General features: G+C 45.2%; 2 protein-coding genes across 2 annotated transcripts; both read left to right on the plus strand.

Moving 5' to 3' along the window:
- The first annotated feature begins 10,851 nt into the window (after positions 1–10,851).
- On the plus strand, positions 10,852–22,193 carry LOC135560141 (amine sulfotransferase-like). Its single transcript, XM_065001302.1, has 7 exons — positions 10,852–11,055; positions 12,936–13,150; positions 13,304–13,430; positions 17,142–17,236; positions 20,904–20,992; positions 21,117–21,208; positions 21,795–22,193. The coding sequence occupies exons 1-7, from the start codon at positions 10,854–10,856 to the stop codon at positions 21,959–21,961; spliced, it is 987 nt and encodes a 328-aa protein (XP_064857374.1). The 5' UTR covers positions 10,852–10,853; the 3' UTR covers positions 21,962–22,193.
- A 10,177-nt stretch (positions 22,194–32,370) lies between these two features.
- On the plus strand, positions 32,371–58,309 carry tab1 (TGF-beta activated kinase 1/MAP3K7 binding protein 1). The gene is made up of 12 exons (XM_065001303.1): positions 32,371–32,488; positions 33,080–33,210; positions 37,088–37,241; positions 37,399–37,485; positions 37,712–37,850; positions 40,163–40,279; positions 43,923–44,034; positions 49,921–50,065; positions 50,343–50,556; positions 53,609–53,774; positions 56,804–56,893; positions 57,006–58,309. The coding sequence occupies exons 1-12, from the start codon at positions 32,456–32,458 to the stop codon at positions 57,151–57,153; spliced, it is 1,536 nt and encodes a 511-aa protein (XP_064857375.1). The 5' UTR covers positions 32,371–32,455; the 3' UTR covers positions 57,154–58,309.
- Positions 58,310–72,089: the final 13,780 nt, after the last annotated feature.

A 72,089-nucleotide genomic window follows, 5' to 3' on the forward strand; every position in this document is an offset into this window, starting at 1 on the left:
TGCTCCTTATCAGCTCTGCCAGAGGCTCCGCCCCCAACAAGTAGAGCAGCGGGGACAGCGAGCACCCTTGTCTTGTGCCCCGTTCCAGAGGGAATCTGTCAGAGTTCAGTCCATTAGTAGTCACCATGGCATTTGGATGAGAGTATAGTGATTTGATCCATTTAATAAAATTTGGGCCCATATTGAACTTTTCTAAGACTGAAAACAGAAAGCTCCACTCCATCCTGTCAAACGCCTTCTCAGCATCCAGTGAAGCCAGCAGGACAGGGGTCTTTTGTGCGTTTACTTGATCAATAATATCAAAAAGACGGCGAATGTTATCAGAAGAGTATCTGTCTCTAATAAATCCAGTTTGGTCCGCTTTATTATTTTGGGAAGAAGAGTGTTTAGTCTTTTGGCGAGCAATTTGGTAATTATTTTATAGTCGAAATCCAACAAGCTTATGGGCCGGAAGGACGAGCAGGATAGGGGGTCCTTGTCCCTTTTTAGCAACACTGTAATGCGAGCTGTGTGCATTGAGTCTGGGAGAACTCCGTTTTTGCAAAAATCCTCCAGCATTGGCATGAAGAAAGGGCTGAGCTGGGGCCAAAAAGCTTTGTAGAACTCTCTGGGGAATCCATCTGGGCCTGGGGACTTATTAGGTGGCATGGAGGTAATTGCCTCCAGGATCTCCTCAGGAGTGAAGGGGGAGTTGAGATCTTCCTGGTCGGTCTCTGATAGTTTAGGTAGCGAGATTCCCTCTAGGAAAGAGTGGAGTTCTGCCTCCGTGTGTTTTCTCTCAGAGGTATATAGTTTGCAGTAAAAATCATGAAAAGTTAAATTGATATTTTTTGGGTCATATGTGACCTCGTCCTCTGCTGTTCGGATAGCCATGATTGTACGCTCTGACTGCTCCTTTTTTAATTGGTAAGCAAGCAATCTACTGGGCCTATTGCTATACTCATGGTATTTCTGTTTAGTAAAGAAAACTTTTTTTTTTATCTCCCGAGTGTAGTCCAAATTCAGTTTGGCTTTGGCTGCTTTAAGATGACTCCAGGAGGTGCTGTCTAGGGATTGTTTATGTATTTTTTCACAGCATTCCAGCTCCCTCTCAAGATCTAGCCTGTGTGCTTCCATTGCTTTTTTCTTAGAGGAAGCATATGCAATTAGATGACCTCTTAGTGTGGCTTTAGCAGCATCCCACATTGTGGCCGGAGAAACAGGATCATCTTTATTGTCTTGTGTGTAGTTGTCTATCCATGTAGTTACCAATGTATGGAACTCGTCATTTGATAGCATGGAGGTGTTGAATTTCCAGCTCTTTGACCTCGGGATGTTTTTGCAGAGGTCAAAGCGGAGGTGGACAAAGGCGTGATCTGAAAGTGCTATGGGTCCGATTGTACAAGTGGCTGAATTTATGAAACTCTTTGGGATAAAAATGTAATCTATACGGGAGTAGGTGTTATGGACATTAGAGTAGTATGTATAGTCCATAGATGAGCTATTATTCTCTCTCCAGATATCTATCAGTCCCATCTCTTTAGTAAGAGAGTTCAACATCTTTGCAGATCTAGGATTTGTGGTGGGGACTTGAGATGATTTGTCTAGGGTTGGGTTAAGGGTACAATTAAAATCTCCGGCCACCACACCAAAGGAGACACAATGCTCATTGAACAGGGTTATAATTTTTGACATGAAGGCAGGAGTATCTGTGTTAGGGGCGTATATGTTTAATATAGTAATTGGTTGACCATATAGTGACCCAGTTATCAAAATAAATCTCCCCTCCGGATCAGATATGTTTTTGTCTATTATGAATGGAACATTTTTATGGATAAGTATGGCTATGCCTCTACTGTTTGATTTGAAAGATGAGAAATACACCTGTCCCACCCAAGCTCTGCGGAGTTTGGCATGTTCAGCATCACAGAGGTGTGTCTCTTGTAATAGCGCAATGTCTGCTTTTTCCTTTTTTAGAGCACATAGTATCTTTTTCCGTTTTATTGCATGCCCTAGACCATGGCAGTTCCATGTCAATAGATTTAAGGTACTAGTCATCGTCATCGAGAAGTAATCGAACTTTAGTGCAAGTCATCGCTGGGTAAAAGTGGATAGTAGTTACAGCTGCGTTCACATAAAAGGAAAATAAATGGTGTACATAAAATAATAATCTCTGAACACCCCAGCCGAGTTCCCAAACAACTCGACACATCCCGTTGGATCTATTACCCCCGCTCAGTCTCAATTCTGTGTTCCGAATAAAACAAAAACCGGGAACAGTTAGCAACGCACCAAAGAAATGCCTCATCCTCTCCACCCCGCATTGAGTAAATAACACAGTTGCCCTCGTCCAGACCACAGTAAAAGAGGGGAGAAAAATCTAATCAATAGCCCAGCCTACATATACCTCCCTCAAGGGACATAGGGAACCCCAGGTAATAATAGCAACAACAAAAACAACAGGGAAATAAAAGTAGGCTGAAACATTAGTAGGCCTAGGTTAGGCTATACAGCCCATCCCTCTCAGTTAAAGGAAAATAAATATAAATTGGACGGCTATAATGACATTTAGGGGGTGGGTCTCTGGATATCGGCTATATGTCGTCTTACCTCCTTTAGTAATGGCATTAATCGCATTTAGTCATTGGTCTGTTTCTCATTGGCCAGGATTGTCTTTCAAAAAATGTTTTGCCTCTTCGGAGTTTTGAAGTGTCGCAAGGCTCCTTGGTGAAGAATCCTGAGCTCGTTTGGGTATTTGAATCCCCTGAAGATGCCTCGGTCAATGGAGTATTTCTTCACTTCGTCAAACCCTCCGCGCTTTCGGCATATTCCAGCTGACAGGTCCTGGTGTAAAGCGAGTTTGGCGTTTCCCACTGTGATGGTGTTGTTTTTCGCCGCCTGTAGGACTCGTTCCTTGTCGGTGAATCTCAGGAAACGTATGGTGATTGGGCGCAGTGGTTGTCTGGCTGCTGGTGGGGGCCTCAGTGCTCGGTGAGCTCTCTCGAGTTCTATGGGCCTGTCGGTGGGCAGGTGGAGCCACTCGGGAAGTTTGTCTTGCAGGTAGCGGATCAGTGGCATGTTTCCTTCTTCTTTTTCGCCCAGATTGAATAGAACACAATTATTCCTTCGCCCCCTGTTTTCCAGGTCCTCTGTTTTCTCTTCCAGATGCTCGATTTTCTTTTTAGCATATGCTATTGTTTCCATGGCATCTGACAATAAGTTTTCCATGGATAGGATTCGCCCCTCTGCCTCGTCCAGGCGCCCCGCATTTATGGTTATCTTGTTGTTGATGTCAGGCAAAGCGTTTTCCAGGATTGTCACCTTGCCCCCTATCGCACTGAGCTGAGAGTTAATGGCATCTAATTTGGTGTTCAGTTCTCTTGCTCCTGGCTAATGGAGCTAGTTTTTTCTGAAGCTAGGTTCTTCTTGGAGGCTTTTTCCGTCGCTAATACTCGAGTCCGGGTAAAAATGTCACCTGTAGTGTCGCCTTTTGTAGCCGCCATGACTTTGTCTTACTAAAGCTAAATGAGTGTGAACTTGGAGTGGAGGTAAGATTAGGAATTGGAAACTACTTGTGCGGAGCTCTTAGTTCATGCGGCAATCTCGTTCAAGGGTCACGTGATCCCGTGCTTGCCAGTCTTGAAGTATTTCTGGTTGTGAAATAGTAGAAGTAGTGGTAGTGACTGCAGTAGAACATGTTGTAGTAGTAGTGGTAGTAATATGGTTGTTATAGGTGTCATGGCGTGGCCATTTCTGGGTGTAGATCATGGCTTCCCCCTCTCTCACTCTCTCCTACACCCAGGTTCTGTTATCTCAGGTCATAAATTCCTGGCGGAGACTCTCTCCCCCTTTTCATGCAGAGAGAGAGACCACAGAGAGAACAAAGGACTTTGCGTGGCCGAACTCCTAGATCCCCAAAATGGGAAAATTAAACTCTATGTCCACTTATGAGAATGTGGGAAGGGGCCGTGGACACTTAAGGGACAGTTATGTTGAAAGTGTTTCATTTGGTGACCTCATGAAGGACAGGAAACACACATAACTATGTCTCTGAATATGCACATTTCTCAATTATGGTGTTTGCATCTAATTCTTGTATAAAATGAATGAGTAAAGATGAAACTATTTGTGAAATTATGTAACGTGATGTTAACCTTTAATTTTGAGAGAATTGTATTCCCTGTAAAGTTGAACTAGTCAGCGGCCTCGTCCCCGTGAGCAAAGACATGATCTGGCGTCATGGAACCACCTTTTCTATTGTTACGAATAAAACCCTCTCCTGAGGAAATCCTCTTCAGACCACGCATACTTCAGTGTAAGCTGAGGTGGCAAAAGTGTGTGTACCAAGACTAAGCAAACCCACTGCAGGAGCTGTGATTGCAAATAGTTGAGTACCAAAACTAGAAAACTATGCAGCTTGGAGCATTGGCTACACGGTGTCATCCCGCCGCAGATGGTGCCTCTTCCTGTTCGGGCGGCGCTCGGCGCTCGTTGTCGCCGGCCTACTAGCTGCCATCGATTCCTTTTTTTTGTTTCTGTTAGTTTGGTCTAATTGGTTACACCTGTTTTTGTTTATGGGCTATTTAAGGGCACTAGGCCCGCTGGATATTGTGCAGGCTTGTTCTCTGTTTTATGATGTTGGATTATTTTGTGGTTTCTATTTTTACGGACAGTTTTAGTCCTGTTTGTTTGGACGAGTTATTTCATGCGCCCTTGTGTTTGGCATGTCCGTTTTCACTGTCTTTGGAATAAAGACCCACGTTGGGAACTAACCTGCTCTCTGCGCCTGACTCCTCCACCCACTATTCCTAGAAGCCTTAACACACGGCTGGAAATGGTTCAACTCTGAGACTTTCAATCCCTACAGAATAAGAGCAAATCTTAGTCTGCAACTAGAAATTATGTAAACCTGGGATGTGAATACTGACAACCGCCGAGACATCTACTCTAAGAACATAACAACAGACTGTCACGTTCGTCATAACGAGGAGACCAAGGCGCAGCGTGATAAGAATACATTATTCTTTAATAAACGAAGAACACTAAACAAACTAACAAAACGAACCTGCCGCTAATTACATGCAACTCCACATAGACAATAACCCACAAAACCAAAATGGAAAATGGAAACAAAAACAGGATCCCCAATCAGAGACAACGATAAACGCTTGCCTCTGATTGGGAAACCAATTCAGGCCACCATAGACCTACATTTACCAAAACCTCATAGATGTACAAAAACCCTAGACAAGACAAAAACACACATACCATCCTCGTCACACCCTGACCTAACCAAAATAATAAAGAAAACAAAGATAACTAAGGTCAGGGTGTGACACAGACACTATCAGGATCCGCCGATAGAGCTACCACCATGAGTAACCAGAGACTCTCTGATGAGCTGACTCTCCCGCAGACGGACCGACGATTCCAACAGAGAAGACAACAACGACATATGGGCGTAAATATATTGATTGCAATTATTCCCGAATGAGCGAGCGTTCATGTGCAAAGGATTAGCATTTCGATGAATATAATTATCCACTGTGTGTAGTGATCCATTTAGTCTTTCCCGCTCTTTTTCAGTCAACACCCCTTTGTCCGCCAAGCCGTCATATGGGTTTAGCCCACTAGGGAATCTTCCCTATCATTGTTAGTAACCAATATCTACTGTTTGTTTGTTTATGCATTTCTGTGATAAATGATTAAGCCAATTGGTGTATGGATGATTTATAATAAAGGCTGGGTGCGTGCAGATAACCAACAATTTACGACGTTCAGATGAGACTGACGTGAGGTAAAGAATAATTCATTAATAGAAGACTAATTGATCAGATATTAAAATATCTGAAGAGTTATTTTCGGAAAATTATAACTTCGTAATCTAAAGATTTTCCGTGGTGCCCCGACTTCCTAGTTAATTACATTTACATGATTAGTTTAATCACGTAATAATAATTACATAGAATTGATTTGATATAAATAGCAGTCTTCACATCTAAGGATGCCAAAGACACAACATAAGCTATGGGTTGGTTATAGTGACCTGTTTTGGGGTGGTTTGTAGGTGGGGAGTTAGTATAGTGGATTATAGTGGGCTAGTATAGAGTGAGTACTACAGCGTCTCAAGCCATATAATCTGCTTTTAAGCTCTATGTGGGCGGGAATATTAAAGCTAAAGGGAATATTAAATATTAAAGCACGTTCTAGGCCAGGTATGGAGATGGTCAGTTTACTGGATTTTAAATCAAATAAAACTTTGCTATAATTCAGTAAGAACACAACTGTAATTTGACATTTGTTTGTATTACTGCACCGCAAGCACATTGATAACTAGAAAATGTCGGAAAGGTCTGTGCTTGCAAGTGGTCTTGAAGTATTTCTCGTTGTGGTAATGATGGCAGTTGTAGTGGTGTTAGTAGTTATGCAGTAATAGGGATGTCATAGGCTATGGGTCAGTTCAAGTCAGGTACTAGTGGTTTTAGTAGTTATGCAGTAATAGGGATGTCATAGGCTATGGGTCAGTTCAAGTCAGGTACTAGTGGTTTTAGTAGTTATGCAGTAATAGGGATGTCATAGGCTATGGGTCAGTTCAAGTCAGGTACTAGTGGTTTTAGTAGTTAGGCTATGGGTCAGTTCAAGTCAGGTACTAGTGGTTTTAGTAGTTATGCAGTAATAGGGATGTCATAGGCTATGGGTCAGTTCAAGTCAGGTACTAGTGGTTTTAGTAGTTATGCAGTAATAGGGATGTCATAGGCTATGGGTCAGTTCAAGTCAGGTACTAGTGGTTTTAGCAGTTATGCAGTAATAGGGATGTCATAGGCTATGGGTCAGTTCAAGTCAGGTACTAGTGGTTTTAGTAGTTAGGCTATGGGTCAGTTCAAGTCAGGTACTAGTGGTTTTAGTAGTTATGCAGTAATAGGGATGTCATAGGCTATGGGTCAGTTCAAGTCAGGTACTAGTGGTTTTAGTAGTTATGCAGTAATAGGGATGTCATAGGCTATGGGTCAGTTCAAGTCAGGTACTAGTGGTTTTAGTAGTTAGGCAGTAATAGGGATGTCATAGGCTATGGGTCAGTTCAAGTCAGGTACTAGTGGTTTTAGTAGTTAGGCAGTAATAGGGATGTCATAGGCTATGGGTCAGTTCTTTTTGGGGTTGTTTGTAGGTGTGGAGTTATTATAACTCGACTTCGTCTCGGGCCTGACAACACCAATATATCCTTAAAACAACGGCTTCTCTGGCGTTATCACTTAACACCCGTTGGGCCTCTGGGTTTGAAAACTCTGAGCTTTTAGTGTGAAAAATATAAGAAGTCAAAAAAAATGTTTTCAAGCAACGTGAAGACGGTCAGCCTAGGCTTTTTAAAGTTGTTTTGGTGTTGGTAGCTTTAAGGGATCAACAGCAGTGGCCTATCCAAATATTTCCCCTTGAAGCCGATGGAGCTTTTATAGTTCAAAAAGTAGAAATGGTATCAAACAGATGTATACAAGCAACCTATTTCAGAGGGGTCTGCCCATTTTAAAGTTTGAATGGCGTTTCTACATCAAACAGTTGAAGACAAGTTACAGTGGACTTTTTTTGACCATTTAAGTCTATGGCCATTGAAATGCATTGGGATTCATGCAAATAGTATCAAAGTATAAGTAGTAACGATGGGCACCAATATCAATATTGTTTGATATGAGCAAGGCATATCGTGATATCAGTTTATCCCTGCTCTTAACCGACACTATTCTGTCAAATCCAATACATGTTCCTGCATGAACAAAATCCTCTCAATTGAGCATAATTAACAGCCTGCTGATGAGCCATCAACAGTAATACCATTGTATTCAAACTGGTTGGGTAGGTTAGGCTTCCAGAACATTCCCACATGCCTCTGTCACATTCACTACCGTTCAAAAATGTGGGGTCCCTTAGAAATATCCTTGTTTTTGAAGGAAAAGCACATTTTTTGTCCAGTAAAATAACATCAAATCGATCAGAAATACAGTGTAGACATTGTTAATGTTGTAAATGACTATTGTAGCTGGAAACGGCAGATTATTTATGGAATATCTACAAAGGCGGACAGAGGCCAATTATCAGCAACCATCACTCCTGTGTTCCAATGGCACGTTGTGTTAGCTAATCCAAGTTTATCGTTTTAAAAGGCTAAATTGATCATTAGAAAACACTTTTGCAATTATGTTAGTGGAGCTGAAAACCTCTTCACTGTTGACATAAAAAATCAGCCATTTCCAGCTACAATAGTCATTTACAACATTAACAATGTCTACACTGTATTTTTGATCAATCTAATGTTATTTTAATGGACAAAAAATCTGCTTTTATTTCAAAATACAAGGACATTTCTAAGTGACCCCAAACTTTGAACGGTAGTGCATACTCCCTCCCAGCCTCTAGGTAATCAGCCTGCTAATTATCCCTGACACCTGTCACCATCGTCTCGCACACCTGCGCCTCATGACACTCACCTGGACTCCATCACCTCCTTGATTATCTTCCCTGTGTCTGTCCCTCCCCTTGGTTCTTTCCCCAGGTGTTACTGACTGTTTCCATGACGGTGTGTTGTTTGTGTTACGTGTTTATTGTTTCATTTATTTATTAAAACACTCACTCCCTGACCTTGCTTCCCGACTCTCAGCGCACTCGTTCCAGCCTCAATCAGAACAATCAGAAAGAAGTTGTCTCCAATTCAAAAAGCTGTGGAAGTAAAGTCCACACAGTATCAGCAATATCATTCATTCAAACAGATATGATATCGATATCAGTTTGAAAAATGCAACTGATATAGAGTCTCCATATCTCTGCCCATCACCAATAAGTAGTATCTAAACACTGCAGGTGTTCAGTCCCAGGGTCCTTAGCTTAGTGATGACCTTTGAGGGCACTATGTTGTGCAATGCTGAGCTGTAGTCAATGAACAGCATTCTCACGTAGGTGTTCCTTTTGTCCAAGCAATGCAAGCAATGTCCTCAGGCCATGTTACTGGTATTACTGGTATTATTAGGTTGGTGGATGGTGATTTATGGAATTAATGAGCCAATTTGACAGATGCACACTTTCAGAAAGTATATAATAGGCACAGACAGATCTTTAAAGGTCCTTCTATCCCTCCTCTTTTCTCCTCCAACCTGAAGTGTAGACAGACCTGTAAACGTCCTTCTACCCTCCTCTTTTCTCCTCCTCCTCCAACCTGAAGTGTAGACAGACCTGTAAACGTCCTTCTATCCCTCCTCTTTTCTCCTCCTCCTCTTTTCTCCTCCTCCTCCAACCTGAAGTGTAGACAGACCTGTAAACGTCCTTCTATCCCTCCTCTTTTCTCCTCCTCCTCCAACCTGAAGTGTAGACAGACCTGTAAAGGTCCTTCTATCCCTCCTCTTTTCTCCTCCTCCTCTTTTCTCCTCCTCCTCCAACCTGAAGTGTAGACAGACCTGTAAACGTCCTTCTATCCCTCCTCTTTTCTCCTCCTCCTCCAACCTGAAGTGTAGACAGACCTGTAAACGTCCTTCTATCCCTCCTCTTTTCTCCTCCTCCTCCAACCTGAAGTGTAGACAGACCTGTAAGCGTCCTTCTATCCCTCCTCTTTTCTCCTCCTCCTCTTTTCTCCTCCTCCTCCTCCAACCTGAAGTGTAGACAGACCTGTAAACGTCCTTCTATCCCTCCTCTTTTCTCCTCCTCCTCTTTTCTCCTCCTCCTCCAACCTGAAATGTAGACAGACCTGTAAACGTCCTTCTATCCCTCCTCTTTTCTCCTCCTCCTCTTTTCTCCTCCTCCTCCAACCTGAAGTGTAGACAGACCTGTAAAGGTCCTTCTATCCCTCCTCTTTTCTCCTCCTCCTCTTTTCTCCTCCTCCTCCAACCTGAAGTGTAGACAGACCTGTAAACGTCCTTCTATCCCTCCTCTTTTCTCCTCCTCCTCTTTTCTCCTCCTCCTCCAACCTGAAGTGTAGACAGACCTGTAAAGGTCCTTCTATCCCTCCTCTTTTCTCCTCCTCCTCCAACCTGAAGTGTAGACAGACCTGTAAACGTCCTTCTATCCCTCCTCTTTTCTCCTCCTCCTCCAACCTGAAGTGTAGACAGACCTGTAAACGTCCTTCTATCCCTCCTCTTTTCTCCTCCTCCTCTTTTCTCCTCCTCCAACCTGAAGTGTAGACAGACCTGTAAACGTCCTTCTTCCCTCCTCTTTTCTCCTCCTCCTCCAACCTGAAGTGTAGACAGACCTGTAAACGTCCTTCTATCCCTCCTCTTTTCTCCTCCTCCTCCAACCTGAAGTGTAGACAGACCTGTAAAGGTCCTTCTATCCCTCCTCTTTTCTCCTCCTCCTCCAACCTGAAGTGTAGACAGACCTATAAACGTCCTTCTATCCCTCCTCTTTTCTAATCCTCCTCCAACCTGAAGTGTAGACAGACCCGTCCTTTATCCCTCCTCTTTTCTCCTCCTCCTCCAACCTGAAGTGTAGACAGACCTATAAACGTCCTTCTACCCTCCTCTTTTCTCCTCCTCCTCCAACCTGAAGTGTAGACAGACCTATAAACGTCCTTCTATCCCTCCTCTTTTCTACTCCTCCTCCAACCTGAAGTGTAGACAGACCTATAAACGTCCTTCTATCCCTCCTCTTTTCTCCTCCTCCTCCAACCTGAAGTGTAGACAGACCTGTAAGCATCCTTCTATCCCTCCTCTTTTCTCCTCCTCCTCTTTTCTCCTCCTCCTCCAACCTGAAGTGTAGACAGACCTGTAAACGTCCTTCTATCCCTCCTCTTTTCTCCTCCTCCTCTTTTCTCCTCCTCCTCCAACCTAAAGAGTAGAAAGACCTGGATATAACAGATTCTGCTGCTCTCATTCCTCACCATTGTCTAGCCAACTGTCGTCATGTTTCACTCTCCGGACCACACCTCTCTGCCATCAGTGGAAGGGCTGGACCTGAGTCCCTACCTGTTCACACACAGAGGGTACAACTTTACCGTGGGAGAGACCGACCCCCAGTACATCGACCCCCTCCAGAGCTTTGAGATTCAAGAAACTGACATTTTCCTCGTCTTCTACCCAAATCAGGTGAGTTTGTGTGTGTTTGGTGTTGTAAAAATGATGATAAAAACAATAGAGAGATTCACCAGCCGAAGCTTTTGCCACATATTTTTCGTTACAGACCGGTTACATGTACAGTAATAAATGAAACACCTCCCAAATTAAAATGTAATCTATTACGGGGGTTTTTATCTTGTAAAATGACAGGGGGAACTTGTTCATTTGAATTCCATGTTTGTTTAATTACTTAAATGTGGAACAAAATTGCATCATGCAAGTCACAAGTGTGTTCCAAAGTTGATGGGTTTATTGATACCCTCGCCTCTCTTTGGAAGTCACCCTATGGGTTTCCTCTCAGCATGTGATATTGTTGGTAAGAGCAAGGGGTTGGTTTGAGATTCACCGATCGCTTAGTGAAAGTCCTCGTACCCTTTTCAGAGGTGTCACATTTTGCTCAATTAAATTCAAATCCAACAATGGATTAACTGGGATTTCCTCCCACTGATCTACTCAATCTGCACCACACTTTCTATGTAAAATAAACATTTATAGAATTTTACAAAAATGAGATGGTGGTTATTGTTTTTAATGTTGTTTTACCCTGACTGCACCACTAATGTCCCACTTGGGACAATAAAGATGTGTGTATAATAAACATAACTTTATTTTCCATGAAAGGACATTTGTCTTGGAAGTTAAAGGGCTGCAGCTTCCACATCAATTATCACATAATACTATATAAACCCCTCAATATAGGGCGTAGTGCAATCACTTTCCTCTGTGTGTGTGTGTATATGTGTGTATATGTGTGTGTGTGTGTGCATGTGTGTATATGTGTGTGTGTGTGTGTGCATGTGTGTATATGTGTGTGTGTGTGTGCATGTGTGTATATGTGTGTGTGTGTGTGCATGTGTGTATATGTGTGTGTGTGCATGTGTGTATATGTGTGTGTGTGTGTGTGTGTGTGTGTGTGTGTGTGTGTGTGTGTGTGTGTGTGTGTGTGTGTGTGTGTGTGTGTGTGTGTGTGTATGTGTGTATATGTGTGTGTGTGTGTGTGTGTGTGTGTGTGCATGTGTGTATATGTGTGTGTGTGTGTGCATGTGTGTATATGTGTGTGTGTGTGTGTGTGCGTGTGTGTATATGTGTGTGTGTGTGTGTGCATGTGTGTATGTGTGTGTGTGTGTGTGCATGTGTGTATATGTGTGTGTGTGTGTGTGTGTGTGCATGTGTGTATATGTGTGTGTGTGTGTGCATGTGTGTATATGTGTGTGTGTGTGTGTGCATGTGTGTATATGTGTGTGTGTGTGTGTGTGTGCATGTGTGTATATGTGTGTGTGTGTGTGCATGTGTGTATATGTGTGTGTGTGTGTGTGCATGTGTGTATATGTGTGTGTGTGTGTGCATGTGTGTATATGTGTGTGTGTGCATGTGTGTATATGTGTGTGTGTGCATGTGTGTATATGTGTGTGTGTATATGTGTGTATATGTGTGTGTGTGTGCATGTGTGCATATGTGTGTGTGTATATGTGTGTATATGTGTGTGTGTGTGTGTGCATGTGTGTATATGTGTGTGTGTATATGTGTGTATATGTGTGTGTGTGTGTGCATGTGTGTATATGTGTGTGTGTATATGTGTGTATATGTGTGTGTGTGTGTGTGCATGTGTGTATATGTGTGTGTGTGTGTGCGTGTGTGTGCATGTGTGTATATGTGTGTGTGTGTGTGTGTGTGCATGTGTGTATATGTGTGTGTGTATATGTGTGTATATGTGTGTGTGTGTGTATATGTGTGTGTGTATATGTATATGTGTGTGTGTGTGTGTGTGTGTGTGTGTGTGTGTGTGTGTGTGTGTGTGTGTGTGTGTGTGTGTGTGTGTGTGTGTGTGTGTGTGTGTGTGTGTGTGTGTGTGTGTGTGTGTGTGTGTAGGTACGATATGGACCCAGCAGATCCTGGTCCAGGTGGTGGAGGCGGCCTACCCTGAGAGTAGTGGCACCGACCAGAGCTCCACCAACCTGGAGAAGATGCCCTGGCTCGAGTACCCAGACACCCGCCCCGAGCGCCCGCGCCCCGCACCTAGACTCTTCATCTCCCACCTGCCTCCAAACCTGCTGCCCGCCAGCCTGAACACCAAGAGACCCAAGGTACAACCACCAAGCCTAGAATGACCAGAAAACGGGTAAAGCCCGCCCACCAAAGGGGGTTGGGACAAAGGAAAAAGAGGACTTCCCAGTGTATCTGTGACAAGTTACAATAAAGTAATCTTCTTCTTCCTCCTCTTCCTTTGTGGTGTTCAGATTGTGTACGTGATGAGAAACCCGAAGGACAACATGGTGTCCTACTATCACTTCTGTCACGTGTGGAGCAAGCTGGAGACACCCAGCAGCTTCCAGGATTTCTTCGACCAGTACCTGACAGGGAAAAGTAAGTTATTGTGACGTGTGGAGCAAGCTGGAGACACCCAGCAGCTTCCAGGATTTCTTCGACCAGTACCTGACAGGGAAAAGTAAGTTATTGTGACGTGTGGAGCAAGCTGGAGACACCCAGCAGCTTCCAGGATTTCTTCGACCAGTACCTGACAGGGAAAAGTAAGTTATTGTGATGTGTGGAGCAAGCTGGAGACACCCAGCAGCTTCCAGGAATTCTTCGACCAGTACCTGACAGGGAAAAGTAAGTTATTGTGATGTGTTTTCCTTATAGGTCATTACGACAAAAGTTGTAATTATATTGTTAGCTTCTTATTAACAAACAGTAATAACCCTTTGCCTCCCTACTTGGGATATTATAATATAACAGTGACATGTTTGAACAAACAGAAAGGTTCTAAACTCCTCCTCCTCTCTCTCAGTAACTTTCCACCACAGTCCCTTGTTCACCCTCCACTGACACTACAACGTACAGTTATTATACAGGTCATCAATATGGGCTTATACAGCGACAGGAATAAGTCCATTTCAAATTGGCACACAACAGTCTCCTCTTGTTTGAATCGTGACTCCATACTGTTCAACATGAAATAAACTGTGAAATTACTTCGAAATAAAACAGAAACGAGAACATGATTAGTATAAAAAGAAACGAGAACATGATTAGTATAAAAAGAAAACGTGATTCATATTTTCACACTTGATTAATATGTTCACGCCTCCGAGGCCTATGGCCTCTGTGTGTATATTGTGTTTAGTCTACACCCAAGGCTTTAAATCCCTCTTACCATCGTTATAACCACACCAATCACCCTCGTAATTCCCCCCCATCTTTCATTGTTCCTCCTACATACAACCGATAATTACATTTCTGTTGTCCCGTTCTCTTCCTCTTTCGGGTTCCTAAGAGAGTGATAGTAGAAAAGAAAACTAGGAAAGAGAGAGAACACAACATATTGAAATGATTATTAAATAGTTCAACTCAAAGTTTAACAACATGACGATTCCCACTATCCCTTATCCTGACTTTCCGCTGGGATCCACACAAATGAAGGCTCTGTACACCTCCTCATGCTTGTGTCCAGCCTTCCCCCCTCAGGTTGCATGTTGACTGGTGTTCCCACTCTCCCTTATCCTGATTTTCCGCTGGGATCCACACAAATGAAGGCTCTGTACACCTCCTCATGCTTGTGTCCAGCCTTCCCCCCTCAGGTTGCATGTTGACTGGTGTTCCCACTCTCCCTTATCCTGACTTTCCGCTGGGATCCACACAAAATGAAGGCTCTGTACACCTCCTCACGCTTGTGTCCAGCCTTCCCCCCTCAGGTTGCATGTTGACTGGTGTTCCCACTCTCCCTTAACCTGACTTTCCGCTGGGATCCACACAAAATGAAGGCTCTGTACACCTCCTCATGCTTGTGTCCAGCCTTCCCCCCTCAGGCTGCATGTTGACTGGTGTTCCCACTCTCCCTTATCCTGACTTTCCGCTGGGATCCACACAAATGAAGGCTCTGTACACCTCCTCATGCTTGTGTCCAGCCTTCCCCCCTCAGGTTGCATGTTGACTGGTGTTCCCACTCTCCCTTATCCTGATTTTCCGCTGGGATCCACACAAAATGAAGGCTCTGTACACCTCCTCATGCTTGTGTCCAGCCTCCCCCCTCAGGCTGCATGTTGACTGGTGTTCCCACTCTCCCTTAACCTGACTTTCCGCTGGGATCCACACAAATGAAGGCTCTGTACACCTCCTCATGCTTGTGTCCAGCCTTCCCCCCTCAGGTTGCATGTTGACTGGTGTTCCCACTCTCCCTTATCCTGACTTTCCGCTGGGATCCACACAAAATGAAGGCTCTGTACACCTCCTCATGCTTGTGTCCAGCCTTCCCCCCTCAGGCTGCATGTTGACTGGTGTTCCCACTCTCCCTTAACCTGACTTTCCGCTGGGATCCACACAAATGAAGGCTCTGTACACCTCCTCATGCTTGTGTCCAGCCTCCCCCCCCTCAGGCTGCATGTTGACTGGTGTTCCCACTCTCCCTTATCCTGACTTTCCGCTGGGATCCACACAAATGAAGGCTCTGTACACCTCCTCATGCTTGTGTCCAGCCTTCCCCCCTCAGGCTGCATGTTGACTGGTGTTCCCACTCTCCCTTATCCTGACTTTCCGCTGGGATCCACACAAAATGAAGGCTCTGTACACCTCCTCATGCTTGTGTCCAGCCTTCCCCCCTCAGGTTGCATGTTGACTGGTGTTCCCACTCTCCCTTATCCTGACTTTCCGCTGGGATCCACACAAATGAAGGCTCTGTACACCTCCTCATGCTTGTGTCCAGCCTCCCCTCCTCAGGCTGCATGTTGACTGGTGTTCCCACTCTCCCTTATCCTGACTTTCCGTTGGGATCCACACAAATGAAGGCTCTGTACACCTCCTCATGCTTGTGTCCAGCCTCCCCTCCTCAGGCTGCATGTTGACTGGTGTTCCCACTCTCCCTTATCCTGACTTTCCGCTGGGATCCACACAAATGAAGGCTCTGTACACCTCCTCATGCTTGTGTCCAGCCTTCCCCCCTCAGGTTGCATGTTGACTGGTGTTCCCACTCTCCCTTATCCTGACTTTCCGCTGGGATCCACACAAATGAAGGCTCTGTACACCTCCTCATGCTTGTGTCCAGCTTTCCGGTTTCTTCTCACTTCATCCGTTGACTTGACCTTGAGCCAAATTCCTCACTCCTCCCTAGTACCTTAGGCTGCCTGCCTATTCAGCACCTTTCCCTTCCCCTCCCTTCTTTATCTATTAACGATGACATGTTTGAACAGACTGAACCGACAATGCCATGTTTGAACAGACACAAACTCCTCCTTGTCTCTCTCGGTAACTTTCAATGCACAGTTCCTTGTTCACCCTCCAATGACACCCTAAACACATACAGTTATCATACATGTAGCGTAATCAATACGTTCTTACATAGTGACAGGAAGTAGATTTCAAATTGGAACCCAACAAAACATGTCACATAGCAGTACACGACAGGGAAAAGTAAGGTGGAAACGTGTTGCAGTACCGTGTGCTGTAAAGTGTACCGTGTGCTGTAAAGTGTACCGTGTGCTGTAAAGTGTACCGTGTGCTGTAAAGTGTACCGTGTGCTGTAAAGTGTACCGTGTGATGTAAAGTGTACCGTGTGCTGTAAAGTGTACCGTGTGCTGTAAAGTGTACGTGTGCTGTATAGTGTACCGTGTGCTGTATAGTGTACCGTGTGATGTATAGTGTACCGTGTGCTGTATAGTGTACCGTGTGCTGTAAAGTGTACTGTGTGCTGTATAGTGTACCGTGTGTGCTGTATAGTGTACCGTGTGCTGTGAAGTGTACCGTGTGCTGTAAAGTGTACCGTGTGCTGTAAAGTGTACCGTGTGCTGTAAAGTGTACTGTGTGCTGTAAAGTGTACCGTGTGCTGTAAAGTGTACTGTGTGCTGTAAAGCGTACCGTGTGCTGTAAAGTGTACTGTGTGCTGTAAAGTGTACTGTGTAACATCAACTGCTCCTTACTCTGTACACTTTTGTAACTTTTACACAGTTGATATGTGCATAAACAAGAATATGTTTTGTACGCATGATCTCTTTTTCTATATGTTTTTTGGGGGATAAAGTTAGCCACTGTTGAAGACGTTTTAAGTCCTGTCCAATAGCGTATGTGTCTGTGTGTTGTTGACAGTGGTGGGTGGATCGTGGTTTGATCACATCCGTGAGTGGTACACCAAGAGAGAGCAGTATGACATTCTCTTTGTCAAGTACGAGGACATGATCAAGGTACAGTAAAGGGTTTTCTGCATCTTAAATGGAATCCAGGGCCCTCTTGTCAACAGTAGTGCATTAAGTAGGGAATAGGGGGCTATTTGGGAAGCAGACTCAAGCAGTCTGTCTGCTTCCTTGTCGGTCTGTTTCTCTCTCTCTCTCTCTCTCTCTCTCTCTCTCTCTCTCTCTCTCTGAGAAACACTTGTAAAACTGTATGACATACAGGGCAACTACCCAATGTCTCCCTCTCTCTCTTTCTCTCTTCACCCATCCCTCTCCCCTCTCCCCCTCTCTCTCTCTCTCTCTCTTTCTCTCTCTATCTTCACCCACCCACCCATCTCTCTCTTACTCTATCTTCACCCACCCACCCACCCACCCACCCATCTCTCTCTCTCTCTCTCTCTCTCTCTCTCTCTTCACCCATCTCTCTCCCTCTCTCTCTCTCTCTTTCTTTCTTTCTTTCTTTCTTTCTTTCTCTCGCTCTCTCGCTCTCTCGCTCTCTCGCTCTCTCCCTCCTCTCTCTCTCTCCCTCCTCTCTCTCCCCCCCACTCTCAATTCAATTCAATTCAATTCAATTCAAGGGCTTTATTGGCATGGGAAACATGTGTTAACATTGCCAAAGCAAGTGAGGTAGACAACATACAAAGTGAATATATAAAGTGAAAAACAACAAAAATTAACAGTAAACATTACACATACAGAAGTTTCAAAACAGTAAAGACATTACAAATGTCATATTATATATATATATATATACAATGTACAAATAGTTAAAGGACACAAGATAAAATGAATAAGCAAAAATATGGGTTGTATTTACAATGGTGTTTGTTCTTCACTGGTTGCCCTTTTCTCATGGCAACAGGTCACAAATATTGCTGCTGTGATGGCACACTGTGGAATTTCACCCAAAAGATATGGGAGTTTTTCAAAATTGGATTTGTTTTCGAATTCTTTGTGGATCTGTGTAATCTGGGGGAAATATGTCTCTCTAATATGGTCATACATTGGGCAGGAGGTTAGGAAGTGCAGCTCAGTTTCCACCTCATTTTGTGGGCAGTGAGCACATAGCCTGTCTTCTCTTGAGAGCCATGTCTGCCTACGGCCTTTTCTCAATAGCAAGGCTATGCTCACTGAGTCTGTACATAGTCAAAGCTTTCCTTAATTTTGGGTCAGTCACAGTGGTCAGGTATTCTGCCGCTGTGTACTCTCTGTGTAGGGCCAAATAGCATTCTAGTTTGCTCTGTTTTTTGTTAATTCTTTCCAATGTGTTAAGTAATTATCTTTTTGTTTTCTCATGATTTGGTTGGGTCTAATTGTGCTGTTGTCCTGGGGCTCTGTAGGGTGTGTTTGTGTTTGTGAACAGAGCCCCAGGACCAGCTTGCTTAGGGACTCTTCTCCAGGTTCATCTCTCTGTAGGTGATGGCTTTGTTATGGAAGGTTTGTGAATCGCTTCCTTTTAGGTGGTTGTAGAATTTAACGGCTCTTTTCTGGATTTTGATAATTAGTGGGTATCGGCCTAATTCTGCTCTGCATGCATTATTTGGTGTTTTACGTTGTACACGGAGGATATTTTTGCAGAATTCTGCGTGTAGAGTCTCAATTTGGTGTTTGTCCCATTTTGTGAAGTCTTGGTTGGTGAGCGGACCCCAGACCTCACAACCATAAAGGGCAATGGGCTCTATGACTGATTCAAGTATTTTTAGCCAAATCCTAATTGGTATGTTGAAATGTATGTTTCTTTTGATGGCATAGAATGCCCTTCTTGCCTTGTCTCTCAGATCGTTCACAACTTTGTGGAAGTTACCTGTGGCGCTGATGTTTAGGCCAAGGTATGTATAGTTTTTTGTGTGCTCTAGGGCAACAGTGTCTAGATGGAATTTGTATTTGTGGTCCTGGTGACTGGACCTTTTTTGGAACACCATTATTTTGGTCTACTGAAATTTACTGTCAGGGCCCAGGTCTGACAGAATCTGTGCATAAGATCTAGGTGCTGCTGTAGGCCCTCCTTGGTCGGTGACAGAAGCACCAGATCATCAGCAAACAGCAGACATTTGTCTTCGGATTCTAGCAGGGGGAGGCCGGGTGCTGCAGACTTTTCTAGTGCCCGCGCCAATTCGTTGATATATATGTTGAAGAGGGTGGGGCTTAAGCTGCATCCCTGTCTAACCCCACGACCATGTGTGAAGAAATGTGTGTGTTTTTTGCCAATTTTAACCGCACACTTGTTGTTTGTGTACATGGATTTTATAATGTCGTATGTTTTACCCCCAACACCACTTTCCATCAGTTTGTATAGCAGACCCTCATGCCAGATTGAGTCGAAGGCTTTTTTGAAATCAACAAAGCATGAGAAGACTTTGCCTTTGTTTTGGTTTGTTTGGTTGTCAATTAGGGTGTGCAGGGTGAATACATGGTCTGTTGTACGGTAATTTGGTAAAAAGCCAATTTGACATTTGCTCAGTACATTGTTTTCATTGAGGAAATGTACGAGTCTGCTGTTAATAATAATGCAGAGGATTTTCCCAAGGTTACTGTTGACACATATTCCACGGTAGTTATTGGGGTCAAATTTGTCTCCACTTTTGTGAATTTGGGTGATCAGTCCTTGGTTCCAAATATTGGGGAAGATGCCAGAGCTAAGTATGATGTTAAAGAGTTTTAGTATAGCCAATTGGAATTTGTTGTCTGTATATTTGATCATTTCATTGAGGATACCATCGACACCACAGGCCTTTTTGGGTTGAAGGGTTTTTATTTTGTCCTGTAACTCATTCAATGTAATTGGAGAATCCAGTGGGTTCTGGTAGTCTTTAATAGTTGATTCTAAGATCTGTATTTGATCATGTATATGTTTTTGCTCTTTGTTCTTTGTTATAGAACCAAAAATATTGGAGAAGTGGTTTACCCATACATCTCCATTTTGGATAGATAATTCTTCGTGTTGTTGTTTGTTTAGTGTTTTCCAATTTTCCCAGAAGTGGTTAGAGTCTATGGATTCTTCAATTGCATTGAGCTGATTTCTGACGTGCTGTTCCTTCTTTTCCGTAGTGTATTTCTGTATTGTTTTAGTGATTCACCATAGTGAAGGCGTAGACTCAGGTTTTCCGGGTCTCTATGTTTTTGGTTGGACAGGTTTCTCAATTTCTTTCTTAGATTTTGCATTCTTCATCAAACCATTTGTCATTATTGTTAATTTTCTTCGGTTTTCTATTTGAGATTTTTAGATTTGATAGGGAAGCTGAGAGGTCAAATATACTGTTAAGATTTTCTACTGCCAAGTTTACACCTTCACTATTACAGTGGAACGTTTTACCCAGGAAATTGTCTAAAAGGGATTGAATTTGTTGTTGCCTAATAGTTTTTGGTAGGTTTCCAAACTGCATTCCTTCCATCTATAGCATTTCTTAATGTTACTCAGTTCCTTTGGCTTTGATGCCTCATGATTGAGTATTGCTCTGTTTAAGTAGACTGTGATTTTGCTGTGGTCTGATAGGGGTGTCAGTGGGCTGACTGTGAACGCTCTGAGAGATTCTGGGTTGAGGTCAGTGATAAAGTAGTCTACAGTACTACTGCCAAGAGATGAGCTATAGGTGTACCTACCATAGGAGTCCCCTCGAAGCCTACCGTTGACTATGTACATACCCAGCGTGCGACAGAGCTGCAGGAGTTGTGATCTCAGGACCTGAGATCAGTGGTGGTGGATATCTGTGATTTCCTTGGGAAGGACCTGACCCCCACGGCCATCGACCGCATTGTTGAGAAGGCCAGGTTGGAACCTGTTGTTTATGTGCTCTATCCTGTCTTTTTGACTGTATATTGTGTGAACAGCCTCAATGAGGACTAATATAATATGATCTGTCTGATAATTCATGATTGATTGATTGATTGACAGGTTCAAGAACATGAAAAAGGATCCAAAAGCCAACTATGAGTTTCTGCCCAAAGACGTGCTCGTTCTGGAGAAAGGACACTTCCTACGGAAAGGTACACACACACGCACGCACACACACATGAGCAAACATACATACGCACACACACATGAGCAAACATACATACGCACACACACATGAGAAAACACACATACGCACACACACATGAGCAAACATACATACGCACACACACATGAGCAAACACACATATGCACACATACATACACACACAAAAATAGTTACAGTAGGAGTGCTGATAAAGGATCAGTTTTCCCTTTTAGATCATAATTGATAAGACAATATGGACAGGTGGGTCCTAATCCTAGATCAGCACTCCTACTGTGAGAAACTTTATAATTACGCTCCCTGATCCTAGATCAGCACTCCTGCTGTGAGAGGCTTTATAATTACGGGCCCTGATCCTAGATCAGCACTCTTACTGTGAGAGGCTTTATAATTACGGGCCCTGATCCTAGATCAGCACTCCTGCTGTGAGAGGCTTTATAATTACGGGCCCTGATCCTAGATCAGCACTTGTTTTGTATCGCTTTGACTCGTGTGTGTGTGTGTGTGTGTGTGTGTGTGTGTGTGTGTGTGTGTGTGTGTGTGTGTGTGTGTGTGTGTGTGTGTGTGTTGCACAGGTACCATAGGAGACTGGAAGAACTCGTTGACGGTGGCCCAGAGTGAACACTTTGACCAGGTGTTTGATGAGAAGATGAAGGACCTGCCTCTAAGGTTCACCTGGGACATCAACCAACATCACAGAGCCACCCAAACCATCGGTCCCGGAGGTCACCTGTCACTATAGATCTGAATAGAACATGGATGGGTTCCAAATGGCACCCTATTTCCATGTACAGTATAATACACTACTTTTAATCAGAGCCATATGGGCCTTGTCAAAAGTAGTGCACTATATAGGGAAATCGGGTGCCATTTGGAAAACAGGCCATTCGTCACTATAGAATTTAATAAAAAATGTGTCACTGTGGAATCTAGTACAACACTTGAATAAAGTTTAATAGAACTCTATAATTGAATACAGTTTAATAGACCTCTATAATTGAATAAAGTTTAATAGAACTCTATAATTGAATAAAGTTTAATAGAACTCTATAATGGAATAAAGTTTAACAGAACTCTATAATGGAATAAAGTTTAATAGACCTCTATAATTGAATACAGTTTAATAGAACTCTATAATGGAATAAAGTTTAATAGAACTCTATAATTGAATAAAGTTTAATAGAACTCTATAATGGAATAAAGTTTAATAGAACTCTATAATGGAATAAAGTTTAATAGACCTCTATAATTGAATAAAGTTTAATAGAACTCTATAATTGAATAAAGTTTAATAGACCTCTATAATTGAATAAAGTTTAATAGAACTCTATAATGGAATACAGTTTAACAGAACTGTATAATTTAATATAACTGTATAATTGAATAGAAATTCATAACTGAATAGTGTTGACTAGAGCTGTATAATGGAATAGAAATGTATAATTGAATAGAATCGTATAATTTAATATAATTTAATAGAACTGTATAATTGAACTGTTAAATTGAAAGAACAGAATAATTTAATAGAGTTGAATAGAACTGCAGAATTTAATAGACCTGAAGAATTTAATAGAGTTGAATCGAATTGTTGAATTGAATAGTGTAATTGAATAGTGTGGAATATAACTACATAATTGAATATAACTGTTGAACTGAATACAACAGTATTATTTAATATAGTTCAATAGAAATTTAGAATTGAATAAAACTCGAATAGTAAAGTAAACTTGAATAGAGTTGAATATAACTGTACAATTGAATATAATTGTATAATTGAAAATACCTCTATAATTGAATACTTTGAATCAATATTCACATAATAATAAGCAATTCCAACAAATTGGGGTTAAGAAAGATTCTTTCTCATTGACACCCCAGTGTAAAATAATCAACGTTGTGGTTGATTTTCTGTTATATAGAAATAACAAAAATGACATAAAGCTGCTGTGTTGTTCAAAGTACAAAAATCTGAAGGAAATGGAGTCTGTGAGAAGAGCCCTGTGTCTTCAGGCAAATCAGAGTGGAAGACTGGGAAATTGTGGGGACCCACTGTCTAAGAAGCCTACAGGTACCTATGTGTGTGTGTAACATCTCACCACAGGTAAGACATGTCATTTGTTTACAATAGTCTGTTTAGTAACTTCACTCACTACTTTCACCCGTAGAGTCTGTTTGTTCATGTTGCTGGTCTTGGCTAGTTTAAAGGTCATGAACAGTCAAAATCATGTTTTTCATGAAATTTGATGATATTTGAAGGAAACCAGATCAAAGCATGATGACCAAAGTACAAGAAATGACTGTTGCTTCTATGTACATTCATAAATCTGGATCATAAAGTTACTGGTCTCCTCCCCTATGTCAATTACTGGAGTCATAATCAAGGGAACAATGTGATATCACCTTAACTCCTATTTTAATAGACCAATGGTAAAATTATATTCTCTTACCTATTTTTAATAAGTACCGCCTTGTAACCAATATCGGAGAAGGCATTTTTGCAAAGGGGCGTGGTTTATATAGCTCAACATGTGTCAAAATGTGACTGTAGGGTAGGGGTTGGCATCAAAATTATTTCCCCACCTATCTTCTGAATCAAGCTTGTAACATCAGTACAGTAGCCTATGCTTCGGAGGGGGGAGGGGCAGGTATCCTAAACACGCACAGGTAAAGATTTTCAGACACTGAAATATGTTTCTGAATGATAAAGTGAGGGCTTTGCATAGGCGCTTTGTTGCGATTTGTTGTGGGACAACTTTAAATAACCTTATTAACTGGTTCTCATGCTTTTAAACAGTATGGATCACTTTCGTTCCAGGTTCCGCTTCTGTTCCTTGAAAACGTTTTATTTTCCGGTTTTTGGTTCTGTTCCCTGAACCGGTTCCAACCACTGCTGTAGGATGTCAGCAAATCAAATGTAAAGTTTACGCTATTCATCTATGGCAAAGACACTTATACACCGAGTGTACAAAACATTTTTTGCCCTCAGATGAGCCTCATTTCATCAGGACATGGACTCTACAAGGTGTTGACAGCGTTCCACAGAGATCCTGGCTCATGTTGACTCCAATGCTTTCCACAGTTGTGTCAAGTTGGCTGGATGTCCTTTGGGTGGTGGACCGTTCTTGATACACACGGAAACGGTTGAGCATTAAAAACCCAGCAGCATTGCAGTTCAGCATTGCAGTTCTGTCTCCTAGAGATGAATGTACTTTGGTGCGGAAAGTGCAAATCAATCCCAGAACAACAGCAAAGGACCTTGTGAAGATGCTGGAGGAAATAGGTACAACAGTATCTATATCCACAGTAAAACAAGTCCTATATCGACATAACCTGAAAGGCCGCTCAGAAAGGAAGAAGCCACTGCTCCAAACCGCCAGAAAAAAAGCCAGACTACGGTTTGCAACTGCACATGGAGACAAATTATGTGGATATATTGAAGCAACATCTCAAGACATCAGTCAGGCAGTTAAAGCTTGGTCGCAAATGGGTTTTCCAACTGGACAATGACCCCAGGCATACTTCCAAAGTTGTGGCAAAATGGCTTAAGGACAACAAAGTCAAGGTATTGGAGTGGCCATCACAAAGCCCTGACCTCAATCCAATAGAGCATTTGTGGGCAGAACTGAAAAAGTGTATGCGAGCAAGAAGGCCTACAAACATGACACAGTTATACCAGCTCTGTCAGGAGGAATGGGCCAAAATTCACCCAACTTATTGTGGGACGCTTGTGGAAGGCTACTCGAAACGTTTGACCCAAGTTAAACCATTTAAAGGCAATGCTACCAAATACTAATTGAGTGTATGTAAACTTTAAACCCACTGGGAATGTGATGAAAGAAATAAAAGCTGAAACAAATGATTCTCTCTACTATTATTCTGACATTTCACATTCTTAAAATAAAGTGGTGATCCTAACTGACCTAAGACAGGGAATTTCTACTAGGATTAAATGTCAGGAAAGTTGGACAACTGAGTTTAAATGTACTTGGCTAAGGTGTCTGAAAACTTCTGACTTCAACTGTAATATCTGAATGTGTAGCTAGATTCTTACCTGTATACATAGATGAACACGGCAGACTGCAACCCCTTTAATCAGACATTCTGTGTTGTTTCCATTTAGTTTGCACAGGTTGTTTGGCTCGTTGTGTTCCACTGATTTCAAAACGTGTCATTTTCAGAGTGAGAGAGAGTCAGCATTGCATGGCACGATCATGATCCAGAAAGTAGTCCATCACAACTTTTTCCCACTGACCTTTATGGATAAATTCAAGGCAGCAATGTTATTGAGAGCAGTAGCAACATATTTTCAGTTGTCCATGGCTAACGTTATATGTATATATAAAAACTGTAGTAGAAAGGATTATCTACGCAATACAAGCAGCTCATTTTATAGACACAAGATGCAACACTGCAGACCAATCCAAACTCATCTCTTTGCATGTCCAGCCCACTCATTATCTCAGCCAATCATGGCTAGAGGGAAGGTTGCTGCCTTTCTCTGTGGCTAAACCAACTCAGCTCGTAAGTTAACTTTTGTTTTTGACCAAATACTTATTTTCCACCATAATTTGCAAATAAATTCATTAAAAATCCTACAATGTAATTTTCTGGATTTCTTTTTCTCATTTTGTCTGTCATAGTTGAAGTGTACCTATGATGAAAATTACAGGCCTCTCTCATCTTTTTAAGTGGGAGAACTTGCACAATTGGTGGCTGACTAAATACTTTTTTGCCCCACTGTATATTTTACGTTCAAAAGGCTCTCCTTTGCAGTCGTGACTTGCGACATATGCCTAGTTTCCTAGATCGGGTCATATATACCGTACTCTATTCTACTGTATTTTAGTCTATGCCACTTTGCTCATTCCAATATTTATATATTTCTTAATTCCATTATTTTACTTTTAAATTTGTGTGTATTGTTGTGAATTGTTAGATATTACTGCACTGTTGGAGCTAGGAACACAAGCATTCCGCTACATCCACAAAAAGGTACCGGACGGCAGGCAGACTCAGGGTAGGCAGAGGTCAGTAAACCAGAGGAGGGGCAAAGGTACCGGACGGCAGGCAGACTCAGGGTAGGCAGAGGTCAGTAAACCAGAGGAGGGGCAAAGGTACCGGACGGCAGGCAGACTCAGGGTAGGCAGAGGTCAATAAACCAGAGGAGGGGCAAAGGTACAGGACGGTAGGCAGAGGTCAATAAACCAGAGGAGGGGCAAAGGTACCGGACGGCAGGCAGACTCAGGGTAGGCAGAGGTCAGTAAACCAGAGGAGGGGCAAAGGTACCGGACGGCAGGCAGACTCAGGGTAGGCAGAGGTCAATTAACCAGAGGAGGGGCAAAGGTACCGGACGGCAGGCAGACTCAGGGTAGGCAGAGGTCAGTAAACCAGAGGAGGGGCAAAGGTACCGGACGGCAGGCAGACTCAGGGTAGGCAGAGGTCAATAAACCAGAGGAGGGGCAAAGGTACAGGACGGTAGGCAGAGGTCAATAAACCAGAGGAGGGGCAAAGGTACCGGACGGCAGGCAGACTCAGGGTAGGCAGAGGTCAGTAAACCAGAGGAGGGGCAAAGGTACCGGACGGCAGGCAGACTCAGGGTAGGCAGAGGTCAATAAACCAGAGGAGGGGCAAAGGTACAGGACGGTAGGCAGAGGTCAATAAACCAGAGGAGGGGCAAAGGTACAGGACGGCAGGCAGACTCAGGGTAGGCAGAGGTCAGTAAACCAGAGGAGGGGCAAAGGTACCGGACGGCAGGCAGACTCAGGGTAGGCAGAGGTCAGTAAACCAGAGGAGGGGCAAAGGTACCGGACGGCAGGCAGACTCAGGGTAGGCAGAGGTCAGTAAACCAGAGGAGGGGCAAAGGTACCGGACGGCAGGCAGACTCAGGGTAGGCAGAGGTCAATAAACCAGAGGAGGGGCAAAGGTACCGGACGGCAGGCAGACTCAGGGTAGGCAGAGGTCAATAAACCAGAGGGGGGCAAAGGTACAGGACGGTAGGCAGAGGTCAATAAACCAGAGGAGGGGCAAAGGTACAGGACGGCAGGCAGGCTCAGGCGGAGTGGTCAGGCAGGCAGGCTCAGAGTCAGTACAGACAAGGGTCAAAATCAGGAGGGTGAGAAAAAGTGAGACTGGGAAAAGCAGGAGCTGAGACAAAAAAGTGCTGGTTGACTTGATGAACAAGACGAACTGGTAACACAAACAGAGAACACAGGTATAAATATACAAGGGATAATGGGGAAGATAGGCGACACCTGGAGGGGGGTGGAGACAATCACGAAGACAGGTGAAACAGATCAGGGTGTGACACTACCGGTCAAAGGTTATAAAACACCTACTCATTCAAGGGTTTTCTTTATTTTTACTATTTTCTACATTGTAGAATAATAACATATATGGAATCATGTAGTAACCAAAAAAGTGTTAAACAAATAAAAAAATATGTTATATTTGCGATTTTTCAAATAGCCACCCTTTGCCTTGATGACAGCTTAGCACACTCTTGCATTCTCTCAACCAGCTTCATGAGGTATTCACCTGTAATGCATTTCAATTAACAGGTGTGCCTTCTTAAAAGTTAATTTGTGGAATTTCGTTCCTTCTTCATGCGTTTGAGCCAGTCAGTTGTTTTGTGACAAGGTAGTGGGGGTATACAGAACATAGCCCTATTTGGTAAAAGACCAAGTCCATATTATGGCAAGAACAGCTCAAATAAGCACAGAGAAATGAAAGTCCATCATTACTTTAAGACAGAAAGGTCAGTCAATGCGGAACATTTCAAGAACTTTGAAAGTTTCTTCAAGTGCCGTAGCAAAAACCATTAAGTGCTATGATGAAACTGGCTCTCATGAGGAACGCCACAGGAAAGGAAGACCCAGAGTTACTTCTGCTGCAGAGGATAAGTTCATTAGAGTTACCAGCCTCAGAAATTGCAGCCCAAATAAATGCTTCACAGAGTTCAAGTAACAGACACATCTCAACATCAACTGTTCAGAGGAGACTGTGTGAATCAGGCCTTCATGGTCGAATTTCTGCAAAGAAACCACTACTAAAGGACACCAATAAGAAGAAGAGACTTGCTTGGGCCAAGAAACACGAGCAATGGACATTAGACCAGTGGAAATGTGTCCTTTGGTCTGGAGTCTAAATTGGAGATTTTTGGTTCCAACCACCGTGTCTTTGTGAGATGTGGTGTGGGCGAACGGATGATCTCCCCATGTGTATTTCCCACCGTAAGGCATGGAGGAGGAGGTGTTATGGTGTGGGGGTGCTTTGCTGGTGACACTGCCTGTGATTTATTTAGAATTCAAAGCACACTTAACCAGCATGGCTACCACAGCATTCTGCAGCCAAACACCATCCCATCTGGTTTGTGTTTAGTGGGACTATCATTTGTTTTTCAACAGGCCAATGACCCAACACACCTCCAGGCTGTGTAAGGATTATTTGACCAAGAATGAGAGTGATGAAGTGCTGCATCAGAGGACCTGGCCTCCACAATCCCCCGACCTCAACCATGGTTTGGGATGAGTCGGACCGCAGAGTGAAGGAAAAGCAGCCAACAAGTGCTCAATTCGTTTTTTAAATAAAGAAAAACCCTTGGATGAATAGGTGTTCTAAAACGTTCGACCGATATATGTGACCAATAAAATGTTATTTGATTCTTTTTTTTTTTATCAAGGGACTTAAATATTTTGTCTTGCCCCATTCTCCCTCTGCATGGAACCCATATACAATCCATGTCTCAATGGTCTCAAAGCTTAAAACCTGTCTCTTTCCCTTCATCTACACTGATTTGAAATGGACTTAACAGGTGACATCAGTAAGGACTCATAGCTGTCACCTGGATTCACCTGGTCGGTCTATGTCATGGAAAGAGCAGGTGTTCCTAAAGTTTTGTATACTCAGTGTATGGTTCCCCTTTCATTTGTGTCTAGTGTCAGCTAGTTAATGGCTAAGAGCAGGTGTTCCTAAAGTTTTGTCTACTCAGTGTATGGTTCCCCTTTCATTTGTGTCTGGTGTTAGCTAGTTAATGGCTAAGAGCAGGTGTTCCTAAAGTTTTGTCTACTCAGTGTATGGTTCCCCTTTCATTTGTGTCTGGTGTTAGCTAGTTAATGGCTAAGAGCAGGTGTTCCTAAAGTTGTGTCTACTCAGTGTATGGTTCCCCTTTCATTTGTGTCTGGTGTCACCTAAATGTAAATGTTAAATTATTTGTGTCACCTAGTTAATGGCTAAGAGCAGGTGTTCCTAAAGTTTTGTCTACTCAGTGTATGGTTCCCCTTTCATTTGTGTCTGGTGTTAGCTAGTTAATGACTAAGAGCAGGTGTTCCTAAAGTTTTGTCTACTCAGTGTATGGTTCCCCTTTCATTTGTGTCTGGTGTCAGCTAGTTAATGGCTGGTGTCAGCTAGTTATGGCTAAGAGCAGGTGTTCCTAAAGTTTTGTCTACTCAGTGTATGGTTCCCCTTTCATTTGTGTCTGGTGTTAGCTAGTTAATGGCTAAGAGCAGGTGTTCCTAAAGTTTTGTCTACTCAGTGTATGGTTCCCCTTTCATTTGTGTCTGGTGTTAGCTAGTTAATGGCTAAGAGCAGGTGTTCCTAAAGTTTTGTCTACTCAGTGTATGGTTCCCCTTTCATTTGTGTCTGGTGTCAGCTAGTTAATGGCTAAGAGCAGGTGTTCCTAATGTTTTGTCTACTCAGTGTATGGTTCCCCTTTCATTTGTGTCTGGTGTCAGCTAGTTAATGGCTAAGAGCAGGTGTTCCTAAAGTTTTGTCTACTCAGTGTATGGTTCCCCTTTCATTTGTGTCTGGTGTCAGCTAGTTAATGGCTAAGAGCAGGTGTTCCTAAAGTTTTGTCTACTCAGTGTATGGTTCCCCTTTCATTTGTGTCTGGTGTTAGCTAGTTAATGGCTAAGAGTTCCCCTTTCATTTTGTGTCTGGTGTCAGCAGGTGTTCCTAAAGTTGTCTACTCAGTGTATGGTTCCCCTTTCATTTGTGTCTGGTTCAGCTAGTTAATGGCTAAGAGCAAACTCAGTGTATGGTTCCCCTTTCATTTGTGTCTGGTGTCAGCTAGTTAATGGCTAAGAGCAGGTGTTCCTAAAGTTTTGTCTACTCAGTGTATGGTTCCCCTTTCATTTGTGTCTGGTGTTAGCTAGTTAATGGCTAAGAGCAGGTGTTCCTAAAGTTTTGTATACTCAGTGTATGGTTCCCCTTTCATTTGTGTCTGGTGTCAGCTAGTTAATGGCTAAGAGCAGGTGTTCCTAAAGTTTTGTCTACTCAGTGTATGGTTCCCCTTTCATTTGTGTCTGGTGTTAGCTAGTTAAAGGCTAAGAGCAGGTGTTCCTAAAGTTTTGTCTACTCAGTGTATGGTTCCCCTTTCATTTGTGTCTGGTGTTAGCTAGTTAATGGCTAAGAGCAGGTGTTCCTAAAGTTTTGTCTACTCAGTGTATAGTTCCCCTTTCATTTGTGTCTGGTGTCAGCTAGTTAATGGCTAGCTAGGTCTTCAACCAGCATGAAACAAAAAGGGGTTAAGAGTCAAAACTCTGACGCCATTTTCAAGTCCACGCCTCCTTCAGTGCTGCTGTGAACCGCATCACAAGAGACATGAAAAACGGGAGACTGAGTCTATAGAGTTAAATAGAACTGTAGAATTGAAAAGAACTGCAGAATTGAATAGCATTGTAGAATTGAATAGAACTGTAGAATTGATTAGCACTGTAGAATTGAATAGAACTGTAGAATTGAATAGCACTGTAGAATTGAATAGAACTGTAGAATTGAAAAGAACTGCAGAATTGAATAGCATTGTAGAATTGAATAGAACTGTAGAATTGATTAGCACTGTAGAATTGAATAGAACTGTAGAATTGAATAGCACTGTAGAATTGAATAGAACTGTACAATTGAATAGAGTTGAATAGAACAAAAATGATCATATGTACAGTATCCTATAGTTTAATTTAATAAATCTAAACAATAGTTGTGAATGGCAATATCTAGGTATAGAGATAAAAGTGTACTGTAGCAATCCTTTGAAGATAAATACAAATGATTGAGCAAGGCAAACAGCAAGCACACACCATAAACCGAAATTAGTGGCTAAACTGACGCTCTGTCTGTCTTTTTTAGAGTGATGGGCACCGATATGGACAATCTAAATTGATATCAGTTGCATTTGTTCGATACGATATCGATATATACATCGGTTTATACAAAACATTGCAACTGTGTGATGGTTCACCTTTCTATTCTCTTCCATGGCTCCCTGAAGGCAAGAGAACTGCTTGCTGATGGCCTGTTGGGCCACATATATATGTTCTAGTATATTGTATTAGAATAATTTTGTGTCTAGTATATTTGTATTTGTATGTATTTTTTGCTCATTTTTATCAAGGGTGCCAATAATAGTGTAGGTTGTCCTTATCCTTTGTAGCTCCGTTGGTAAAGCATGGTACTTGTAGCACCAGGGTAGTGGGTTTGAGTCCTGGGATGCACGCATGACTGTCTGCTGAATAGTATATATTGTATTTGTGATTAAAGCAAATATTTCATAACGAACGTTGATTTTGCATGAATGACTTAGATAGTGAAAGATGAAGCCAATAAATGCACAATGAAAGGTTCTGAACATAAGGCAGGAAGTATTACAACTGTGAGTTTTGTACTAATAGTATTGAAAATGTATCACGATTAAACAGCTGACATTTGCACCAAACACGGAGGACAGTGAGCCTGCACATTTCAAAGTTGTTTTGGTATTGGTAGCTTTTACAGTTTTGTCGCTACATGTGCCAGAAAGAAAATAATAATATGTCGGTTTTCTAAAGTTGTTCAGCAAGCACATCTGACTCTTAACTAATAAATGTTCCATCCTCTTTCTCGACTCTCGAAGTGTCATACAACACATGTCAACATGATGGCGCTATAATAAAGGAAATTAGAAGCAAACTTGTTTTACTGTAGCAAACAGTCTTTAGTTGATAAAGTATCTTTGAATGGTCGCTTTCCGTTTGGATTACTCAAGAGTCATGAGAAGAAAGAGTCATGACAAGAAGCTCAGGTATGAAGGCGAAACTTGATTGATTTGTACAAGTTCAGATATCTCCCTTTACTGCTTTTCAAGCACATTTTGACGTGAAAATCAACGAGAAGTGAAGATCAACGTGTGCCAGCCAATGCGCAATCGCTGCGCAAGGTTGACGCCCATGAATGCATCAAAGTTGTCCACAGAGTTCCATCAAAGATGGCGTCTCAGCGTCGGCAAATGATGCAAAGCGTAAGACAAAAACGAGTTCTCCCTCTTGTAGACGTGCTTATTGTTAAAAATAACTCCAGTCATATTTTGTTGTTTGAAAAAAGTAATGTAGCTTTCCAAAGGACAATTGAAACAACTACTTCACGGGCCCTGTGCCGCAAACAGCAACATCCGCCGCTAGCCTAGCGTGGCTAAAAACATTGCTAGCTTAGTCAGCTAGCTAACTAAGTTTGTGTTCTTCACTTGGCAATTTATATGTATTTATTTAGTTAGTATTTAAGGGAAGATTTTTGTTAGCCACGGGTCAGTTGAGTTTTATCCAAATAATTGGTTCTATCTACAGTAGCTAGCCAATGGTAGTGAAGAACGGGATATTTTCTGAAAACACTAACTTAATATTACACTTTGAGCCTAAGTTTCAATGTGAATATTGTAGTTTCTTTGGTCGTCAAAGCCTAACTGAAGCAGAAGTCTGAGGAGACAATTAAGCAGGACAATTTCAATGGTTGTCAGAAAACTCTGAACACTAAAACCATAGAATTAGGCTACATAAGTACGATCGCTATGACTAACACAATAGCTAATGTCATTCTTCAAACTCCACCCTGGTAGCATCAGAGCTGGACAGATGACCTGCCCCTGTGTCAGATGTGCGGGGTGGGAACAGCCCCCAACTGTACCTACGGACCCGATGGAAAGGACACCCAGAGCCACCCCAACGAGGACGGACACTTCAGGTTCAGGTAACTAAGACACCTGTGCCTGATTCACACTTTAAGGCCAAACTCAGCTATCCTGGCCTGGTTACATATCCACTATAGGTACGGGAACCATGCTGGAAAGGACCATATAACAAAACATATTCAAGGCAGCATAGTTTGGTTTGGCAGTCTGAAAATGCTACTGGAGCCATAGATATGTCCCTGTATACCAGCATTGCCCAAACAAGGGGTGCTGACTGATTTTGGAAATAGGGTTGTTAGATAACACCCCTCAATTGCTTGGTTCATAGAACGGGGTTTACGTCAGTAACCTCAGTTAGCCACTAGATGCGGTTGTCAGATTACACAGACCCTCAAAGAATTAGATTAAATCCAAGTTTGATAAACGCCCATATCTATTGGGTGAGATTCCACTGTGTGCCATTACAGCAGCCAAATTTGTGACCTGTTGCCACAAGAAAAGGGCAACCAGTGATGTACAAACAAAAATAAAAACGCAACCTACACTGCTCAAAACAATAAAGGGAACACTAAAATAACACATCCTAGATCTGAATGAATGAAATATTCTTATTAAATACTTTTTTCTTTACATAGTTGAATGTGCTGACAACAAAATTGCACAAATTATCAATGGAAATCAAATTTATCAACCCATGGAGGTCTGGATTTGGAGTCACTCAAAATTAAAGTGGAAAAGCACACTACAGGCTGATCCAAATTTGATGTAATGTCCTTAAAACAAGTCAAAATGAGGCTCAGTAGTGTGTGTGGCCTCCACGTGCCTGTATGACCTCCCTACAATGCCTGGGCATGCTCCTGATGAGGTGGCAAATGTTCTCCTGAGGGGATCTCCTCCCAGACCTGGACTAAAGCATCCGAGACATGATGTCCCAGATGTGCTCAATTGGATTCAGGCCTGGGGAATGGGCGGCCAGTCCATAACATCAATGCCTTCCTCTTGCAGGAACTGCTGACACACTCCAGCCACATGAGATCTAGCATTGTCTTGCATTAGGAGGAACCCAGGGCCAACCGCACCAGCATATGGTCTCACAAGGGGTCTGAGGATCTCATCTCGGTACCTAATGGCAGTCAGGCTACCTCTGGCGAGCACATGGAGGGCTGTGCGGCCCCCCAAAGAAATGCCACCCCACACCATGACTGACCCACCGCCAAACCGGTCATGCTGGAGGATGTTGCAGGCAGCAGAACGTTCTCCACGGCGTCTCCAGACTGTCACGTCCGTCACATGTGCTCAGTGTGAACCTGCTTTCATCTGTGAAGAGCACAGGGCGCCAGTGGCGAATTTGCCAATCTTGGTGTTCTCTGGCAAATGCCAAATGTCCTGCACGGTGTTGGGCTGTAAGCACAACCCCCACCTGTGGACGTCGGGCCCTCATACCACCCTCATGGAGTCTCTTTCTGACAGTTTGAGCAGACGCATGCACATTTGTGGTCTGCTGGAGGTAATTTTGCAGGGCTCTGGCAGTGCTCCTCCCTGCACAAAGGCAGAGGTAGCGGTCCTGCTGCTGGGTTGTTGCCCTCCTACGGCCTCCTCCACGTCTCCTGATGTACTGGCCTGTCTCCTGGTAGCGCCTCCATGCTCTGGACACTACGCTGACAGACACAGCAAACCTTGCCATAGCTCGCATTGATGTGCCATCCTGGATGAGCTGCACGACCTGAGCCACTTGTGTGGGTTGTAGACTCCGTTTCATGCTACATTTAGAGTGAAAGCACCGCCAGCATTCAAAAGTGACCAAAACATCAGCCAGGAAGCATAGGAACTGAGAAGTGGTCTGTGGTCACCACCTGCAGAACCACTCCTTTATTGGGGGGTGTCTTGCTAATTGCCTATAATTTCCAACTGTTGTCTATTCCATTTGCACAACAGCATGTGAAATGTATTGTCAATCAGTGTTGCTTCCTAAGTGGACAGTTTGATTTCACAGAAGTGTGATTGACTTGGAGTTACATTGTGTTGTTTAAGTGTTCCCTTTATTTTTTTGAGCAGTGTGTATATATATATATATATATATGTATGTATATGTATATGTGTGTTTTTTTGTGAGTTTAATGTTTAGTGAATTTGAGTTTATTTTTACAGTAATTTTGTATTGTTTATTATCTATTTCACTTGCTTTGGCAATGTAAACATATGTTTCCCATGCCAATAAAGCCCTTGAATTGAATTGTAATAAAGAGAGTGGTTTTTCTTTTCTTCCTACAATTGTGGCTCTATCTTTTGAACGCTTTATGACCCCATTACTGAAAGATGAGACGCTCAGAAACACGAATGTGTCTGCTGTTTCCCTCTACAAGCCTCAGTAGAACAGATTGGACAAGACCACACACTACATCAGACGTGGGGCCTAGTTCCACCCCCCCCAAACACCCACCCGTAGCATGTGCTCCAGCAGGTATATCTCACTGGTCATCCCCAAAGCCAACACCTCCTTTGGGCGCCTTTCCTTCCAGTTCTCTGCTGCCAATGACTGGAACGAATTGCAAAAATCGCTGAAGCTGGAGACTTATTTCCCAAACTAACTTTAAACATCAGCTATCTGAGCAGCTAACCGATCGCTGCAGCTGTACATAGCCCATCTGTAAATAGCCCACCCAATCTACCTACCTCATCCCCATATTGTTTTTTATTTCCTTTTCTGCTCTTTTGCACACCAGCATTTATTTCTACTTGCACATCACCATCTGCTCAACTATCACTGCAGTGTTTATTTACTAAATTGTAGTTACTTCGCTACTATGGCCTATTTATTTCCTTACCACCTCATGCCATTTGCACACACTCTATATAGACTTCCTTTTTTTCTATTGTGTTATTGACTGTACCCTTGTTTATTCCATGTGTAACTCTGTGTTGTTGTTTGTGTCGCACTGCTTTGCTTTATCTTGGCCAGGTCGCAGTTGTAAATGAGAACTTGTTCTCAACTAGCCTACCTGGTGAAATAAAATATAAAATCTTTCTACACAGAAGATCATACAAAAGTATTGCCTGATGAGCTTCTGAACTTCCCAATACTTTTCTGATGCATTTCAGTCACCTCAAACTAGGGCCGGGCTTTAGTATCATGGCAAGTCAATAAAACATGAAGCGGATTTAACTTCTTTAGGAAAACAGCCCTTCTGTTGGAAACAAACATTATTTTGTCATCCAGAGTCACATGCATTTATTTTCCAAACTATTGTCCGCAATATTTTACATACAGAAGGTTTTTAAAGAACCAGAGAGTTAAATACTGCTTTGTTTTTATTTTTTTTTGCCATGGAAACAATATCGCAATACTGGTATTGTCCCAGCCTTACTTCAAACCATTCTTCCTTCATATTGATATACTGTCAAAAGTACTGCCAGTGTGATTTGTAATAGACTGTCATAGCCCCAATTTAAAAAATCAACATTGGCCGTTGTTGATTACATCACGTTTTACATGGTGGGGTCGTGGGCTAAAAAAGAGAGAGCCCTGCTGTATTACCCACACCTGTATGTAGCTTCCATACTCACACTTACCAAGGCTGGTGATCTGTGCAGATTACACAGCCAGGAAGACTTCTAGGAATATTGACCAATCAGACATAAAGAGTTGTCTTCTGTCCAATCAGAGGTGAGGATGGCTGTTTCCTGTACAGGGTTCGATGGGAGCAGTGTCTATTTTTGTGTCTCAATGGGTGAGTTTGTTGTTGCATGGCCCGGTGCCCCCGTGGGTGGAGAGTTCTCCTTAGTACCAATGGAATGGTCGAAAATAATCCAACTGCCCACAAGGGGGATCCGGGCCATGCAAAACAAACTTGACCAGTGTGTCGCAACAGACCAATCTAACATAAGAGTTGTTCTTGTTTTGACCACTCAGACAGTTGTTTCTTTCTGTCCAATCAGAGGTGAGGAAGGCTGTTTCCTGTATGGAGTGTTTAATGGGTTTGATGGGAGCAGAGTGTCCAGCTTCGTCTCTCAGTGTCTGACAGCAGAACTGCTTCTGGGACAGCTCAAGTCTACACACACTGACTCTGATGTCCGCAGAATTCTCTCACAGGTGTGTGTGTGAGAGAGAGATATCGACTGTTGTCTTTGAATCAGCGTGTCTGCCTGCAATCCTGTCTGCTGTAGGTAGAACGCATTCGCAGAAGCATCATATCAAAAGAAATGCTATTTGAATGTTTATACCATTGATTCTGTTGTTTTATCCTAAGGCCTTCGACGTTGTAGAGAAGAGTTACTTTGAGACAATCGGTGACGCTCTTGCAGAGAAGGCTACTATTATATCCCAACTACCTGAGGTAAGCATGGCACTCTGTCACTCATAGCGTGTTAAGTTTCCTTCTACTACTTAGATTTCCATGGCAACCACCGTTTTAATTCACATTAGAATGTAGTCATTGGGAATCAATATAGTCTCATCAGCCATTTAATCGACCTTAACTAACATTCTTAAATCTCTTAATCTCCTCTCTCCTATTACCATCTTCTTCTTCTTTTTTTGTCCCTCCCTCCCCCCTCCACCAGGGAGTATCGTTCCACCAGCTCTCCCCCCAGAGTCAGAAGCTTTCTGAGAGGCTGAAGGACCTGGAGCAGGAAGTGTCTGGTGGAGCTACCGCTGTTGTGGCTCTGATACACAACAACAAGCTGTACATCGCCAACGTGGGTACGTACTGTTGTTCCACACACACACACACACACACACACAGAGGAAGCTCACATGCAGGAGCACAGCCTTGCACTAACACGACCACAGCCATGTAAACATACACACACACACACACACACACACACACACACACACAGAGGAAGCTCACATGCAGGAGCACAGCCTTGCACTCACACGACCACAGCCATGTAAACATACAAACACAATTACACCTCTTAGGGCTTCTTATGTCCTCACTGAACCTTTACACACACGTTACAATGCCATTTACTTCTCTGAATCAAAACGCCTGTTAGAAATGATATTCAGAACGTCAACAGGCCTTGTTCCAGCCTTTCTGCCCTGTAACTCTTTTCTTCGTCAACATCTGTCTGTGTGACCCCCCGAAGGCACAGAGAGGAAAAACATTTAAACATATTATTTGAGAAAAATCTAAAAGCCAGACCACTCTGGTAGGAAATTAGAATTCTAGCCGAAAGCCAGGAAGAGATTTCTGAAACGAACACACACATTCCCTGGGGATTTCACCGTGGGTTGATATAACAACCAGACCCATTTTCATAATCATTTCTCATTGGTCCAATAGGCCTTATACCATCTGTCTGACTATTCAATCCAGACGTGTGTGTGTCAGTCATTGGTTCATAGACAATAAACTCCACTGGGGATTTAAGTCCTCCATAATTGTAAAGGATCTTTAAAGCTACGATTTGGTGTCAACTATTCCAGACTGGCCATTTGGGGTCCTTTTTTCACCTCCATGGTTAGCCGCCTCTCTGCCCGTCTCAAATGGGGATTTTGGGGGCCAAATAAAAGACTAAGAAAGAAGGGGGAGGAATGAAGGGGAAAAGACACTTGGGGTTTTCAACTGTCGAAAATGATTTATTTTATAGGGGGAGAAAAAACGAAAGGTTGTTCATTGTGGGGGGGAGAGGAGGAGAAGGAGACTGTTCAGTCTACCTCACCAGCTATGTACAGGTCAAGGTCAAAGTGGAGAGGAGGAGAAGGAGACTGTTCAGTCTACCTCACCAGCTATGTACAGGTCAGGGTCAAAGTGGAGAGGTGACCTTGGCAATGAAACAGAACCTTTAAGGGAGAAAAGTGTTTCCAGCTGTAGAGTCACCTGACTCATTCCATACTGTGTGTGTGTGTGTGTGTCCTGTGGGCTTGTTATGTTTTATTTCTGCTGAGGGGTGTGGAAGTTGTTACAATGTCACGGTCAGGAACACAAGACGTAAACAATGTCTCCTCTATAATTATGCTACCAAGCTATTACCCACCAGCATGAACAGGCTATTTGATTGATTTATGGACAGGTTATTTGATTTATTTATGGACAGGTGATTTGATTGATTTATGGACAGGCTATTTGATTGATTTATGGACAGGCTATTTGATTGATTTATGGACAGGTTATTTGATTTATTTATGGACAGGCTATTTGATTTATTTAAGGACAGGTTATTTGATTTATTTATGGACAGGCTATTTGATTGATTTATGGACAGGCTATTTGATTGATTTATGGACAGGCTATTTGATTGATTTATGGACAGGCTATTTGATTTATTTATGGACAGGCTATTTGATTGATTTATGGACAGGTTATTTGATTGATTTATGGACAGGCTATTTGATTGATTTATGGACAGGCTATTTGATTGTAAATCAACTGGTCTTAAAACCAGAAAGACCAATTAATAGACAATTACAACCATTTAATTTGTTAATTATTCTTTTCTTTTTTTAAATGTAATTTAGCAGATACTCTTATCCAGATTGACTTACAGCAGCAATTAGGGTTAACTATTTGCACATCATTACAACTTTGGAACTTTTGTGTGTGTGAGAGAGAATTCCAGCCATTTAATGAATGAAGTAACCAGCGAGGTCTCCATTACAGTGACTGTTTCAGACTGGTTTCAGTCAGGGATCTGAGTGATGAGGATGTCTGGGTCAGCCTTCTTAATTGATGAATGTACCAATCAATCAATAAAATGAAATGCTATTATTATACAATACTAGATGATGTTCTGTTTCTGGTCCCGGTACCAACCAAACTCTCTTACTGTATTTCATTCATAAGGGTAGTTGTGTTGTGGTCCAGGTACCAACCGGGCCCTGCTGTGTAAGTCCTATAAGAAGAGAAGGATATCTTAACAACAGGTTGTGTTTGTATTGTGGCCTAATGGTTGTGTTGTGGTCCAGGTACCAACCGGGCCCTGCTGTGTAAGTCCTATAAGAAGAGAAGGATATCTTAACAACAGGTTGTGTTTGTATTGTGGCTTAATGGTTGTGTTGTGGTACAGGTACCAACCGGGCCCTGCTGTGTAAGTCAACCAGCGACGGTCAGAACCAGGTGATCCAGATTGGACGACCTCACACCACAGAGAACGAGGACGAGCTCCAGAGACTGGCTGGGCTGGGTGAGTCTCACACACACACACACACACACACACACACACAGAGTCTGTGCATGGGTTCACTTCACGCTGTTACAGCCTGGTAGCTACGGGTGAAGTTGAGCCTTGCGCTTCAACGCTCTTAGTTGTTGTGGAACTTGACCCACTAGGCTGTTTACTTTGTGCACCTACGTCATACTGCTGAGTCTGCCTTTAAAATGGAATGGGATCAATTAATTGGAAAACGCACACCCTGGTTGAAGGTGACCTCTTCTCCTTCCCCCTCCCCTCTCTTCTCCTCCCCTTCCTCTCTTACTTTCATCACCGCCACCTATCTCTCCCATCTCTCCTCCATTCGTCCTTTACGTCTGCCCTCCTCTTCCCTTTCTTGCTGTTTCCTTGTTCCCTCCTTGTTCACTCCCCTTCACCTCTCCTCCTGTCTCCTCTTATCCACCTCATCCCCTCCTCCCACCCTGTCTTTCCCCCTGTCGCATCCTCTACTCCCCTTCACCTCTCCTCCTGTCTCCTCTTCTCCACCTCCTCCCCTCCTCCCACCCTGTCTTTCCCCCTGTCGCATCCTCTACTCCCCTTCACCTCTCCTCCTGTCTCCTCTTCTCCACCTCATCCCCTCCTCCCACCCTGTCTTTCCCCCTGTCGTATCCTCTACTCCCCTTCACCTCTCCTCCTGTCTCCTCTTCTCCACCTCCTCCCCTCCTCCCACCCTGTCTTTCCCCCTGTCGTATCCTCTACTCCCCTTCATCTCTCCTCCTGTCTCCTCTTCTCCACCTCTCCCCTCCTCCCACCCTGTCTTTCCCCCTGTCGCATCCTCTACTCCCCTTCACCTCTCCTCCTGTCTCCTCTTCTCCACCTCCTCCCCTCCTCCCACCCTGTCTTTCCCCCTCCCATCCTCTACTCCCCTTCACCTCTCCCCTGTCTCCTCTTCTCCACCTCATCCCCTCCTCCTCCTCCCACCCTGTCTTTCCCCTTCATCCTCTCTCTCTCCTCCTGTCTCCTCTTCTCCACCTCATCCCCTCCTCCTCCCCTCCTCCCACCCTGTCTTTCCCCCTGTCGTCACATCCTCTACTCCCCTTCACCTCTCCCTCCCTCCTGTCTCCTCATCTCCCCTCATCTCCACCTCATCCCCTCCTCCCACCCTGTCTTTCCCCCTGTCGCATCATCCTCTACTCCCCTTCACCTCTCCTCCTGTCTCCTCTTCTCCACCTCCTCCCCTCCTCCCACCCTGTCTTTCCCCCTGTCGCATCCTCTACTCCCCTTCACCTCTCCTCCTGTCTCCTCTTCTCCACCTCATCACCTCCTCCCCTCCTCCCACCCTGTCTTTCCCCCTGTCGCATCCTCTACTCCCCTTCACCTCTCCTCTTCTCCACCTCCTCCCCTCTTCCCACCCTGTCTTTCCCCCTGTCGCATCCTCTACTCCCCTTCACCTCTCCTCCTGTCTCCTCTTCTCCACCTCATCCCCTCCTCCCACCCTGTCTTTCCCCCTGTCACATCCTCTACTCCCCTTCACGTCTCCTCCTGTCTCCTCTTCTCCACCTCCTCCCCTCCTCCCACCCTGTCTTTCCCCCTGTCGCATCCTCTACTCCCCTTCACCTCTCCTCCTGTCTCCTCTTCTCCACCTCATCCCCTCCTCCCACCCTGTCTTTCCCCCTGTCGCATCCTCTACTCCCCTTCACCTCTCCTCCTGTCTCCTCTTCTCCACCTCTCCCCTCCTCCCACCCTGTCTTTCCCCCTGTCGCATCCTCTACTCCCCTTCTCTCCTCTGTCTCCTCTTCTCCACCTCATCCCCTCTACCCTGTCTTTCCCCTGTCATCTCTCCTCCTGTCTCCTCTTCTCCCACCTCCCCTCCTCCCACCCTGTCTTTCCCCTGTCGCATCCTCCTCCCCTTCACCTCTCCTCCTGTCTCCTCTTCTCCACCTCATCCCCTCCTCCCACCCTGTCTTTCCCCCTGTCGCATCCTCTACTCCCCTTCACCTCTCCTCCTGTCTCCTCTTCTCCACCTCATCCCCATCCCCTCCTCCCTCCTCCCACCCTGTCTTTCCCCCTGTCACATCCCTCTACCTCATCCTCCCCTTCACCTCTTCTCCACCTCATCCCCTCCTCCCCCTCCTCCCCACCCTGTCGTTCCCCCTGTCGCATCCTCTACTCCCCTTCACCTCTCCTCCTGTCTCCTCTTCTCCACCTCATCCCCTCCTCCCACCCTGTCTTTCCCCCTGTCCATCCTCTACTCCCCTCACCCCTTCACCTCTCCCCCTCCTGTCTCCTCTCTCTCCACCTCATCCCCTCCTCCCACCCTGTCTTTCCCCCTGTCGCATCATCCTACTCCCCTACCTCTCCTCCTCCCCTTCACCTCTCCCCTCCTGTCTTTCCCCCTCATCCTCTACTCCCCTCATCCCCTCTCTCCCACCCTCCTCCTCTTTCCCCCTGTCACATCCTCTACTCCCCTTCACCTCTCCTCCTGTCTCCTCTTCTCCACCTCATCCCCTCCTCCCACCCTGTCTTTCCCCCTGTCACATCCTCTACTCCCCTTCACCTCTCCTCCTGTCTCCTCTTCTCCACCTCATCCCCTCCTCCCACCCTGTCTTTCCCCCCTGTCGCATCCTCTACTCCCCTTCACCTCTCCTCCTGTCTCCTCTTTTCCACCTCCTCCCCTCATCCCCTCCTCCCACCCTGTCTTTCCCCCTGTCGCATCCTCTACTCCCCTTCACCTCTCCTCCTGTCTCCTCTTCTCCACCTCATCCCTTCATCCCCTCCTCCCACCCTGTCTTTCCCCTGTCGCATCCTCTACTCCCCTTCATCTCTCCTCCTGTCTCCTCTTCTCCACCTCATCCCCTCCTCCCACCCTGTCTTTCCCCCTGTCGCATCCTCTACTCCCCTTCACCTCTCCTCCTGTCTCCTCTTCTCCACCTCTTCTCCACCCTGTCTTTCCCCCTCATCCCCTCCCCTCCCTCCTCCTGTCTCCCCTTCCCCCTGTCGCATCCTCTACTCCCCTTCACCTCTCCTCCTGTCTCCTCTTCTCCACCTTCTCCCCTCCTCCCACCCTGTCTTTCCCCCTGTCGCATCCTCTACTCCCTTTCACCTCTCCTCCTGTCTCCTCTTCTCCACCTCATCCCCTCCTCCCACCCTGTCTTTTCCCCTGTCGCATCCTCTACTCCCCTTCACCTCTCCTCCTGTCTCCTCTTCTCCACCTCCTCCCCTCCTCCCACCCTGTCTTTCCCCCTGTCGCATCCTCTACTCCCCTTCACCTCTCCTCCTGTCTCCTCTTCTCCACCTCATCACCTCCTCCCCTCCTCCCACCCTGTCTTTCCCCCTGTCGCATCCTCTACTCCCCTTCACCTCTCCTCCTGTCTCCTCTTCTCCACCTCCTCCCCTCCTCCCACGCTGTCTTTCCCCCTGTCGCATCCTCTACTCCCCTTCATCTCTCCTCCTGTCTCCTCTTCTCCACCTCCTCCCCTCCTCCCACCCTGTCTTTCCCCCTGTCACATCCTCTACTCCCCTTCACCTCTCCTCCTGTCTCCTCTTCTCCACCTCCTCCCTTCCTCCCACCCTGTCTTTCCCCCTGTCGCATCCTCTACTCCCCTTCATCTCTCCTCCTGTCTCCTCTTCTCCACCTCATCCCACTTTACCCCTCATCCTCTCCTCCATCCCCCAGGTCTTGATGTGTCTGGTCTTCGTCAGGCGGCTGTGATAGCTGGTCAGAGCAGCACCAGGAGGATTGGAGACTACAGGGTTAAATATAACTACACAGATATAGATCTGTTGAGGTAGGGGTGCACACACACACACACACACTAGCGCATGTACATCCATTTATACACACACACCCACACACAGGCTCAGAAGTCCAATTTCCTGCTGTCCTCTGTAGCCGAGCCAAACGGATGAATATAAGGCTGGGTCTTTGAATAGGATTCAACTTATCCACAGAAAAATGCACTTAATTGAGTTTCCAATTGGATTTCTTCAGCGCTACATAGCGGTAGGTAGACTGAGTACAAGACATTTCAAGTGGAAAAACGCTCCACTTTTGTATTTGTATTCATTAAGGATCCCCATCAGTTCCTGCCAAGGCAGCAGCTACTCTTCTGGGGTCCAGCAACATTAAGGCAGTTATATATATATATATATAGTTACAGTGGGGAGAACAAGTATTTGATACACTGCCGATTTTGCAGGTTTTCCTACTTACAAAGCATGTAGAGGTCTGCAATTTTTATCATAGGTACATTTCAACTGTGAGAGACGGAATCTAAAACAAAAATCCAGAAAATCACATTGTATTATTTTTAAGTAATTAATTTGCATTTTATTGCATGACATAAGTATTGATCACCTACCAACCAGTAAGAATTCCGGGCTCTCACAAACCTGTTAGTTTTTCTTTAAGAAGCCCTCCTGTTCTCCACTCATTACCTGTATTAACTGCACCTGTTTGAACTCGTTACCTGTATAAAAGACACCTGTCCACACACTCAATCAAACAGACTACAACCTCTCCACAATGGCCAAGACCAGAGAGCTGTGTAAGGACATCAGGGATAAAATTGTAGACCTGCACAAGGCTGGGATGGGCTACAGGACAATAGGCAAGCAGCTTGGTGAGAAGGCAACAACTGTTGGCGCAATTATTAGAAAATGGAAGAAGTTCAAGATGATGGTCAATCACCCTCGGTCTGGGGCTCCATGGAAGATCTCACCTCGTGGGGCATCAATGATCATGAGGAAGGTGAGGGATCAGCCCAGAACCACACGGCAGGACCTGGTCAATGACCTGAAGAGAGCTGGGACCACAGTCTCAAAGAAAACCATTAGTAACACACTACGCCGTCATGGATTAAAATCCTGCAGCGCAAGGTCCCCCTGCTCAAGCCAGCGCATGTCCAGGCCCATCTGAAGTTTGCCAATGACCATCTGGATGATCCAGAGGAGGAATGGGAGAAGGTCATGTGGTCTGATGAGACAAAAATAGAGCTTTTTGGTCTAAACTCCACTCGCTGTGTTTGGAGGAAGAAGAAGGATGAGTACAACCCCAAGAACACCATCCCAACCGTGAAGCATGGAGGTGGAAACATCATTCTTTGGGGATGCTTTTCTGCAAAGGGGACAGGACGACTGCACCGTATTGAGGGGAGGATGGATGGGGCCATATATCGCGAGTTCTTGGCCAACAACCTCCTTCCCTCAGTAAGAGCATTGAAGATGGGTCGTGGCTGGGTCTTCCAGCATGGCAACGACCCGAAACACACAGCCAGGGCAACTAAGGAGTGGCTCCATAAGAAGCATCTCAAGGTCCTGGAGTGGCCTAGCCAGTCTCCATACCTGAACCCAATAGAACATCTTTGGAGGGAGCTGAAAGTCCGTATTGCCCAGCGACAGCCCTGAAACCTGAAGGATCTGGAGAAGGTCTGTATGGAGGAGTGGGCCAAAATCCCTGCTGCAGTGTGTGCAAACCTGGTCAAGAACTACAGGAAACGTATGATCTCTGTAATTGCAAACAAAGGTTTCTGTACCAAATATTAAGTTCTGCTTTTCTGATGTATCAAATACTTATGTCAGGCAATAAAATGCAAATTACTTACTTAAAAATCATACAATGTGATTTTCTGGATTTTTGTTTTAGATTCCGTCTCTCACAGTTGAAGTGTACCTATGATAAAAAATGACAGACCTCTACATGCTTTGTAAGTAGGAAACACTGCCGATTTTGCAGGTTATCAAATACTTGTTCTCCCCACTGTATATAGTTTAAAATATTACACGACATTACATTTCATAACATGTTTCACGGCACTTTAAGTGTTTTCCCTCAGGCCACTACTCTACTATCACATCTCTACAATACAACATCCTGTGGACCTGTGTGTAGAGTGTGTGTCTTATCATGTGTCTGTGCCTGTGTGTGTCTCTTCACAGTCCCAGCTGTTCCATAAGGTGTATTTATATCTGTTTTTGAAATCTGATTCTACTGCTTGCATCAGTTACCTGATGTGGAATAGAGTTCCATGTACTCATGACTATATGTAGTACTGTGCGCCTCCCATAGTCTGTTATTGAGGATTGTGAAGAGACCTCTGGTGACTTGTCTTGTGGGGTATGTATGGGTATCTGAGCTGTGTGCTAGTAGTTTATACAGACACCTCGGTACGTTCAGCACGTCAACACTTCTTACAAAAACAAGTAGTGATGAAGTCAGACTCTCCTCCACTCTCCATGAGAGATTGACATGCATATCATTAATGTTAGCTCTCCGTGTACTTTTAAGGGCCAGCCGTGCTGCCCTGTTCTGAGACAATTGTCATTTTCCCAGGTCCCTCTTTGTGGCACCTGACAACACTACTGAACAGTAGTCCAGGTGTGACAAAACTAGAGTCTGTAGGACCTGACAACACTACTGAACAGTAGTCCAGGTGTGACAAAACTAGAGTCTGTAGGACCTGACAACACGACTGAACAGTAATCCAGGTGTGACAACAGTAGAGTCTGTAGGACCTGACAACACTACTGAACAGTAGTCCAGGTGTGACAAAACTAGAGTCTGTAGGACCTGACAACACTACTGAACAGTAGTCCAGGTGTGACAACAGTAGAGTCTGTAGGACCTGACAACACTACTGAACAGTAGTCCAGGTGTGACAAAACTAGAGTCTGTAGGACCTGCCTTGTTGATAGTGTTGTTAAGAAGGTAGACCAGTGCTTTACTATGGACAGACTTCTCCCCATCTTAGCTACTGTTGTATCAACATGTTTTGACCATGACAGTTTACAATCCAGTGTTACTCCAAGCAGTTTAGTCACCTCAACTTTCCACATAATGTATTACATGATTTAGTTGAGGTTTATTGTTTAGTGAATAATTTGTCCCACATACAATGCTTTTAGTTTTTAAAATATTTAGGACTGACTTATTCCCTGCCACCCATTCTGAAACAAACCGCAGCTCTTCATTAAGTGTTGCAGTGATTTCACTCTCTGTAGTAGCTGACGTCAATAGTGTTGAGTCATTCAGACAGCTGAATCCCTGATTCTACCTGGATGGTGTTGTTGAGGCTTCCATTAAAGAACACCCTCTGTGATCTGTTAGACAGGTAACTCTTTACCCACAATACAGCAGGTTGAGTCATTCAGACAGCTGAATCCCTGATTCTACCTGGATGGTGTTGTTGAGGCTTCCATTAAAGAACACCCTCTGTGATCTGTTAGACAGGTAACTCTTTACCCACAATACAGCAGGTTGAGTCATTCAGACAGCTGAATCCCTGGTTCTACCTGGATGGTGTTGTTGAGGCTTCCATTAAAGAACACCCTCTGTGATCTGTTAGACAGGTAACTCTTTACCCACAATACAGCAGGTTGAGTCATCCAGACAGCTGAATCCCTGGTTCTACCTGGATGGTGTTGTTGAGGCTTCCATTAAAGAACACCCTCTGTGATCTGTTAGACAGGTAACTCTTTACCCACAATACAGCAGGTTGAGTCATTCAGACAGCTGAATCCCTGGTTCTACCTGGATGGTGTTGTTGAGGCTTCCATTAAAGAACACCCTCTGTGATCTGTTAGACAGGTAACTCTTTACCCACAATACAGCAGGTTGAGTCATCCAGACAGCTGAATCCCTGGTTCTACCTGGATGGTGTTGTTGAGGCTTCCATTAAAGAACACCCTCTGTGATCTGTTAGACAGGTAGACAGGGGGTATGAAGCCATAACAGATGTGTTTTTCCATCAGCAGAATATGATCGATAATGTCAAAAGCCACAAGTCTAACAAAACAGCTACCACAATCTTTTTATCCATTTCTCTCAGCCATTCATCAGTGATTTGTGTAAGTGCTGTGCTTGTCGAATGTTTCCCCCTGTAAGCCTGTTGTCAGTTTGTTCACAGTATAATAGCATTGTATCTGGTCAAACACAATTTTTTCCAGAAGTTTCTAAGGTTGGTAACCGGCTGTTTGATGGGCTATTTGAGCCAGTAAAAGGGGCTTTACTATTCTTGGGTAGCGTAATGACTTTAGCTTCCCTCCAGGCCCGAGGGCTCACACTCTCTAGTAGGCTTAAATTGAAGATGTGGCAAATAGCCGTGGCAATATCATCCACTATTATCCTCAGTAATTTTCCATCCAAGTTGTCATTCACCTCTTCCACACTCACTTTACGGAATTCAAAATCACAATGCTTGTCTTTCATCATTTGATCAGTTGTTATAATTGGATGTGTAATGTCAGCATTTGTTACTGGCATATCATGCCTAAATTTGCTAATCTTGCCATTGAAAAAAATCTATATCAGTGGCAATAACAGTGGGTTTTGTGTTGAATGAGCCATCTGATTCAATTTTTGCCCAAAATTTCACTTTAAGGTGCTCCAAAGCTTTTTACTATCGTTCATTATGTAATTTATCTTTGTTTCATAGTATAGTTTCTTTTTATTAAGTTTAGTCACATGATTTCCCAATTTGCAGTACGTTTGCCAATCGGTTGTGCAGCCAGACTTATTTGACATTCCTTTTGCCTCATCCAACTCAACCATACAATTTTTCAATTCCTCATCAGTCCACAGGGTTTTAACAGTTTTTACAGTCATTTTCTTAATGGGTGCTGCTTATTAGCAACTGGAATAAGCAATTTCCTAAATGTGTCAAGTGCAGCGTCTGGTTGCTCCTCATTACACACCACAGACCAACAAATATTCTTTACAGCATCAACATTGGAATCGCTGCAGATCTTATTGTAGGACCTCTTATACACTATATTAGGTCCAGCCTTTGGAACTTTGGTTTTCCTAGATATGGATACTATTGTGATCACTACATCCAATGGATTTGGATACTGCCTTAAAGCACATTTCTGCAGCGTTAGTAAAGATGTGATCAGTACATGTTGGTGATTGAATTCCTGTGTTTGTAAATAGCCTGGTAGGTTGACTGATAACCTGAACCAGGTTGCAGACGCTAGTTACAGTGTGAAGCTTTCTCTTGAGTGAGCAGTGTGATCAAAGCCTGTCAAAATATACCTCTCTGTTTATCTCAAACATTAACAAGCATTTCACACGTTATCCAGATACTGACTGTTAGCACTTAGTGGTCTATAGCAGCTTCCCACCAGAATGGGCTTTAGGTGAGGCAGATGAACCTGTAGCCATATTACTTCAACAGTATTTAACATGAGATCCTCTCTAAGTTTTACAGGAATGTGGTTCTGATTATAAACAGCAACACCTCCACCTTTGGCTTTTCTGTAGATGTTATAACCATGTGTTGCTGCCACTATAGCATCAAAGGTATTATCTAAGTGAGATTCAGAAATTGTCCGAATATGAATGTCACCTGTTGCTAGCAAATGATTGATTTGTGGGCTATTTTTAGCACTTTTCTGGGATGCTTGATTGTTTTCATTGCTTAGCAGAAGTAGACATGCTCATGTTCTGTATGTTAGTGCAGGGTGAGCTCATAGGCACATGATTACTACATACAATAGCTGTAGGACCACTTTAGATTGTATTGTAGGTTGGAAACAACGTTTTGCTGCACTTCCTCTTATCGCTTACCTTTATGTCATCCCTCTCTTTTCTCCTTTCTTTCTCTTCTCTTTCACTCGCTCTCACTCTCCTTTGATCTGTCCGTCTTCTTCATTTTCCTCCATGCCCCGCCCATCAGCGCCGCCAAGAACAAGCCAATCATAGCAGAGCCAGAGATCCAGGCCAGCCAATCGTTAGAGGGTGTGACGGGCTTCCTGTTGCTGATGTCAGAGGGGCTCATCAAAGCCCTGGAGTCCGCCCACGGACCCGAACAGGCCAATCAGGTGGGTGCATTCACTTATCCAATGAACCTCTTAACCAATACATTCACAACAAGCTTCTTTGATAAAGATCTCGTTCCAAGGAGGACGGTGCTGGTCTTTCCCAATCGTCATAGTTCACCACCACCTCTTACTCTCCTCTTCCCAACTCCAACCTCATCTACCCCTGTCTACCTCTCCTCCTCCCTCCCTCCTTCCATCTCTCTCCCTACTGATTTCAGTTGATTTCCCCATGAGATGAAACGTTGCATCGTTTTCCCCTCTCCTCCCCCTCCTCTAGGAGATGGTAGCAATGGTAGCAGCAGAACTAGCCCAACAGGGAAGCCTAGAGGCCGTGTCCCAGTCGGTGGTGGAGCGGGTCAAGCGGCTACACCACGATGTCTACGCCAGCGGACGCCAGAGAGCGTCCCACTGCTCCCGTCACGAAGACATGACGCTGCTGATACGCACACTCAACTACACGCTGGCCGACGGCGCACTCACACCCACACAGGGTAGGTGGGGAGACACACCCACACAGGGTATGTGAGGGGGAGACACACCCACACAGGGTAGGTGGGGGGGAGACGCACCCACACAGGGTATGTGGGGGAGACGCACCCACACAGGGTAGGTGGGGGAGACGCACACCCACACAGGGTAGGTGGGGGAGACGCACACCCACACAGGGTAGGTGGGGGAGACACACACCCACACAGGGTAGGTGGGGGAGACACACACCCACACAGGGTAGGTGGGGGAGACACACACCCACACAGGGTAGGTGGGGGAGACACACACCCACACAGGGTAGGTGGGGGAGACACACACCCACACAGGGTAGGTGGGGGAGACACACACCCACACAGGGTAGGTGGGGGAGACACACACCCACACAGGGTAAGATGGATTGTATTTATTTCACCTTTATTTATTTCACCTTTATTTATTTAACCAGGCTAATCCATTAAGAACAAATTGTTATTTACAATGACGGCCTGGCAAGAGGCAAAAGGCCTCCTATGGGGACGGGGGATCAAAACTCTGAACAATGTAAGACTGAACACAGACCGAAGACACTGGCAACAGCCAACTGTGTGTGCAGGCTTGTGTGGTGTAAAACAACAGGCTGCCTTACATAAGGCAATGTAAACTAGTGACATGGGGTGACAACTAGAAACAGCTACATGTCTCAACAACCTCTATTTTACCTTTGAACTCCTCCAGACACCAGGTTCTGGTGTTTTAGGTTGGCCCGGGGGGAATTCAAGATCAGGGGCTGAGTAATGACAGGGACTATTAGCATAAAACAAGATTGAGATCGGAGCTTGTATGTGTTCTCATTTCATGTTAGAAGAGAGGATATATAACATGGCAGTGTTCCTTAAATGGTCTTCTGAACAAGACCAGGGTTTGAGCCTGCGTGTTGCTACTGATGTCCACCTGACAGCACTGTAGACTAGAGGTCGACCAATTTATGATTTTTCAACCCCGATACCGATTATTGGAGGACCCAAAAAAGCAGATACCGATTAATCTGACGATTTTTAAAAATTGTATTTATTTGTAATAATGACAATTACAACAATACTGAATGAACACTTGTTTTAACTTAATATAATACATCAATAAAAATCCATTTAGCCTCAAGTAAATAATGAAACATGTTCAATTTGGTTTAAATAATGCAAGAACAAAGTGTTGGAGAAGAAAGTAAAAGTGCAATATGTGCTATGTAAGAAAGCTAACGTTTCAGTACCTTGCTCAGAACATGAGAACATATGAAAGCTGGTGGTTCCTTTTAACATGAGACTTCAATATTCCAAGTTAAAAGATTTTAGGTTGTAGTTAATATAGTATTTATAGGAACATTTCTCTCTATACCATTTGTATTCCATATACCTTTGACTATTGGATGTTCTTATAGGCACTTTAGAATTGCCAGTGTAACAGTATAGCTTCCGTCCCTCTCCTCGCTCTTACCTGGGCTCGAACGAGGAACACATCGACAACAGCCACCCTCGAAGCAGCGTTACCCATCACTCCACAAAAGCCGCGGCCCTTGCAGATTAAGGGGGACAACTACTCTTAAGTTTCAGAGCGAGTGACGTTTAAAACACTATTAGTGCTCACCCCGCTAACTAGCTAGCCATTTCACATCGGTTACACCAGCCTAATCTCAGGAGTTGATAGGCTTGAAGTCGTAAACAAATTAATGCTTGAAGCACAGTGAAGAGCTGCTGGCAAAACGCACAAAGTGCTGTTTGAATGAATGCTTTCGAGCCTGCTGCTGCCTACCATCACTCAGTCAGAATGCTCTATCAAATATCAAATCATAGACTTAATTATAACATAATAACACACAGAAATACGAGCCTTTGGTCATTAATATGGTAGAATCCGGAAACTATCATCTTGAAAACAAAACGTTAATTATTATCGCATATACACTGACTCTGCGTGCAATGAACGCAAGAGAAGTGACACAATTTCACCTGGTTAATATTGCCTGCTAACCTGCTAAATATGCAGGTTTAAAAATATATACTTCTGTGTATTGATTTGAAGAAAGGCATTGATGTTTATGGTTAGGTTCACGTTGGAGCAACGACAGTCCTTTTTCCAGGAATGAGCACCACATCGTTTATATGCAGGACACGCAGATAAACTAGTAATATCATCAACCATCTGTAGTTAACTAGTGATTATGATTGATTGTTTTTTATAAGATAAGTTTAATGCTAGCTAGCAACTTACCTTGGCTTCTTACTGCATTCGCGTAACAGGCAGGCTCCTCATGGAGTGCAATGAGAGGCAGGTGGTTAGAGCGTTGGACTAGTTAACTGTTAGGTTGCAAGATTGAATCCCCCGAGCTGACAAGGTGAAAATCTGTCATTCTGCCCCTGAACAAGGCAGTTAACCCACCGTTCCTTGGCCGTCATTGAAAATAACGTGTTCTTAACTTACTTGCCTAGTTAAATAAAGGTGTAATATATATATATATATATATATCTCTCTGCTGTCTCTCCTCTAGGTGGTCGTATCTACCCAATGTCAGTGTCCTACTCCAACTGCCCCAGCAGCACTATATTACTACTATAATACTAGATGAACTCTGTCTCTCTGCTGTCTCTCCTCTAGGTGGTCGTATCTACCCAGTGTCAGTGCCCTACTCCAACTGCCCCAGCAGCACTATATTACTACTATAATACTAGATGAACTCTGTCTCTCTGCTGTCTCTCCTCTAGGTGGTCGTATCTACCCAGTGTCAGTGCCCTACTCCAACTGCCCCAGCAGCACTATATTACTACTATAATACTAGATGAACTCTGTCTCTCTGCTGTCTCTCCTCTAGGTGGTCGTATCTACCCAGTGTCAGTGCCCTACTCCAACTGCCCCAGCAGCACTATATTACTACTATAATACTAGATGAACTCTGTCTCTCTGCTGTCTCTCCTCTAGGTGGTCAGTATCTACTATAATACCAGATGTCAGTGTCAGCACAGCAGCACTATATTACTACTATAATACTAGATGAACTCTGTCTCTCTGCTGTCTCTCCTCTAGGTGGTCGTATCTACCCAGTGTCAGTGCCCTACTCCAACTGCCCCAGCAGCACCAGTAAGACCAGCGTCACCCTCTCCCTGGTCATGCCCTCTCAGGGGGGTACCCTCACCAACGGGACCAACACAGCCTCCACTCTGGAGGAGGGCACACCCACACACACACCTGGGTAATATATATAATATATGCCATGTATCCATAGCAACTCACCCAAAGCGCGCACACACCGAGCCAATAACACACACACTCACCAACGGGACTAAGACCGCTTTCTTTCCCTGGAAGTGGATACAAATGCAGGCATGCTGACACACACTAGAGATGGGTGATATGGCCAACACATCATATCACAATATTTATGTGATGTTTGTGAATAGAAGACTGTGTTTTATGAGTAGTGCATGAGCGTGACAACAGATGGAATGAAAGTGATTTGAATGGGCTCCGTTCTGATGGTTGTATACACACTAGGACACGACTGACAGGGAATATACAGGGAATATCTCAGAATATACACTGCTCAAAAAAATAAAGGGAACACTAAAATAACACGTCCTAGATCTGAATGAATGAAATATTCATATTAAATAAATTTTTCTTTACATAGTTGAATGTGCTGACAACAAAATCACACAAAAATCAATGGAAATCAAATTTATCAACTCATGGAGGTCTGGATTTGGAGTCACACTCAAAATTAAAGTGGAAAACCACACTACAGGCTGATCCAACTTTGATGTAATGTCCTTAAAACAAGTCAAAATGAGGCTCAGTAGTGTGTGTGGCCTCCACGTGCCTGTATGACCTCCCTACCATGCCTGGGCATGCTCCTGATGAGGTGGCGAATGTTCTCCTGAGGGATCTCCTCCCAGACCTGGACTAAAGCATGCGAGACATGATGTCCCAGATGTGCTCAATTGGATTCAGGTCTGGGGAACGGGCGGGCCAGTCCATAACATCAATGCCTTCCTCTTGCAGGAACTGCTGACACACTCCAGCCACATGAGGTCTAGCATTGTCTTGCATTAGGAGGAACCCAGGGCCAACCACACCAGCATATGGTCTCACAAGGGGTCTGAGGATGTCATCTCGGTACCTAATGGCAGTCAGGCTACCTTTGGCGAGCACATGGAGGGCTGTGCGGCCCCCCAAAGAAATGGCACCCCACACCATGACTGACCCACCGCCAAACCGGTCATGCTGGAGGATGTTGCAGGCAGCAGAACATTCTCCACGGCGTCTCCAGACTGTCACGTCTGTCACATGTGCTCAGTGTGAACCTGCTTTCATCTGTGAAGAGCACAGGGCGCCAGTGGCGAATTTGCCAATCTTGGTGTTCTCTGGCAAATGCCAAACGTCCTGCACGGTGTTGGGTTGTAAGCACAACCCCCACCTGTGGACGTCGGGCCCTCATACCACCCTCATGGAGTCTCTTTCTGACAGTTTGAGCAGACACATGCACATTTGTGGCCTGCTGGAGGTCATTTTGCAGGGCTCTGGCAGTGCTCCTCCTGCTCCTCCTTGCACAAAGGCGGAGGTAGCGGTCCTGCTGCTGGGTTGTTGGCCTCCTCCACGTCTCCTGATGTACTGGCCTGTCTCCTGGTACCGCCTCCATGCTCTGGACACTACGCTAACAGACACAGCAAATCTTCTTGCCACATCTCGCATTGATGTGCCATCCTGGATGAGCTGCACTATCTGAGCCACTTGTGTGGGTTGTAGACTCCGTCTCATGCTACCACTAGAGTGAAAGCACCGCCAGCATTCAAAAGTGACCAAAACATCAGCCAGGAAGCATAGGAACTTAGAAGTGGTCTGTGGTCACCACCTGCAGAACCACTCCTTTATTGAGGGTGTCTTGCTAAATGCCTATAATTTCCACATGTTTTCTATTCCATTTGCACAACAGCATGTGAAATTTATTGTCAATCAGTGTTGCTTCCTAAGTGGACAGTTTGATGTCACAGAAGTGAGATTGACTTGGAATTACATTGTGTTGTTTAAGTGTTCCCTTTATTTTTTGGAGCCGTGTAGTTAGTGTATTGTTAAAATTCATACCGGTATGTGAATCCATTCCATTATACTGTCCAGCCCGAACACATACACACACCCACCAAGCTAAACGCACACTTCCACCCTGGCTTGATTTGGACGCCTTCTGCAGGCATGGATGACCTTGTGTTCTTGGCCGTACTCCAACAAGTGTAGACGATGGTTTCATAGCCAGTTCGTTTTAGATTTTCATTTGGGTTTGTTAGGGTCATTTCAGATAAACTGTAGTGTAATTGTTGGCCCGAGCTAAGACCACACGTTGGCTTCTTGTTATTGTGTTGTTCTAAGAGGCATGTGCATGGCCCCTGTTCTGAGTCATTGATTGGTTCATTCCTCCTACCCTTCTTTACTTTGCTGTCTTCTTTCATTCCTTATTTATTTTCCTTCTCTGAATCTCCTCCTTCTGTTCCCTCGCTTTCCCATCCTCCATCTGTCTATTATTTCCCCCCTTTCTTTTGCTCTTCCCTCCCTCCCTCCCACCATCCATCCCTCTCTTTCTCCTCACTTCCTTCGTCCCTCCCCCTCCCTCCCTCCATCCATCTCTTTCTCCTCACTTCCTTCGTCCCCCCCTCCCTCCCTCTCTTTCTCCTCACTTCCTTCGTCCCCCCTCCCTCCCTCCATCCATCTCTTTCTCCTCACTTCCTTCGTCCCTCCCCCTCCCTCCCTCCCTCCTCCCTCCATCCATCTCTTTCTCCTCACTTCCTTCGTCCCTCCCCCCCTCCCCCCCTCCATCCATCTCTTTCTCCTCACTTCCTTCGTCCCTCCCTCCCTCCATCCATCTCTTTCTCCTCACTTCCTTCGTCCCTCCCTCCCTCCATCCATCTCTTTCTCCTCACTTCCTTCGTCCCTCCCTCCCTCCATCCATCTCTTTCTCCTCACTTCCTTCGTCCCTCCCTCCCTCCATCCATCTCTCCCCCTCCCTCCCTCCATCCATCTCTTTCTCCTCACTTCCTTCGTCCCCCCCCCTCCCTCCCTCCATCCATCTTTCTCCTCACTTCCTTCGTCACCTCTAGCACGCTCCTTCTACCCAGCGCCGTCCGCCGTTCCTCCCTTGACATCCTCCAGTCCATAAATGAGCTCTGTCTCTCCCCTCTTCCCTCTCTTCCCCCTCTCCCCCTCGCCCACCCGCCCCCTCCCACCCCGCAGCCAGAGTCCCACCACCACGCTCCATTCCACCAATAACCAGACCACCCAGAGCTCCAGCTCTTCTTCAGGAGACGGAGGCAGCCTCTTCAGGTAGGTAGCTCGGTGGGTTAGAGAAGGGAAGAATCCCAGGCGGGAGGGTTTCTATTCTGTTTCTAGGAAGATTATGTTCACTAAAATATCCACTGTATGGGACTCTCTCCAGACAGCGTGGCAGCCAGGCGGTGCAGCCAGACGAGACCGGACGGGTCCCTCCCTATGTTGACTTCACCCAGTTCTACCGGCTGTGGGGGTCGGACCACGGAGACTTCCTGGGGACACAGGGGGCCTCAGCTGGGCTGGGGCCTCAGTGATGGAGGGGGACAAGATTTGGGGTGAAGAGAGTGATAACTGCTCTTGAAGGAGGGAGGTATAGGAATGTATTGGAGGGGTTGTGTGATGGATTTTGGTGGTGTTGTGGAGATTTCGAGCTGATAAGGCATCCTTAGGCAGAAACGGATTTCTATTTTTTTTACTTTATCACGACTATTCCTTTTCCTACAGCTGATAACGTGTTTATTACACACCTAAAGGTAATGTTATTGATGGGTCAGGTGGACGACAGGTATGCTGGAAGGAAGGCTGATCTAGCATCAGTTTTTGCTTTAGAGAACAATGAATAAGATTATATGGACAGGGGTGACCTGATCCTAGGTCATTGCTCTTACTCTGAAATGCTTGATACGGCCCCAGATCTACGTGAATGGACTGAATTCACTCCCAACACACAGTCAGTGAATGTATGTTGGCTGGCATTTAACTCCTGTCACCTGCTCTTTGTCTGTCTGTGAACAAGGGAGGGAGGAGGAGAGGGGGATGAATGATGTGGGGTTATCAGTCTGTCTGTGAACAAGGGGAGGAGGAGAGGGGGATGAATGATGTGGGGTTATCAGTCTGTCTGTGAACAAGGGAAGGAGGAGAGGGGATGAATGATGTGGGGTTATCAGTCTGTCTGTGAACAAGGGGAGGAGGAGAGGGGGGTGAATGATGTGGGGTTATCAGTCTGTCTGTGAACAAGGGGAGGAGGAGAGGGGGATGAATGATGTGGGGTTATCAGTCTGTCTGTAAACAAGGGGAGGAGGAGAGGGGTGTGAATGATGTGGGGTTATCAGTCTGTCTGAACAAGGGAAGGAGGAGAGGGGGTGAATGATGTGGGGTTATCAGTCTGTCTGTGAACAAGGGAAGGAGGAGAGGGGGGTGAATGATGTGGGGTTATCATTCTGTCTGTGAACAAGGGGAGGAGGAGAGGGGGTGAATGATGTGGGGTTATCAGTCTGTCTGTGAACAAGGGAAGGAGGAGAGGGGGATGAATGATGTGGGGTTATCAGTGTGTCTGTGAACAAGGGGAGGAGGAGAGGGATGAATGATGTGGGGTTATCAGTCTGTCTGTGAACAAGGGAAGGAGGAGAGGGGGATGAATGATGTGGGGTTATCAGTCTGTCTGTGAACAAGGGAAGGAGGAGGAGAGGGGATGAATGATGTGGGGTTATCAGTCTGTCTGTGAACAAGGGAAGGAGGAGAGGGGATGAATGATGTGGGGTTATCAGTCTGTCTGTGAACAAGGGAAGGAGGAGAGGGGGATGAATAATGTGGGGTTATCAGTCTGTCTGTGAACAAGGGGAGGAGGAGAGGGGGTGAATGATGTGGGGTTATCAGTCTGTCTGTGAACAAGGGAAGGAGAGGGGGTGAATGATGTGGGGTTATCAGTCTGTCTGTAAACAAGGGGAGGAGGAGAGGGGGGTGAATGATGTGGGGTTATCAGTCTGTCTGAACAAGGGAAGGAGGAGAGGGGGTGAATGATGTGGGGTTATCAGTCTGTCTGTGAACAAGGGAGGGAGGAGAGGGAGATGAATGATGTGGGGTTATCAGTCTGTCTGTGAACAAAGGAAGGAGGAGAGGGGGATGAATGATGTGGGGTTATCAGTCTGTCTGTGAACAAGGGAAGGAGGAGAGGGGGATGAATGATGTGGGGTTATCAGTCTGTCTGTGAACAAGGGAAGGAGGACAGGGGGATGAATGATGTGGGGTTATCAGTGCAGGTGACACTTATGTAATGAGCTGACAAGTGAAGGGACTCATCTCAGTTGTCTCTTGTTACTGTAGCTCTCTGTTGATCTCTTTCCACCCCACTCCCTCCTACTCTACCTGCCTCTTCACTCTCTCTCTTTCCACCCCACTCCCTCCTACTCTACCTGCCTCTTCACTCTCTCTTTCCACCCCACTCCCTCCTACTCTACCTGCCTCCTCACTCTCTCTTTCCACCCCACTCCCTCCTACTCTACCTGCCTCTTCACTCTCTCTTTCCACCCCACTCCCTCCTACTCTACCTGCCTCTTCACTCTCTCTTTCCACCCCACTCCCTCCTACTCTACCTGCCTCTTCACACTCTCTTTCCATCCCACTCCCTCCTACTCTACCTGCCTCTTCACTCTCTCTTTCCACCCCACTCCCTCCTACTCTACCTGCCTCTTCACACTCTCTTTCCACCCCACTCCCTCCTACTCTACCTGCCTCTTCACTCTCTCTTTCCACCCCACTCCCTCCTACTCTACCTGCCTCTTCACTCTCTCTTTCCACCCCACTCCCTCCTACTCTACCTGCCTCTTCACTCTCTCTTTCCACCCCACTCCCTCCTACTCTACCTGCCTCTTCACTCTCTCTTTCCACCCCACTCCCTCCTACTCTACCTGCCTCTTCACACTCTCTTTCCACCCCACTCCCTCCTACTCTACCTGCCTCTTCACACTCTCTTTCCACCCCACTCCCTCCTACTCTACCTGCCTCTTCACTCTCTCTTTCCACCCCACTCCCTCCTACTCTACCTGCCTCTTCACTCTCTCTTTCCACCCCACTCCCTCCTACTCTACCTGCCTCTTCACTCTCTCTTTCCACCCCACTCCCTCCTACTCTACCTGCCTCTTCACTCTCTCTTTCCACCCCACTCCCTCCTACTCTACCTGCCTCTTCACTCTCTCTTTCCACCCCACTCCCTCCTACTCTACCTGCCTCTTCACTCTCTCTTTCCACCCCACTCCCTCCTACTCTACCTGCCTCTTCACACTCTCTTTCCACCCCACTCCCTCCTACTCTACCTGCCTCTTCACTCTCTCTTTCCACCCCACTCCCTCCTACTCTACCTGCCTCTTCACTCTCTCTTTCCACCCCACTCCCTCCTACTCTACCTGCCTCTTCACTCTCTCTTTCCACCCCACTCCCTCCTACTCTACCTGCCTCTTCACTCTCTCTTTCCACCCCACTCCCTCCTACTCTACCTGCCTCTTCACTCTCTCTTTCCACCCCACTCCCTCCTACTCTACCTGCCTCTTCACTCTCTCTTTCCACCCCACTCCCTCCTACTCTACCTGCCTCTTCACTCTCTCTTTCCACCCCACTCCCTCCTACTCTACCTGCCTCTTCACTCTCTCTTTCCACCCCACTCCCTCCTACTCTACCTGCCTCTTCACTCTCTTTCCACCCCACTCCCTCCTACTCTACCTGCCTCTTCACTCTCTCTTTCCACCCCACTCCCTCCTACTCTACCTGCCTCTTCACTCTCTCTTTCCACCCCACTCCCTCCTACTCTACCTGCCTCTTCACTCTCTCTTTCCACCCCACTCCCTCCTACTCTACCTGCCTCTTCACTCTCTCTTTCCACCCCACTCCCTCCTACTCTACCTGCCTCTTCACTCTCTCTTTCCACCCCACTCCCTCCTACTCTACCTGCCTCTTCACACTCTCTTTCCACCCCACTCCCTCCTACTCTACCTGCCTCTTCACTCTCTCTTTCCACCCCACTCCCTCCTACTCTACCTGCCTCTTCACTCTCTCTCTTTCCACCCCACTCCCTCCTACTCTACCTGCCTCTTCACTCTCTCTCTTTCCACCCCACTCCCTCCTACTCTACCTGCCTCTTCACTCTCTCTTTCCACCCCACTCCCCTCCTACTCTACCTGCCTCTTCACTCTCTCTCTTTCCACCCCACTCCCTCCTACTCTACCTGCCTCTTCACTCTCTCTTTCCACCCCACTCCCTCCTACTCTACCTGCCTCTTCACTCTCTCTTTCCACCCCACTCCCTCCTACTCTACCTGCCTCTTCACTCTCTCTTTCCACCCCACTCCCTCCTACTCTACCTGCCTCTTCACTCTCTTTCCACCCCACTCCCTCCTACTCTACCTGCCTCTTCACTCTCTTTCCACCCCACTCCCTCCTACTCTACCTGCCTCTTCACTCTCTCTTTCCACCCCACTCCCTCCTACTCTACCTGCCTCTTCACTCTCTCTTTCCACCCCACTCCCTCCTACTCTACCTGCCTCTTCACTCTCTCTTTCCATCCCACTCCCTCCTACTCTACCTGCCTCTTCACTCTCTCTTTCCACCCCACTCCCTCCTACTCTACCTGCCTCTTCACTCTCTCTTTCCACCCCACTCCCTCCTACTCTACCTGCCTCTTCACTCTCTCTTTCCACCCCACTCCCTCCTACTCTACCTGCCTCTTCACACTCTCTTTCCACCCCACTCCCTCCTACTCTACCTGCCTCTTCACTCTCTCTTTCCACCCCACTCCCTCCTACTCTACCTGCCTCTTCACTCTCTCTTTCCACCCCACTCCCTCCTACTCTACCTGCCTCTTCACTCTCTCTTTCCACCCCACTCCCTCCTACTCTACCTGCCTCTTCACTCTCTCTTTCCATCCCACTCCCTCCTACTCTACCTGCCTCTTCACTCTCTCTTTCCACCCCACTCCCTCCTACTCTACCTGCCTCTTCACTCTCTCTTTCCACCCCACTCCCTCCTACTCTACCTGCCTCTTCACTCTCTCTTTCCACCCCACTCCCTCCTACTCTACCTGCCTCTTCACTCTCTTTCCACCCCACTCCCTCCTACTCTACCTGCCTCTTCACACTCTCTTTCCACCCCACTCCCTCCTACTCTACCTGCCTCTTCACTCTCTCTTTCCACCCCACTCCCTCCTACTCTACCTGCCTCTTCACTCTCTTTCCACCCCACTCCCTCCTACTCTACCTGCCTCTTCACTCTCTCTTTCCACCCCACTCCCTCCTACTCTACCTGCCTCTTCACTCTCTTTCCACCCCACTCGCTCCTACTCTACCTGCCTCTTCACTCTCTTTCTCTCTTTCCACCCCACTCCCTCCTACTCTACCTGCCTCTTCACTCTCTTTCCACCCCACTCCCTCCTACTCTACCTGCCTCTTCACTCTCTCTTTCCACCCCACTCCCTCCTACTCTACCTGCCTCTTCACTCTCTCTTTCCACCCCACTCGCTCCTACTCTACCTGCCTCTTCACTCTCTCTTTCCACCCCACTCCCTCCTACTCTACCTGCCTCTTCACTCTCTTTCCACCCCACTCCCTCCTACTCTACCTGCCTCTTCACTCTCTCTTTCCACCCCACTCCCTCCTACTCTACCTGCCTCTTCACTCTCTCTTTCCACCCCACTCCCTCCTACTCTACCTGCCTCTTCACTCTCTCTTTCCACCCCACTCCCTCCTACTCTACCTGCCTCTTCACTTCTCTCTTTCCACCCCACTCCCTCCTACTCTACCTGCCTCTTCACTCTCTCTTTCCACCCCACTCCCTCCTACTCTACCTGCCTCTTCACTCTCTTTTCCACCCCACTCCCTCCTACTCTACCTGCCTCTTCACTCTCTCTTTCCACCCCACTCCCTCCTACTCTACCTGCCTCTTCACTCTCTCTTTCCACCCCACTCCCTCCTACTCTACCTGCCTCTTCACTGTCTCTTTCTCTCCTCTCTATTCGTATTTGGTCTGGTTGGAGGAGAGATGAACAGTTGAAGTGATGACATTTTTTTGATAGTTATCAAATCATGTATATCTAACGTATGTTTATTATATGTGTGATTATATACATTTTATGTACAGTTGAAGTCAAAGGTTACATACACTTAGGTTGGAATCATTAACTTGTTTTTCAACCACTCCACACATTTCTTGTTAACAAACTATAGTTTTGGCAAGTTGGTTAGGACATCTACTTTGTGCATGACACAAGTCATTTTTCCAACAATTGTTTACAGACAGACTATTTCACTTAAATTTCACTGTATCACAATTCCAGTGGGTCAGACATTTACATAAACTAAGTTGACTATGCCTTTAAACAGCTTGGAAAATTCCAGAAAATTATATTATAGCTTTAGAAGCTTCTGATAGACTAATTTACATAGTCAATTGGAGGTGTACCTGTGGAAGTATTTCAAGGCCAACCTTCAAACTCGGTGCCTCTTTGCTTGACATGGGAAAAACTAAAGAAATCAGCCAATACCTCAAAAGAAAATAATGTAGACCGCCACAAGTCTCGTTCATCCTTGGGAGCCATTTCCAAATGCCTGATGGTACGACGTTCATCTGTACAAACAATAGTACGCAAGTATAAACCCCATGGGACCACGCAGCCATCATACTGCTCAGGAAGGAGACGTGTTCTGTCTCCTAGAGATGAACGTACTTTTGTGCGAAAAGTGCAAATCAATCCCAGAACAACAGCAAAGGGCCTTGTGAAGATGCTGGAGGAAACGGGAACAAAAGTATCTATATCTACAGTAAAACAAGTCTTATATTGACATAACCTGAAAGGCCGCTCAGCATGGAAGAAGCCACTGCTCTAAAACCGCCATAAAAAAGCCTGACTACGGTTTGCAACTGCAGGTGGGGACAAAGATTGTACTTTTTGGAGAAATGTTCTCTGGTCTGATGAAACAAAAATAGAACTGTTTGGCCATAATGACCATCGTTATGTTTGGAGGAAAAAATGGGATGCATGCAGGCCGAAGAACCTCATCCCAACTGTGAAGCATGGGTTTGGCAGCATCATGTTGTGGGGGTGCTTTGCTGCAGGAGGGACTGGTGTACTTCACAAAATAGATGGCATCACGAGGTAAGAAAATTATGTGGATATATTGAAGCAATATCTCAAGACATCAGTCAGGAAGTTAAAACTTGGTCGCAATGGGTCTTCCAAATGGACATTGACCCCAAGCGTACTTCCAAAGTTGTGGCAAAATGGCTTAAGGACAACAAAGTCAAGGTATTGGAGTGGCCATCACAAGGCCCTGACCTCAATCCCATGGAAGATTTGTGGGCAGAACTGAAAAAGCATGTGTGAGCAAGGAGGCCTACAAACCTGACACAGTTATACCAGCTCTGTCAAGAGGAATGGGACAAAATTCACCCAACTTATAGTGGGAAGCTTGTGGAAGGCTACTCGAAACGTTTTACCCAAGTTAAACCATTTAAAGGCAATGCTACCAAATACTAATTGAGTGAATGTAAACTCCTGACCCACTGGGGATGTGATGAAAGAAATCAAAGCGGAGATAAATCATTCTCTCTACTATTATTCTGTCATTTCTCATTCTTATAATAAAGTGGTGATCCTAACTGACCTGAGACAGGGAATTTTTACTAGGATTAAATGTCAGGAATTGTGAAAACCTGAGTTTAAATGTATTTGGCTTAGGTGTATGTAAACCTCCGACTTCAACTGTATATGTCAAGGTTAGGGTCAATACCATTTCAATTCCAGTCATTTCAGAAAGTGAACAAATCCCAAATGTCCCTCATTTGAAAAGTATTGGAAGAGAATTGGAATTGAAATGTCAGTGTACTTAATCGACGTGGACATTGATTAAGGCAGAACCCTGCACCTCTGATTCAGAGGGGTTTGATGAAATACATACAGGAGACACATTTCAGTTGAATGCATTGTGTTGTGCAACTGACTAGGTATCTCGTTTCCCTTCCTGAATTGAAAGGAATTGACCCTGAAGCTTTATATATGTTTATGAATGCTTTTTACATTTGCTATGTATGTTTTGTCTCCTTGGAGATCGGCTGCATTCAGAAATTAAATGATTGAAATGTGTGACTTCTTCTGCGATGTCGTCTTGATGTTTTGACTTCCAAAACCTTCAACCACGGCGTCTTTGACATTGACATGTTAGTGATTTTGGGGCGGCAGGTAGCCTAGTGGTTAGAGCGTTGGGCCAGTAACCGAAAGGTTGCTAGATCGAATCCCTGAGCTGACAAGGTAAAAATCTGTCCTTCTGCCCCTGAACAAGGCAGTTTTCTAGGCTGTCATTGTAAATAAGAATTTGCTCTTAACTGACTTGGTTAGTTAAATAAAAAAATATTTAGCAGACGCTCTTCAACCTTCAACCACGTGTCACCTAGTTGGCATGTTAATCATTTAGCAGACGCTCTTCACTCCACTTGCAGTAGGAGTGATACATGACTTAATAGCCAACCAGGTGATCAAAGTTTAGTATTACATTGATTTCATTGGGCAGAATCTGACTGAGGAAACTAAGTACCTCTGAGGAAGAGAGAGAAAGGAGAAAAGAGACCGGCTAACTTGTCTTTTAGAGGGAAAGAAGGAAGGAAAGAAATATTGACAATCCTTCATTCAGCAGACCACCTTTCAACAAGCAGGTAAACTGACGTTTGTGCCTTGAGCCACAGCCCCATTCAGTGTCAGATTTAGTAAGTCCTCACACAACTCTTCTTTGTCAACCCTCTTTAAATAAGTAGCTTATGGCATATGTCTGTATGTCCCAAATAGCACCCTATTCCCGATATAGTGCACTACTTGTTTTTAAACTAAGTGCACTATAAAGGGAATAGGGTGCCATTTGGAACACTGATTTAGAACACAGTAGTGACAATGTTATGATGAAAGCGGGTTGAGGAATGGAACATTAAATGTCAGTTATTTCTCTGGAACAATATATATATATATTTGTTTTGAATCAATTCTTCATGAAGGTAGGGGCTGTAGTGTCTGGTGCAGGGTTGAGATTTCCGCGCTCGATTGATTAGATGTATGAATAATTATTTAATCTATCAAAATGTATTGCTTACAATAAAAGCAATCGGGATTGATCGATCAGCAAGTTTGTCTATAAACATCCCCAACAAAGGAATCATTATAATGTATATATTTCTATCACCATAGTCTAACGATGTAGAAAGGAGCGTTTTTTTTTTTTTTCAGAAATATATTGGTTGTCTTTAGCTTTAGTTCTGAGGCGTTAAAAGTGTGAGTAATGTATGTCCTCGTTCCACAGACAGAGCTCTTTATCCCTGGGGAGTTGCTGTAACCCCTCCCCCCACGAATTCAGCTCTGAGATTCAGACCCATCTCAAGGGAAACAAGCTCTCTTTCTCTTTATACAGCAAAATAGGCTATTACTTTACAATGTCCCGACTCGGTCATCGGTCACGGTCTAATTTGCAGTGCCGTTGTGGATTCAATACATGAATTTAAACATAGTTAAATCCCCGAATTTAAACATAGTTAAAACCCTCAAAACAGGCTGACTGCACAGACAATTCCACCATTATATTGTAGGCCTATTGTATTAAAACGGATATGGTGGATACTACGAGGGCGTTCCTTGCTACGGGGGGGGGTCAGTGAAACAAGATGTGTGTTTACATTGTAACGGTACCATTATGTTATACCGCTACATTGGCGCAGAGAGAAGGAGTGTGTTGGCCTGATGTGCGTCAAAACATCGTATCACGACAGTGGAGGAGTGACACATTTTGAAAACCTACATTATGACGCTCTGTCTACAATGTCGCCTTTATTTCGCCCCGACGAGCACCCCTTGTCGTCCACTCAATTCAAAGTGCTTTACCTGCCTGGGATACATATGTTTACATTGCCAAAGCAAGCAAAATATACAATAAATATATTTCCCTTTCTCTCTTTCTCTTTCACCCGCTCGCTCCTGTGATAAGCAAACCCGAGCACGGGGAGGAGCTGCCGTCTCGTGCGGCCCCCATCCCTTTTCTCCCCTGCTACTAATTTCACCCACCAGAGAGAGAGAAATGAAAAGTAAGGAAACGGGGGAAAGAGAGACGGGTGTGTTGCCTGTCCTCTTCATATGAGCGGAAAGGCGTCATATTCGGTGCAGCTCGAGCGCTGTTGTTGGCCGGGGCTCACACGAGAGAGAGAGAGAGAGGGAGGGAGAGAGAGAAGGAAGAGGGGCTGCTTTACAGATAACGGAACAGTGAAAGGAGAAAGCGCTAGTGACGAGTAATAAAAACGTCAAAATCGGTGTAAAACCGGGTAAGACAACAGCGCGCGTCCAGTTTCCCTCATCACTTCGATTCGAGCCAACTGGGATCGGGATGGATATATCTTCTTCTGCACCATTTGTCAGATCTCCCGCTAGAGAGGACCGTGCCTCACGCGCAGCAGCAGCACCCCCACCACCGAAATCGTTTTTTCTTCTCGGATGCTCCCATTAGATACAGAACAACGGTAGATATCGATTAGTGGCTAGTATTCGCATGCGGCGCGCACTGCCCGGGATAACGGTAGATTGAACCTGCTGGCTGCCATCGACTGAACAAACGGAGACGTACCAACGGTACCACGGGATTCGTGGTCGTTCAGCTATCCTAGGCACTGCAGCCTAGCAGGCAGCCCCCTTCGTCGCAAGATACGGAGAAACCGTAGGATACTAGCCTACACTCTCTCCCTGATGCAAAACACCGCCGCAGCGCAGCGTCGAGAAACTATGCAGCTGTTTGATAAGATACATATGTAACGGGGGAATTACGGGAGACCCTGGCCGGGTTCTCTGTCTGATCTGCGCACCCAGGCTGATAACGGAGGCTCCGATAACGGGATTGGAATGGCATAGATTGTTTTTTTCAACACGGTGACCGACGAACAGAACGGATACATATCTGACATGACTATCTGCATCTAGAGACCTCAAACACAGGCGATGGGTAAGGAAAGACTTTCCTTTTGTTGTGGGGAAATATAGAGGGGAATATCGGCCAGGGGAATATCGGCCAGTGAAATATAGAGGGGAATATCGGCCAGTGACGTGCATTTTCAAAGACCCCTGGTCTGTCATAAGGCACTTGTATGACTGCAATGTAGATGGGTGTCTGTATGGGTGTGTTGGTTCTTTCAAGACAACTGGGAACTTTGAAAAATAGGTTAAACCGTGACGTCAGTTATCTTTAGGTCAATTCTGAGTTGGATGACCGTTCAAAACGAGTCGTAGCTCGTTTTTTCCCGAGTTCCCAGTTGTCTGGAACGCACTTGAGTCGGAAGTCGAAGATATCCGAGTTCCCAGTTGTTTTGAACGCGGCATGTGTAGCCTATGTGTAGGCCTAGTTGGGGGAAAGGCCAATGTATAGGGACATGATATTGGTGATGAATATTGTTATAATAATCTATTAGCCTATGGTTTTAGCAACCACAAACCAAATAAGTACGATCCGAATGCAAGCTGGTTCAGAATTCTATTCTCTGTCCATTCCCGCAAAAAAACTTTCGCGTGCGATTATGATTTTCAATATTAGGTGACGTTCCAGAATCCGTGATTCTTTACTTCTTGAGAGCTGACATGACAAGTAGACAAGACAGACTTATCCCGAGAGAGGCCTATTCGTTTTTGTTTTTGGTTGTTTTTTGTCTGCAGATGCAGAACTACATTCACTTCACTTGCTACAGTGGAGTTGCAGTGTTACATTCTGCAGTGATAGAAACATCCAATTCAGACCATGTTGTTTGGTTTTTACACTCTTACAACAAAAACATGTTATCCAGAACCTTAGAGGGTTATTCGGTTGTCCCCATAGGATAACATTTTGAATAACCCTTTTTGGGTCCATGTAAAACCATTTTGGGTTTGATGTAGAAAACTTTCTACAGAGGCTTCTACATGGAACCAAAAAGGGTTCTACCGGAACCAAAAAGGTTCTCCTATGGGGACAGGAGAAGAACCCTTTTGGAACCCTTTTTTTCTAAGAGTGTTGGCCTGTGCAGTGAATGCAGATGTAGAGCCTAGAGACTAACAGACTGTCGAGTCCCATTATAACAGCCTACCTGAACCAGCAGCAGTAAAGGGCTTCAGGAAGCAGTTGTCCCTTCAGATATAGCATACATCTGATCTAGGTTCAGCTTTTACTCACCAACCCTGACCTTTACCATTATGAGACTAATCATAATAATCCATTATAAGCGCATGTAGAGGAAAACCTTGTATACACACATTTTACAAACATTTTGCTACACCCACAATAACATCTGCAACATATGTGTATGTGACCAAAAACATTTGATTTGATCGTGTGTGTGTGTGTGTGTGTGTGTGTGTGTGTGTGTGTGTGTGTGTGTGTGTGTGTGAGAGAGAGAGAGAGAAGACAGTTACAGACATACACAATTTGGTAGGCATGCCTAAGGCCTTGTTGTTTCTTCATATTGCTAGAGGGATGTCTAAGGATGGAGTGATGATTGGCTGATCCATCTCCATTTACTCTGCGGCTAGCCCGGGAGTTGTGAGTTAGTGGTCGGAATGGGTGTGTGGGTGTGTGTCGCTGTGTGTGGGTTGCACTTGCTCATGTGAAACAACTCACAAAATCATTTCTTAAGGGGTGTATCTTAATAGTCAATTGCAGCCTCTTCATCTGAACTCAAGATGATGGCTGTGTTCCTCGTTCAAGCTAACATGACTGGGTCTGTGAATACGTCAGTTAAGGTGAAGGAAAGGAGACAAGGAGAGAAAGTAAACCAAGACTATAGAGATGCACCCCTTGGGAATAGTTCCCTGACTGAGGCTGGGGTATCTGAAGAATCCAAATCAGTTGTGAGTTATGTGATGTGAATTAGTGGTCGCTGGGTGGTGTGTGTGTGTGTCTCTGTGGGTCTCAGTGGGTCTGTGTGTGTGCTGCACATCTGGAAATTATGTGGAAATTGAGCAAGTTGAGGTGACTAAACTGCTTGGAGTAACCCTGGATTGTAAACTGTCCTGGTAAAAACATATTGATACAACAGTAGCTGGTGCAGACAGATAGGACAGCCCTGCTTCTAGCTCCTAGGCAACTTCTCAGTATTTCGTTTTTTTATACGTTATTTCTTACAATATTAGCCCAGAATTGTGTTATTACATAGAGCCGGGAATAACTTTTGGATACCAGAGCGGCGGTAACTCACCAGCATTACGACCAGGAATACAACTTTCCCGAATTGGAGGATCCTTTGTTCGTAACACCCAGGGCAATTGAACTGATTCCAGAGGCTGATCCAAAACACAAGCAAAACATCAGTATAGAGACAGAGTGGAGTCGCAATTAAACGGCTCAGACATGAGAAGTGTGGCAGGGTCTACAGATGAGCACGGACAACAAAGGATAACACAGTTCCACCGACGCACTACCAAGGACTGTGGGCTCTCCTTCTCTGTGGCCAAAGGATAACACAGTTCTACCAAGGACTGTGGGCTCTCCTTCTCTGTGGCCAAAGGATAACACAGTTCCACCGACGCACTACCAAGGACTGTGGGCTCTCCTTCTCTGTGGCCAAAGGATAACACAGTTCCACCGACGCACTACCAAGGACTGTGGGCTCTCCTTCTCTGTGGCCAAAGGATAACACAGTTCCACCGACGCGCTACCAAGGACTAACACAGTTGCTACCAAGGACTGTGGGCTCTCCTTCTCTGTGGCCAAAGGATAACACAGTTCCGCTACCAAGGACTGTGGGCTCTCCTTCTCTGTGGCCACTACCAAGGACTGTGGGCTCTCCTTCTCTGTGGCCAAAGGATAACACAGTTCCACCGACGCGCTACCAAGGACTGTGGGCTCTCCTTCTCTGTGGCCAAAGGATAACACAGTTCCACCGACGCGCTACCAAGGACTGTGGGCTCTCCTTCTCTGTGGCCAAAGGATAACACAGTTCCACCGACGCGCTACCAAGGACTGTGGGCTCTCCTTCTCTGTGGCCAAAGGATAACACAGTTCCACCGACGCGCTACCAAGGACCACAGGACTGTGGGCTCTCCTTCTCTGTGGATAACACAGTTGACCGACTACCAAGGACACAAACTACCAAGGACTGTGGGCTCTCCTTCTCTGTGGCCAAAGGATAACACAGTTCCACCGACGCTACCAAGGACTGTGGGCTCTCCTTCTCTGTGGGCTCTCCTTCTCTGTGGCCAAAGGATAACACAGTTCCACCGACGCGCTACCAAGGACTGTGTGCTCTCCTTCTCTGTGGCTGACGTGAGTAAGACATTTAAACGTGTTAACCCTCAAAAGACTGCCGGACCAGACGGCATCCCTAGCAGCATCCTCAGAGCATCCGCAGACCAGCTGGCTGGAGTGTTTATGGACATATTCAATCTCACTCTATCCCAGTCTGCTGTCCCCACGTGCTTCAAGATGTCCACCATTGTTCCTGTACCCAAGAAATCAAAGGTAATGGAACTAAATGAATATCGCCCCATAGCACTCACTTCTGTCATCATGAAGTGCTTTGAGAGACTAGTCAAGGATCATACCTTACCTTACCTGACACCCTAGACCCACTTCAATTTGCTTACTGCCCCAATAGATCCACAGACGATGCAATCGTGGACAAGAGAAATACCTATGTAAGAATGCTGTTAATGGACTATAGCTCAGCATTCAACACCATAGTACCCTCCAAGCTCATCGTTAAGCTCAGGGCCCTGGGTCTGAACCCTGCCCTGTGCAACTGGGTCCTGGACTTCCTGACGGACCACCCCCAGGTGGTGAAGGTAAGAAACAATACCTCCACTTCGCTGATCCTCAACACAGGGGCCCCACAAGGGTGCATGCTCAGCCCCCTCCTGTACTCCCTGTTCACCCATGTATGCGTGGCTACGCACGCCTCCAACTCAATCATGAAGTTTGCAGATGACACAACAGTAGTAGGCCTGATTACCAACAATGATGAGACAGCCTACAGGGAGGAGGTAAGGGCCCTGGGAGTGTGGTGCCAGGAAAACTATCACAAACTTTTACAAATGCACAATTGAGAGCATCCTGTCGGGCTGTATCACCACCTGGTACGACAACTGCACTGCCCGCAACCGCAGGGCTCTCCAGAGGGTGGTGCGGTCTACCCAACGCTTCACCGGGGGCAAACTACCTGCCCTCCAGGACACCTACAGCACCCGATGTCACAGGAATGCCAAAATTATCATTAAGGACAACAATCACCCGAACCACTGCCTGTTCACCCTGATATCATCCAGAAGGCGAGGTCAGTACAGGTGCATCAAAGCAGGGACCGAGAGACTGAAAAACAGCTTATATCTCAAGGCCGTCAGACTGTTCAATAGCCATCAGTAGCACCTTAGTCTGCTGCCCTATATACATAGACTTGAAATCCCTGGCCACTTTGGAACACTGGTCACTAATAATGTTTACATATTT

Source organism: Oncorhynchus nerka, linkage group LG15, assembly GCF_034236695.1.
Source record: "Oncorhynchus nerka isolate Pitt River linkage group LG15, Oner_Uvic_2.0, whole genome shotgun sequence".
In the NCBI taxonomy this organism is placed as follows: domain Eukaryota; kingdom Metazoa; phylum Chordata; class Actinopteri; order Salmoniformes; family Salmonidae; genus Oncorhynchus; species Oncorhynchus nerka.

Coding starts and splice junctions, on each gene's coding strand:
- tab1 (XM_065001303.1), top strand. CDS start 32,456: ATGGCGTCTCAGCGTCGGCAAATGATGCAAAGC. Junction 53,775..56,803: donor ACACCCACACACACACCTGG/GTAATATATATA, acceptor CCCACCCCGCAG/CCAGAGTCCCACCACCACGC. Junction 56,894..57,005: donor GACGGAGGCAGCCTCTTCAG/GTAGGTAGCTCG, acceptor GACTCTCTCCAG/ACAGCGTGGCAGCCAGGCGG.
- LOC135560141 (XM_065001302.1), top strand. CDS start 10,854: ATGTTTCACTCTCCGGACCACACCTCTCTGCCATCAGTGGAAGGGCTG. Junction 13,431..17,141: donor CCAGTACCTGACAGGGAAAA/GTAAGTTATTGT, acceptor TGTTGTTGACAG/TGGTGGGTGGATCGTGGTTT. Junction 17,237..20,903: donor AGTACGAGGACATGATCAAG/GTACAGTAAAGG, acceptor TTGTGATCTCAG/GACCTGAGATCAGTGGTGGT.